Source organism: Mesocricetus auratus, unplaced genomic scaffold (genome assembly GCF_017639785.1).
Source record: "Mesocricetus auratus isolate SY011 unplaced genomic scaffold, BCM_Maur_2.0 Super-Scaffold_100011, whole genome shotgun sequence".
NCBI classification, from domain to species: Eukaryota; Metazoa; Chordata; class Mammalia; order Rodentia; family Cricetidae; genus Mesocricetus; species Mesocricetus auratus.
In genome coordinates, this window is record NW_024429195.1 from 135,791 (window position 1) to 196,738 (window position 60,948).

At 43.0% G+C, this 60,948-nt stretch overlaps 1 protein-coding gene and 1 long non-coding RNA gene across 3 annotated transcripts; one reads left to right on the plus strand and one right to left on the minus strand.

Moving 5' to 3' along the window:
• Window positions 1-17,943: 17,943 nt before the first annotated feature.
• LOC121143138 lies at window positions 17,944-22,998 on the minus strand. 2 transcript variants are annotated; one of them, XR_005880239.1, is made up of 4 exons: window positions 22,062-22,998; window positions 21,426-21,521; window positions 20,351-20,467; window positions 17,944-18,558 (listed from the first exon to the last, which is right to left on the minus strand). It is a non-coding gene; the product is annotated as an uncharacterized LOC121143138 (long non-coding RNA). The 2 variants fall into 2 exon arrangements; XR_005880238.1 differs by having other exon boundaries at window positions 17,944-18,593.
• A 125-nt stretch (window positions 22,999-23,123) lies between these two features.
• Rarres1 (retinoic acid receptor responder 1) lies at window positions 23,124-60,190 on the plus strand. Its single transcript, XM_040754320.1, has 6 exons — window positions 23,124-23,521; window positions 43,087-43,152; window positions 48,756-48,939; window positions 54,207-54,343; window positions 59,468-59,530; window positions 59,609-60,190. The coding sequence occupies exons 1-6, from the start codon at window positions 23,273-23,275 to the stop codon at window positions 59,756-59,758; spliced, it is 849 nt and encodes a 282-aa protein (XP_040610254.1). The 5' UTR covers window positions 23,124-23,272; the 3' UTR covers window positions 59,759-60,190.
• Window positions 60,191-60,948: the final 758 nt, after the last annotated feature.

The following is a 60,948-nucleotide window of genomic DNA, read 5'->3' on the forward strand; positions in this document are numbered from 1 at the left end:
TGTTAACTTCAACTCGGTTGCTTTTCCAACTAAGGATCTCTGGATTCTTCCATCCACCATCACCACGTCTGACAGGCCAGCTGCTAACACCACCCCATGTCTTCCAAGAAGACTGGTGGACACTAAAATGGACACAAAAGTGTCAATGCTAGCCACTGGCCAACCCTGCCCTTCACCTCAAACGCTTCAAAGGACTCTTCAGTGGACAAGAGGACACTGGAATCGACTTTTCTCCACGTTGCTCGGGTCAACAGTAGGAAAGCCTTCCTAAAAAGTCCCCAATCCACAGATCTCATTATCAGCAAAAGGCAGGTGTCCTTGTAGCCTCTGACTTCAACAACTGTGGAGGACCTTGGGGATGGCTGTCCATGCAGTCAGCTAGTAAGTGTCTCATTCTGCAGTCTCAGGTAAAATCTTATCCTTCTCAAGAACTCTGATGCTTTTGACAACTGATAGCTTTGCTAACTTAAAGTAACAGACAAGGCAAAGCTCTGTCATAAAACAGATTTCAGGAACAGGTATTCTAAGGTTTATCTACATAAGCTGGTAATATAATAAAGTGAGTTGAGACATTAAAAAGAATAAAATATGTTCCAGATTTCTCTCTTTCATTATGTTACTGTTCATACATAGTCTTAATATTAATAAAGTTCTGATAAGCTATTAATCTAGCTCCAACAGAGTACTAAACAACTATACCACTATACGATCATAACTACAAGGTCAAGATTAAGATTTTTTTATTATGCTAAAAACCATCTATGCCACTATATGATCAAAACTATAAGCTCAAAATTAAGGTACTTTTCATTGTGCTAACTGTCAAGTTTTAAAAATGTTAATCCTTTCAGCCAAGTCACTTCTAAAAATATACTGCTAATATGTCTAATACTTGTGTTTTCACAAACTCAAAGGATTCTTGTAAGTTCCAGGGAACTGAATTGGACCCATCCAAACAGGTCAGATTCACTCCAGATATTATTCAACCTCTCCCTGGTCCTAGGAATCCCTTCCCTTATCTTGGAATCCCTTAGCGACCCCTCCCTCATCTTACAATCTTCCCCTCAAATACCAGAACCCAAGAAAACAATTTTTAACTTAACTTTGTTCTCTACTCTGCTAACATCTTGCCAGATCTACATAGGCACCAGAGAGTTCCATATAGCCTGGACTGCGATGGAGCAACCAGCTACCCTGGAGGTGGCAACACCCCAGCTTTCTCAGGTTCCCCCAAAGATGATCGATGCCCCCCAGGTCAGCAGGAAGGAGTCTTAAGAATTCAATGTCCTTATTCCCTAACCTGCCATATCTAACACCCCAACCTCTTTTTAATAATAAATAAAGGTGGGAATGAAAGGTTCAGGCATTATGCTGGACTGCCTTGTTACCTGGCAGAATGCACTCAGGCAGCACTCTGGCCAGCCCAGAGTTCCACAAGAACCAGTCTGCACGCAGGTGCAAAGGACCCCTTTAAAAGACAGACCCCTGCCCACTTACACTCTCTCATCCTCTCATCATCTCTTCTCTCCCATTTTCCTCTCTCTCTCTCTGTCATGTCTGTCTCCCCCTTTCAGCCTCGCTATAATACTAAAGTATGATTAATATGCTCTCAAAAAATTTAAAGACCAGAAAGGATTTAAAAACAATCAGTAATAACGTATAAAGTAAAAATTAGTAAGGAAGCCAGGCATGGTGACACATACCTTTAATCTCAGCACTCGGGAGGCAGAAGCAGACGAATCTTTGTGAGTTCAAGGCCAGCCTGGTGTACAGAGTGGGTTGCAGACTAGCCAGAGTTACAAGGTGAGACACTGTCTCAAAAATAAACAAATAGATAAATAAGGAAAAGAATAATGAATTTTTAAAAGTCAACAATGAACAAAAATAACAGTGAGGATTTCTTATAAAAACTAATATCCTCTTACAGTTTAGCAACCACACTGTTGGTGATTATCCCAAAGAATCTTAAGTTTCTCTCATACCCCAAGATCCACACACAAGTGTTTATAACAACTTTGTTGCTGACAATGTCCAGAATTTGTGAGAACCAAGAGCACCATTGGAAAAAAAAGGACAAACTTCCATACATCCAGATAACGGAAATTTACTGACCACCAAAGACAAAGGAGTAGTCACACCTTGTGACTATGTGGAGAAGACTCAAAGCCATACCACTCAGTCAAGGCCAATATGAAAGCCATGCACAGCTACATGACACTCTGGAAAAGGCAGAGCTATGGAGACATAAAAGGCTCTGTGGTTGCTGAGGGCTGAGGAGAAGGGAAAACAAATAGGCTGAGCTGAAGTCTGAGTTGGTAAAGCTGCTCTGTGTGGAACTATGATCCTACACATGTCATTACACATTTGTTCAAACCCATAAAGCATACAAGCACCAAGGGTGGATTTACTGTTGCTGATGCACTTTGGTTAATGATGTGCCCATGTGGACTCACGCCATCAGCAGACCACAACAGTTTAGCACTTGGTAGTGGAAGAAGTTGTACACGCAGGTTGCAAGGAAAACTAAAAAATGCTGTACCTCCTCAGTAGGGACCTAAAACTGAGCTAATGAAGTCTGTCCCATTCAAAATGGGAAAAGCAACAACAAAACAGTAATAATCTTAAATGAAGAATTAGCAAACTAAATCCCCCAATGCATTTGATTTTTTTATTTGTAAGCGTAAGAGTGTGTGAGTGTGGGCCCACACATTTGATGGCATATGTGTAGGAGTCAAAGGACAACCACGGGTGTCAGTCCTTGCCTTCCACCTTGTTTGAGACAGTGTCTCTTGTTAGCTGCTGCATATACCAAGCTAGCTGCTGTGTGAGCTTCCAGAATTCTAGCTTTGCCTCCTACCCACCAGTAGGAGTCCTCTGCAATTGCAGAGGCATATGCTAGTGGTTCTTCTCTCTCCCTCCCTCCCTCCCTTCCCCCCTCCCTCCCTCCCTCCCTCCCTCCCTCTTTCCGTATATCCATGTGTCTATGTGCCTGTGTGTCCACCCAGCTTTTACCTAGGTTGTCAGGTTTGTCTAGCAAATGCTTTGCCCACTGGCACATCATATTTACCCAGTATAAGGTTTATTTAAAATACAAAAAGATCATTTAGCTTCAGAAATGTAACCAGATGAGCATGCTAAAAAGAGGAAATAATACACTTTAATGGAGTTAAAAGTAAATTTAACAAAACTAAAGCTCATTCATAGTCAAGCTGTTAACTTGAGAAGCACAAGACTGCACCCTGGACCTCCAGAAAACACTTCCACAGGTGGCCCTGCTGCAGCAGGACACCCTGAGCTTTCTTTGGTCACTCTCTTTACAAACGAAAGTTTTTCAAATGGATTTGCATTGCTGTAACTTGGAACTCTTTACTATGCAGTCTTGCCTCAGAAGCATCTTTCCTATTTCCCAGTGAAAAGTCGATAGCTTCTCATTAATGGTGTTAATCTTCTTAACAATTTTAGATGCTTTATTTGTACCCAGCATATCCACAACTCAAAACTCATTCAAACTCTTCTTTCAAGCTGCATATTTTCCATATATTTCTGCTCTGTTTGACTGAAAATCTGGCCAATAGCAGTAAGCATGAACCATGCCACAGCCTAAATGTTATACTGTCTTTAAATTTCCTCTACCCCTCCTTGCAAAATAGTCCACTATTTTAATGTTTTTCTTTTATTATTTTATTTGTATTCAGCCCTATTCAGAATTTCAAGGCACAGCCAGAGTTCATCCAGATTTTTTTTGCAGGAATATGACTTGAATGTGCCATTCCAGATGAAGACCTTTGCTCCCCTCTGAAATCATATGAGCACAGTGTCTCCTGTTGGCATTCTGGTCATCTAAACTCCCATTGAAATGACCCCTCAAGCTCTGCCTATAGAATTCTAGGGTTTCACTACCTCATTTCTCCAAATTCTCCCACATTGTCCCCACAATCTTTATTCAAATACCTATTAACTACATGAATAATTGGTCATAGCAATAACTCTACTTACTGTTCCTCACTCTTTCAGCAAATACTTGGCAAGGAGGAGCTTAAGGAAAAAGCTGTTTATTTGGTTTTGCTTTGAAGCAGGGTCTCACTACAGAGCTCTGGATGGCCTGGAACTTTCTATGCGGACCAGGCTGGCTTCAAATTCATAGAGGTCCACCTGACTCTGCCTCTCAAGTGCTGGGATTAAATATGTGGACCACCACACCTAACTTACGAGGCATTTCTTGTGTCTCATAATTTGAAGGGATGCAGCCCACGATGCCAAGAAGGCCATGACAGCCAGTAGCTCTATGGTAACAGGAGCTGTGGTAACTGCTTGCTTGCATCTCTGTACACTAGGAAGAAGTGAAAGCAGGAAGCTGGCACTCCGTTCTCTCCTTTCATTCTTTTTATTCCTTCTAGGGCCTCAGCACAGGGAAGGGACCAGCCATCTGTTAGAAAAGAAGATCCAGTCTTACTATCAATGGCAGAGACATTTGTCTTTACATGTGTAGCTTTTTGTTGTGGAGTAAAAAAAAATCACAAATTAATACCTTTTAAATATCTATCTATCTATCCATCTATCTATCTATCCATCAGTCTGTCATACAAGAAAGGTGCACATGCCATGGCATGAATGTGGAAGTCAAAAGGCAACTCTGTAAAGTTGGTTATCTCCTTCTGCTTTTATACAAGTTCCAGGGATCAAACTCAGGCTTGTGTAGCAAAGGCCTTTACTTACTGAGCCATCCTGCTGACATGTATTTTCATTTAATTATTCTATGTCTATAGTTGTTTTGACTGCATGTGTATTTGTGCACCACATGTGTACCTACCTTGTGCCAGTGAAAGCCAGAAAAAGACACTGGATTACCTGGGACTGGCATTACAGAAAGCGTGTGACCCACCATGTAGGTCCTGGGGAATGAACCCTGGTCTTCTGGAAGAGCAGTCTGTGCTCTTCACCATAGAGCCATCTCTCCAGTTCCTGGCTAGTGTGAATTTCACAGCTTAAAATAACATATTCCTATTATCTCAAAGTAATGTAGGCCAGAAACCTCTTCTGTGTCCCAGGTCTCAAAGACCACAGACAAGGGGGATCTAGGCTTCTTTTCTCAACTAGTAACAGCTGTCATTGGCCAGGCTTATTTGGTGGTGGCAAATGTGCTTGTCAGACAATTGTTTCCACTTTTTAAATTGTTGTTGCCTAGTGGTTTCCACAGGCTCTTGAAGTTGCCCACAGTCCCTTATCAGCTTACCTTCTCGCAGCCACCAGGGGGGTGGGGAGGACCTCCTCCTTCAGAGTTAGAACTGAGTTCTTAGGCTATTACAGGAGTGACTATCCCATATTATACTCAGGAAAGAGTTTATGCAGTATGTATGTATCAGGAAGGAAATCTTGGGTGCTGTTCTGGCTTACAACAAAATAGAAAATCCATAGAAATACATTATAAGTGATTATAACTAAGGTGATAGATTAACATGGCTGCCAAATAGGTAATGGACAAAAGTCAAAAACATGTAGAATAGAATCAACTAATTGAATAACAACAGAAGAGGAAATTTTCATCCTAAGACAAGGCTAAAATTAGTAATCACCAACCTAGTAGGAAAGCTCTAAACCAAACAGGTGCAACATCCGGAGGACATTATGAAACAGATTAACGAAGGACAGAATGAAAACTGTAACAAGTGGATTCATTCATCATGGTAAGAAATACTAGAACTTAGCATATTAAATACTTACATTTTCTTTAAATTAGTCAATAAATACAATGTAATTCCATTCAAAAGCTTAATAGGTATTCTTCCAGAGAACATGCCAAGTTCATCCTCAAACTAATAGTAAAATAATAATAGGAAAAGAATTACTAGGAAAAAAACACTGATGAGGATCAGGAAGAGTGGGAGGAAGGGGATCACACCCAGAAAATATGACTCATTTTAAAGTCCAATGATGTTAAATGAGCATCATATCACAAGTGGAGCAGGCAGACAAATAGACCATGGTCTGCATCTACATGGGGTTCTTAACACACAAAAAGCCAATTATGACAGGAGTGGTTTTACTATTTAGAACAAAACAATGATGCTGAGAGGGCTGGATAAATTATTTGGGGGGAAAAACTATTTTTCCACAATTATTCAAGATAAATAAACACTCCATGTGTATTGGGGTTAGATCTTAAGGGAAAGGAATAGCAGAACTCATCTTCTGTGTTCCCTAAAAGAGGGGCTCTCAGAAGGAAGCCATGACCCAGAACATGGTACTGGCTCTTCTGGTTCTCCATGTTGTCTTTACAAGAGTCACAAATGGCACTTCCATAAGGTGTGAAGGGATGTCCATGAATCTAAATTGGATCCCAAGTGGTTCCTAGAAGGAAATTGACAGGATCATAATCAGTAAAGGTAAAAGTCTAACCCATAGGGATACAAGAAGGCAGAACACCTTTACTATAAGCAAAGTTAACTGTCCTTTGAGAGGGTCTTGGGCAATGTCTGAAAAAGGAATGAGACTCTACTCAAGGTCACCCACTTTTGGTCATTAAGTCTGGTTTATTGTTCCTTTCCATAAAATATTTATATATGAAATCTCTGGAGGAACATAACACACACACACACACACACACATATACATATTCCAACAATGGCTATTTACTAACAGAAGTTCCAAGAATCAAGTCCTTGTTCAGTCCATGAGGCTGGGTGTCTCAGCTGGTCTTCAGTATATTCCAGATCCTGAAGAAGTAGACCCTAAAGCCGGTGAAGGAACGGACTTGCTAGCAAGAGCAAGCAGGCCAAGAGAGCAAGCTTCCTTCTTCCATGTGTTTTATATAGGCTGCCAGCAGAAGGTATGGTACAAATTAAAGGTGGATTTTCCCACCTCACAAAATCAGGATTAATGATGGATCTTCCCACTTCAAAAGATCCAGATTTGAAATAGGTCTTTCCACTTCAAATGTTTGAATTAAGGGAAAAAATCCCTCACAGGTGTGCCACTGTGAGTTTTAGTTGATTCTAGCATAGTCATCCAAGTCCACTCCTTGTTAACTTGACACATAATCATATTTCTTTATGCCATGCTTAATTTCCAAATGAAAAAAATAACTGGGTTGTAATTAACACTTAACATGATATAACTATCCCTCATACAACTGCAAACACATAATAAATTTAGAGTAGATGGCAATGTCTCTTGAAGAACATTCCTTCAGTGTCTCCAATTTAAACATGATAACCACTGATATTCTCTTAATTGATTTTACATTACATGGTAAGGAAATAGAGGAAAGAAAGTGCAAGTATCTGTGCAAACACTTTAACAAAATAAGATGGAAACACTCATGTTAATTATCCCCACTTTTGCAATTTGTCATGTGACCTTAGCTGGTATTTAGAACTACCATCCTCTACTACCCATTCTGTACTATCTCCACCCTCAGCAAGCACTTCAGCAGGTCTTTTCCTGGGGGAGTGACCCACACCTTCATTCCTGAAAGGTCTGTGCCCTTTGTCTTTCTTCCTGGATTAGACTGTTGTAGTTCCCATTGACTTTAAGCACAGGGCATGGTAGCACCAATGGATGCCCAAAGGATCCCCTGCACTATAGACATTATCTCTCTTTTCTCCATTTTGGAGAAACAATTCAATCTTCCCCCATGATAATCTGGATCAATCAATCCTCCTAACGCTGTTACTCCTTTGTTAGCCTGTTGGCTTAAGGCCATCAGAAACCCAAAGTGACCAGGGGAAGTCTGAATTTCCAGTTCAATAGAATGTTTGTTGTGACTCCTGGCAGGAGTGCTCCCACCTCTGGAATCTAAACTTCCAGGCTAGCAGGACTTAAGGTAGCAGGAACAGGAAACAAGAATTTTCCTGGTGGATAACTAGCAGGTGATATTGAGTGAAACTATTCCATTTTCCACCCCTTGATTCTTAAACCCATGGATCCTGGCTATGGGAGAAACTGTATCAAATATTGGATTCTGATTCAAAGCTTATAAAATACTTTCTGAAGAACATTCCCCAGGCCTCCAGGTTGCTGCCACCTAATTGTCATTGTAACTGTGTCATTCCATCTTTCTATGAGGCCAACAGCTTTTGGATGTTGGGGACCATGATAAGATCAGTGAATTCCATGGTCATGGGTCAACTGTTACCCTTTTATGGCTGTGGGGTGAATTCCTTGGCCAGAAGCAATAATGTGTGGAATACCATGATGGTGAGTGAGGCATTCTGTAAGTCCACAGATAGTGGTTTGGGCAGAAGCATTACATGCAGGAAAGGTAAATTCATAACCAGAATAAGTTCTAACCCAGTAAGAAAAGAGTATTGTCATTTCCATGGAGTAAGTGGTCCAAAACAGCAATCCACCAACAGGTTGCTGGCTAAATACGCAAGGGAATGGTACCAGATCTGGGGCTTAATGTTTGTCTCCCTGTTGATAGATCTGGCACTCAGGAGTAGCTGTAGCCAGGTCAGCCTTGTTGAGGGGAAGTTCATGTTGACAAGCTCATGTATAATCCCCATCTCTGCCTCCATGATTACTTGTTCATGTGCCAATTGGGCAATGAGAGGAATGGCTGGGGAAAAGGGTTGACTGTCCACAGAACAGATCATCATATCTACTTGATTAAGGAACTCCTCCTCAGCTGAGTCAACTATTGATGAGCATTTACATGAGACAGGAGTAACTTCACATCTTTCTCCCATTTGGAGAGAGCCACACGCATACATCTTCCCCAGATGTCTTTCTTACTAGTTTTCCAATCATGCTCTTTCCAAGTTCCTGATCATCCAACTAATTCATTGGCTACAGCCCATGAATCGGTGAACAACCACACATTGGCCACTTCTTCTGAACACACTGTATAACCACGTGTACTGCCCAAAGTTCTGCCCACTGTGAAGACTTCCCTTCACCCATGTCTTTCAGGGTTGCCTTAGAAGGGCTTGTAATGTTACAGCTGTCCACGTCTGGGACCCCTGCATAACACACAGAACCATTAGTAAGACAGGCCCTTGTCTCCTCCTCATCAGTCAACAGATCATGCTTAGCAGCAGATAGCGTTGTAACCAGAGTAGAAACCATTGACATTTGTGCAACTTCTTGTAACTTCTTGTGCCTTCAGGACCTGCTTGAACCTGATCATGTGTATACTACTTCAATTTGTAATGCAAGGACACAGTGCACATCCTACTTTATGACTTGGTGGGTCTGATAACACACAGCTCAGGTCACATTTTAACTTGGTGGCTCATTGTCAAATATTCAGTTTCCACTAAGATCTAATAGCAGCACAAAACTGCCTCTCAAAGGGAGAGTAGTTGTCTGCAGATAGTGGTGGAGTCTTGGTCCAAAAATCTCAAAGGTCTCTTCTGTGATTCACCTATAGGGGCCTGACAAAGGCTCCAAGTAGCATCCCTTCAAGCCACTGACATATCAAGTAACATTATGTCTGCTGGTCCAAGTGGTAGGGTATTCTGAAAAGCAGCCTGTCCCTGTTGGAAAACCTTCTCCTGTTCAGGCCCCATGCAAAGCTAGCCGTTTTTCTGGTATATGGTCTGGAGTAACGCCCAAATCAGGAATGTGCTGTCTCCAGAATCCAAATAAGCCCACTAAACATTATGCTTCTGTCTTGGTGGTGGGAGGCGTCAAACACAATAATCTATCCTTCACCTTAGAAGGAATATCTCTACACCACATCACTGACTCTTAAGGCAGCAGCCCTTAAATTTTGGTTGGATTTATTTCCCATTCTCTGATGTGCATGTGTTACCAATGAGTCCAAAGTGGTTGTTGCCTCCTGCTCATTTGATCCAATCAGCATAATGTTGTCAATATAGTGAACCAATGTGATATTTTGTAAAACAGACCAACAACCAAAATCCCATAGTTAAGTTATAACACAGGGATGGAGAGTTAATATATCCTTGAGGTAAAACTAAAGGTATGCTTCTGACCTTACCAACTGAAATCAAATTGCTTCCAATGCTCCTGAACAGGTACCCTGAAAAAAGGCATTTGCTAAATCAACAGCTACGTGCCATGTACCAGGATATGTTTTAATTTGCTCAAATAAGGACACCACAGCTGCAATATGACTCACTACTTGACTGAGTTTTTGATAGTCAGCTGTGATTCGCCATAATCCATCTGTCTTCTGCAATGGCCAGATAGGAGGGTTAAAGGGAGATGTGATTGAAACCATCACCCCTGCATCTTTCAAGTCCTTGATGGTGGCACTAATTTCTGCAATTCCTCCAGGGATGTGACACTATTTCTGATTCACTATTTTCTTTGGCAAAGTCAATTCTAATGGCTTCCATTTATCCTTTCCAACCATAATAGCACTTATTCCACAAGTCAGAGAACAAATGTTAGAATTCTGATAACTTCTAAGTATATCTATCCCATCATACATTCTGGGATTAGGAAAATAACCACAGGATGAGTTCAGAGTCTCAGAGGACCTACTGTGAGTTAGAATTCAGCCAAAACTCCATTAATCACCTGACCTCCGTAAGACCCCACTTTAAGTGGAAGGCCACAATGTTTTTTGGGATCTCCCAGAATCAGTGTCAATTTTGACCCAATATTCATTAGGCCCAAAAAAGTATGATTGTTTCCTTTCTCCAAGTGTACAGTTACCCTTGTAAGAGGCCATAAGGTACTTCTGTGGAAGGATTGGAGAAAGGCTAACAGTAAAGTTCTTAGGTATTTTATCAAGGTCCTTTCTCATGTTAATCTGCCCATCCCTTCATTCAAGGGGTTCTGGGTCTGCAAACTGGCTCAAGTCTGGAAACTGGTTCAAGGGCCATGATTAGCTTTTGTCATGATCCAATGGTGGCTTTTCTTTTGTTTGAGAGTTTTCCCACTTATACAGCTCAAACAAGAACTTAGTAAGATTCTTATCTATGTCATACCTGGAAACACCATGACTGATTGGTCAGTACCAACGGTCCATATATGTCATGCCACCGTGAAATTCACTTTGTACTGACCATTACGGGTTAGGCCTTATGAAGATTACTTTATCTATGCTGCCCATTATGATAACTACAATCACCTTGCCTTTGGAGATTCAGTGCTGCCACTTCTGCTACTTTGGGGCCCAATTAAACCATTGAATTTAATTCACCCAGCTGAGCATCAATGTCTCCAATCCTAAGGTCCAGAACAAAGAAAAGGGTGACAACAGAGCTCTTCAAATGTGCTGGTGCCTCCTCACCATTTTGTGCCCTGTAGAATTGGTGAAGGGCCTGTCCTCTCAGCCTTCCTATTATGGAAGATTAGGTTTTGCAGTGTACCCAATTCCCTTGAGCCTTAAAATTCCTTCATCAGCACTAAGCCAAGAGACATCAGGCATCTCCAACTCCTTTTCAGTAGGCCATCTTTTGACAAATGCTTCAGGCAACTATTCAAACAAGCTTTTGGTACCTTCTTTAACTGTGCAAGCTTCCATATTAAACCTAAAATCTCCACTCAATGGGCCCATATCAATAAAATCAGCACCATCCGGTTTTCTGTTGCTTCCATCATTATCCTACACCATTAAAATCTATTCCCATATATATTCCCCAGACTTCTGCTTGAATAAATTATCAAACTCATTGAGCTGTTTATTACTGTAGCATACCTCCTCGTGGAGTATACTTCCTATCTCCCTGCTTAGTCTCAAGTCTGGCTATAGGTCTAGAGAAAACTATCGGTGGCCCCCCAGTGTTGTCTTACCTGGAATGTCCTTCAGATAAAGTCATTGCTGATTTAGCAGACACTGAAGGATTATGGAAAAAGCAATTTTCAGGGATTGAGGTAGGAGGACATCTTTTGGGGTTGGAGTGATTACTTCCTCAGATGAGATAAACCCTTGAGAATTCTACATTCTCAAAGGGTAAAGGAGGGGGTATACCCCAGTCTAGCCCTGAAAGAACAAATCTTGTCTGCTAATGAAAGGGTCAGGAGACTATCCTACATCAGGATAGGGCACACACAATGTGGGAGGCAGGGCTGTGAGTCTAAGACATGATGGATTGCGAAGACGGTGCTCAGAGACTAAAGCTGCAAAGTCAGGAGTCCTGAAGTAGGGGCTACAAGGATGGGATGTCAGACATACCCAGGTTTGAATCTAACTCTACCTATCCAACTGTGAGACTATGCTATCAAAACTCTAAATCTTAGGCTGGGCGGTGGTGGCACACACCTTTAATCCTAGCACTTGGGAGGCAGAGGCAGGTAGATCTCTGTGAGTTCAAGACCAGCCTATTCTACAAGAGCTACACAGGGAAACTCTGCCTCAAAAAACAAAAATAACAAGAACAAAAAAACCTCTAAGCCTTAGACCCCTCATTCGTAGGTGACCTATGAAAGGGCTGGGCATCTAGCTTAACCTGAAGTCAAGCAGGAAGTGCTGGTTAGCATTGATGTGGTTCTGCTGTTTATCATAATCTTCAGGACATTCTTGTGAACCTACAACCCCTTCTCTTCTTCCATAGACTTCATACTGGGAAGGCAGAGTCAGCAGGCAACATACTGTGGCCCTGATAAGAAAGACGTTCTAAAGAGAAATGATTGGGGTCCCTCTCTCACTATCAGACTAGAAAAACAGTGGATCCTAAAGAATTCCTCTAGAATCCCACGCTGGGTTAAAGGAAAGACTGAGGTCCTTGTACCAAGAGAGGAACCTCTCTCCCAGAGAGAGGTTTCACATTTGTAATAAATTGGCATGCATATTTCCTAGCTTTGGTGCATTTTTTTTCCTACAAAATTGCAACTATAATTCACACTACAAGAAAACAGAGACAACCCAGCAGTCTCTCCCCCTGGTTTGGCAAAACTGTAGATAAATCTATTTTCCCTTATAAATTCTCCACCTAACTCCTTTTAAGATGCGCAGGACTTGTGGCTCTGGAGAGCACTCCTGTAATGCCATCCGAAAGAGGACTTTAAGAGGGGAGTCAGGTAGAGGCCACAGTGTTGTGCTTGGCAAGGAACTGCAAGACTTCCAGCAAAGTGAGTACAGTTAGCTCTCACCCCAGGGCTTGTTTATGGGAAACAGCAATTCTGGAACTAGAAAAAGGATTAAGTCTTTTTTTCCCCCCCTTGAAGTCTTTAGTGTAATTTGCATAATTTTGAAAAAGAACTCTTTAGTGAAACCCTCTGTTCTATAAACAAGAACAAAGCAACTGTAGGGTGAGCCAAGAGGAAGCAGGCTTTGTGACAAGCAAGTGGTATTAATGGTTTGTGTAGGAATTGAGAAATGCGGAAGAGCTAGTTCTGCCTGGGCCCTTGTTAGCTCACAGCTCTGGCTAGATACTTAGTTTTGTCTGGTTGCCTATGGCATCCCCAACCCCATTCTCCAAACACCCAGTGTTGGGGAAACACAGGAAGATGGTTTCCCAGTAGTTCACCTGCATCACGCTTCTTGAATGTTTGTGGCCAAACTGGGGCCAACAATATTAATATCTCCTGGGAACTTGCCAGAAATGTGGTATCTTAGCCCATTTCAGACCCACTGACCCGGAATGCCCGGGGACAGGCTCAGCAGCTTGAGTTTGCTCAGTAGGGGATTCTAATGCACACTCAAGTCTGAGAGGCACTAGCTGACATCACTGTCTAATTGTAAATACTCAATGAAAGTAAGCAGTCTATGGTTTTCTAACATATAGTGTAAAAGAAATATCAAAATAAATTAAACAAAAGCATTGTAGGGTAACCAACCAGTGTAAAATCACCCTCTCCATGGCCTGCCCTCAATCTAGTTAACTGCCAGATAATGTTTGAATGAATGGCCAAGCAATACTTCCAACCACTTTGTACTTTTCCACTAGCTCACTGTGCATGCTCCAAAGACCCCATAAAAGCCTGCCCCCTCAGTGAGGAGGCCTAGGCAATCTATGGGGCCTTTGGTAGTTGACCAGTATTTATTCCTGACATACAAATGGGCATTGGGTGCCCATCCCACAATGAGAGATGCACTCTCTCCCTCTTGGGGGGAGGTTCTAGGTCCTGTCCTGGATGAAATGACAGACTATGGACACCCCCATGGAAGAACTCACCCTCCCTGGGGAAAGGAGGGGGTATTGGGTGGGTGGTGGGAGGGGGTGGGAGGAGGGGAGGGAAAGGGAGAGGGACGTGAGATTGACATGTGACAAAACCTTGTTTCTAATTTGAATTTAAATTTAAAAATAAATTTTTTTAATATTTAAAAAAAAAAGCCTGCCCCCCTCCCCACCCAGCCCTCTGCTGTCTCTGTTCCTGGTCAAAGGCAGACAGCATTCTGTTCTTCTCTCCAATAGGTCTCTTGTGTGGGGTTTGTTGTTATATGACTTTGTGGTATTCCTTGGCTCCAAACTGTGAAGATGCCCTTGTGTCAGAAAACCACTTATAAGTATACCAATCTTTTGAATTTTTTTGTTGTATCTGTTCTATTTAGAGACAGTTTCAGGTATGAGACAATTAGAAAAATCTTCACACCTGCAATTAAATTATTTATTTTCATTTCAATCATAGCATCTCTTTATAACTACCCCGAAGGATGGAGTGGGAGATGATACAAGGCTGTTTTACTGTGTTCTGCCCCATTACACTGCACATGTAAGAGCCAGGCAGAGGTACTGGGAGAACCTGCAGAGCACCTAAGGATGGGAGATGCTGTGTGTCCACGTGTATGTGTAACCTTTGCAAGAGGAGCACAAGAATGTTTCCGCTCACATCTCAGAGTTTCTGGAAACTCTGCAAAGAAAACAAGTGCTCAGAAAACAGAACGACCATACGAACCAGAAAAAGGAAGGTTTGAAGGCATCCTCGGATACTACATGGATGCCATGCACTTACGTATATGTAGGCAAAACACTAATACACTTGAAGACAAATTTTAAAATCTTAAACATGCTTTGTATGTGAAATGTGAAAACCAATTATTATTTCTAAAGTGTTCAACAGTGTTCAATAATCCCTGTATACCAAGGAGGCCTCTGTTGACTCCCATTCCTTCTCTGTTTTCCTTAGAATATCTTCATTTCTTCCAGGATGTTTATGACAGTGCCTAATTTCTTCCAGGGGTCATTTTTCCCAGGAAGTGGAGAACTGATAATATTTTAAGTATCACAAATGCTTGGCTGCAGTGACTGGATGTGAGGCCAGCAGTCTCATGAGCAGAGTGTTTGTATCAGAGCAGACATTAACAAAACATCCCTTTAGCATCAGACTAACTGACTCAGTTGTGCCTGAGAAATTGGAAGCTGTGGGGATCTATCCATTCTGGAAGAAGGAAAGGCCTAGTGTCAGCCAGGGAAGGAACTCTTTTCTGGGAAGAGATTTCTGACAAGTTGTGAGACCCCCTCAGAGGTGAGACAGAAACTGACATAATGTTGGGTCACCATGATGAACAGGACCACACCATGATCAGAACTTCTTAGTTATAAATGCCTCTCACCCCCTATTTAAACCTGAGTCTCATGTCTGGACTCCCAAAGATGGACTGAGGCAGTCATTTGGATTTCCTTATTTGCTACATTTAATAACCTCCTTCTCTGTTTTCACTATTGTCTGTTTACCGACTGATTGAGGACAGGTGACTGTTAGGACTGTCTGAGCCCAGGCTTTGACCATAACAACTTCAGTAACTATGTGACATGCTTTAAAAAATCATATTTTTGTGCTCACTTTGACAACAATGCATACTAAAACAGGAATGATATAGAGACTAGCATGGGTCCGTGTGAAATGACAGGCAAATTCTTGAAGCATTCCTTTCCTTGAGAAAAGTCTCAGTGATTAAGATCACTTGTTGCTCTTTTAGAGGACCTGGATTCAGTTTTGAGCATCCATACATGGCAGCTTACAAGTTCAACTCCAGTTCCAGAGAACCAAACACCTTCTGGTCTCCTCGGGTACCACATGAATGCCATGCACTTACATATGTGTAGGCAGAACATTAATACACATGAAATAAAGATGAATTTTAAAATCTTAAGTATATTTTGTATTATCTCTGTCTTTTTTAAGCCTGGGTTTGTATTCTATGCATGTGCATATATTTATATAAGTATATATTTATACTTATTATGTGCACACATGCATGTGACATGTGGAAATCAGAGGACAACTTGAGGGAGTTGATTTTCTGCTTCCACCTTGTGAGTCTTGTAGCTTGAACTCAGATCATGGTATTTGGCAGCAAGCACCTTTACCCACTGAGCCATATTGCTGACCCTGAATAATAGAAGGCAAGCAGAAGCAACATGCCTCATCATTAGGAGTCTAATTATGCTGGATTATGTTTTCTTCTTCATTTGGCCATAGCAATGATTGATGCTTCACTAAAGTCTGCTCCATCAGCCTGCCTCATAAAATTAAGACAATGAGAACTCACACAATGATGCCTCCAGCCAAACTGTCAAGTTCTTGTGGTAAGATACACAATGAGCCTTAGCTACTAAGCCCTGACATACAGGTTCTGTGTTATTGTAGCATAGCCTAACCTGTCCATTCTGAAACATCAGTTTTCTCAGTTTAAAATGAGTTGTATAGCTTATCAAATTCCCAATATTCAATAGTTTTAATTTAAACAATAGACATATCAAAAATTTTGATTTTTTTGAGTTTGGATTTTTGAAACCTTAAAATATCTTACTAATAAGGCAACATGGTGGTCAGTACATAGCTTCTTGCAGAAGATTGGAAATGTTACTTGGTCTAAAGAAACAACAATTTAACCAAGCCCTCTTCCAAGAGTTGGTACTGCTAAATGAAGATACTTCACAGTGGACATTCCCTCCAAATATCATGCGATCCACTGCACATCCTTCATCCTGCACAGAAGAGGCTGGGCCAATCAGGTTAACTGTGTTGGAGCCAGACCCCATTCTGTTATGCCATGCCCTCTGCTCTTTTCTTTCTTTTTAAATGGTGTTTGTTGTTGTTGCTCAAGTATGGGATGTGAGATGCACATGAGTGCAAGGGCCCCTTAGAGGTCAGAAGAGGATATCAGATCCCCTGGAACTGGAGGTTAATGTTCACAGAACAGAGTTAACCTTGTGTAAGCTCTTGCAGCCCAGGTACAAAGAAGCCTTTGAGATGTCTGCCAGTGTACATTGTGGAACTCTGAGTTTTCCTTTTCCTTTACCTCAGGAAGTTACAAGTCTTGTTCCAGCCAACCTCAGTATTATCCCTCCTGATGCCCCTGTAACTAGTTCCCTCTAGCCCCACTTCTGTCTGAAACCGATGTCTTTATCTCTTTCTTTGAAAACACCTCAAATCCAGATTTTATTGGTTGGCTTCCTGACATGAAGATCCACCCATGGTGTCATTACCTTCAAAGGGATTCAACCCACTGGAGTCTTTATGTGTCTTAAGTCACCAAGGTGATTGTGTCATCTCCCTATTAGCCAGATGGTTTCCTTATCAGTACCACTTGTGTTTATCCCCACTAGTGTAAACATGCCCTGTAATGTCCACTGTGGAAAGAATGGCAAGAAGGAGAAAAATAGATCACACACTCTCTAATCCATTGCTGCTATCTAGGCCATGGTATGTGGGCAGTTACCTTCCTCTGTGGAATGAAGGGCTGGCTTTGATTCACCTTGATAACAAATCTATGCAAACCTAACTTAGAAGCACTAATATCACAGTTCCCAAATCAACCAACCCATGAAGGTCATGCATCCAAATATTGAAAATTATTCATGATCTTTCTTTAGAATTTTCTTTAAAGAACATAAAATTTGCCGGGCGTTGGTGGCGCACGCCTTTAATCCCAGCACTCGGGAGGCAGAGAAAGGCGGATCTCTGTGAGTTTGAGACCAGCCTGGACTACCAAGCAAGCTCCAGGAAAGCCTCCAAAACAGTACAGAGAAACCCTGTCTCGAAAAACCAAAAAAAAAAACCCATAAAATTCTAAGCATTATTTCTGGGGGGGGGAGATTTTTATTATTTATGTGATTCTCTGTAATGATATACCAGATAGATTCTTAAACAGAAAACAATAGTTTATTATTTCAAGTTTTATTTCAGTGTGCTTTGGCTTAAAAATTAAAGTAATCTCAATTAATGTATCTCAGTTTATAGATGACAAGCTGTAGTGTAGACAGGGTGTAGTGTTAATTCATTGTCAAAAGGGTGAATATCCTGCCTTAAGTGACTGATAGAAAACAAAATACCTCAAAATGGCTCTATCAATTCTGAATTAACAGCATTTTTTTCTGAAATTCATATAGCTTAAGTTACTTTTAGCTTCCAACATGAATACATGTGGGTTTTAAAAGAATTGTATCATGTCCACAGCTAAGGGAAGTACAAGACTGCATAACAAGTCTCTTAGAGATACGCCTACATTCAGAGCAGGGGAACACAAATGCAGGCTCCACTGTGAACTTTGATGTGCAGGCAATAGTGATGTCACCAAATGATTTGAGCATTGGAGTCTTAATACTTCCATCTTCTGTAGAAACTATAGATGTTTCTATAAAGTCTGTTAGTCTACTGCATCCCAGAGTGTCCAAAGGCTAGTCTGTGAGCTTCTCCTGGACCGTGAATTAGACTCATGAAGACTTGACTCCAGGCAGGCTTGTCACTAGGCACCTGGGTGGGGACAGAAACCTGCCACCTTACTTTCCCTGTATTTCAAAAGAAATTAGGACAGTAACTTTTTTTTAAGTCAAAATGTTAGGAAATGTGATTTGGTAAAATGGAATGAGTTTATTCATGTTTTAGTCAGAACTGGAGAAGCTCTTAGTTTTCACCTTTGCTGTAGTATAATTTTATTAAAGCAACAAAAAAGATGAAACAAAGCCAGGAAATATGCATGTGTGAAAACTGTCAGGACTGTAGCCACCCACAACACTAGCATATGAATATATATTACACAATTTCAGGCTCATAACATATGAAGGGAAAATTTCATCACATCCTTCTATCACCCTGAGAGCTCCAATAGAATGTTTTCCCCTGCTGGAAACAGGCAGGAAGGCATTCTCCAGAAACAGACTTTTAGTTAAATGTCTCCATCAGAATTCTTTTGAAATCCCACCTTCCCTCTGTTCATTTTGCCTCCACAGTCTAAACCCTTCAACTATCCCTTGGTCCCCTGTTCCAGCAAGCGGGAAATACTCAAGAGAGACACCTTAGCCTCCCTTTGTTTCTGAGTATTGAAACGGTTGTCCCTGGAGAATTACAATTTCCTTCAAGGGAATCTCATTCTGGGGAAAGAAATAGTAGATGCCTGTAAGAACCAGAGGAGTTCGCCTCCCAAGAAGAGATGTCATACAACTGTCACACCTTGTAAGACCACCTTGCAGAGACAGTGATGGGTAAGCCACAGGCAGCATCACCCTTGGAGAGCACTGCTTGGCGATTCATACTTCTTGCCCTCTATTCAAACCTAGATCTTACTTCAGGACTGTGAAAAATTATTAGGAGGTCACTAGACCTCTTTATCTGTTCCTCCACCCAATGGGGACACATTAAGTTACTTCCTCTGCTTTTCACTATTATTTCTGTAATTACCATATTGTGGACAAGTGGCCATATCCAGCTTGGTTGGACTGTCAGGGCTCAGGCTTTGACTCAAACAACCATGGTAATACCTGCAGTTGTGGAAGAGGTGAAATGGTGCCTGGAGTGAACCTGACATCCTTCCCTGTTCTGAAGGTGATGCAAACCCTGAGCCAGTGACTTAATCTCTTTAGTTCCCAGTGCACTCCATCAAACTGCAGATTTACAAGATCCTCCAGTGAGAGAAAACAGCAAGCACCATGTCTAGAGCACAGCTTCCCAAAATACCACCTGCCATTTAATTAAGAAATATTGCCACAAAAAGTCAGTTCTTCAACTGTCAAATTTAGTGGTCACCGCCTCAAATAAGTATATTTGAATCAGGTTAAATTAGGATTTCAGTTCTTCAGCTACACTTGACATATCTGAAGCATAGTTGAAATTACATATACTTGGTGCAGATATAATATTTTCACCAGAAGATTCTACCGGACTATGCCCTGTCTGCTTGGGTTCTGAAGTACAAAGATTAAATACTAGCTTCTTTGAGATCTTTCCTTGGTGGCAGAAAAAATATAAGTCTCCTTGTTTCCTACAGCATCTCTTTGGGATGAACCTTGCTTGGCTCCAGTGCAGGCTTCGGAAACAATTTGTTCTACAGTTCTTAACTTCCATGGTTCAGAAGACTCTGGCTAGTAGCTTGACAGCATCCTGCCTCCCTCTCTGCACTGCAGTCCTTGACTCCCTTGTGGAATGCGGGACAATGTGGGTAGGTGCCGGAAGCTCCAAACTCAGGGTTTTACTCCTAAGCAAGGGCTTCACTGCAGCCACTAAGAGTGTGGGGGACACCATGAAATCCCCCCATGTGAACCCAAAGTACCTTGATGGCAGAGGCCATGGAGCAGAGACCAGAGACTGCATCTTCCAGAAAAGCAAGTGGCACCATCAAGTAGGGATCCTGCTTTTCTGTGAACAGCTAAGTGTCAGGCATTATAGGCTAGGAACACAGAATAGGGAATTCATAAGTTCATAGGGTTTAAGCTTAACAAAAGGCAAGGCTTCTTAAAACATGAAATGAAACCCATGGAAACAGACAAGCTGCATTTTCCCCCATTAGTGTCCCTGGTTCTGTGGCTCAGAAATAACATCTTCTCCATCCTGTCTGGGCTTCAACGGGCTTCAACTTTCTGAGTCAGACAGGATTGGAAGATGTTTTTTGATGAAGGTAGATGGGTTCCTTCTGCTTAACCCATTTACCTTCATCTTTGCCAGGAGGAAGAAATAAAGAAGAAATATAGATTTATATATGCCTTGATTGTTAACTGCTTATAAAAGATTATATGGAGGAAATATCTAAGCCTTCATTGAAGACACCAGCAGTTTTTAGCACACCACTTTTATCATTTATGAAAAGAAAACCACGGCTGGGTTTATTCTTTGTCAGGATTCAACCTTCTTTTTAATTTGATAGCAACAACAATAATGATGGCAATTGCAAATACTCATTATTTTGTTATCAGCACATGCATGTAGATGTTAGCACACTTGAACCTCACAATCACTCTGTGAGGTAGGAGGTGCCATCCAAGCACAAACAGGGGAAATTCACATTACCCCAAGTTTCCTGGCTCCAAGTATATGGTCCAGGCTCTGGATTACCTGTGGTGATAACACAGATCAAAGGCAGACATTATAAGTCCTCTCACTCTTATGTTTCCTCTCCATTCTGTTTTTCAAATGCAACCACTGTGGCTGTTTCTGGTTAGTTCTTCCAGGGATATTCTGTACAAACATGCATATCCAGAGGGAACTGGGAGGTCTTGACAGGGGATATAAATAAGGACACTTGTGTTCCATATTTATATTGAAAAGAGTCTGCCAGTGTATGTTAACAGTTTAGTACACACACACACACACACACACACACACACACACATACACACACACACAAATACCTTATTCATTGAATGTTAACTCTCCTGCCCTGGATGAATGCAGGGGACTCCAGAAGACATCAACTGGTGTCCGTGTTACAAGAAAGTTCTCGAAACCTAGATGTTCAAAGGATGAGAGAAGGTTGCAGGGAAGAGGTTGAGAGTCTGAGAGATGTGGCTGACCACCTGAGCAGAGGGGCAGCTCTGGGGTGACTGGAAACTTCTTCTGGGGGTGTTAATCTGCTGCATTCTCAAACAGCCTGGCTCTGAAAACAGTTCAAGATAAAGATCCAATTTCTATCTCTGCTCACTAGCATTGTGACAGGAGGAGGAACGGGTGATCTGGCCACCTCTCACCCATGTACACTAGGAGATATATGTTTTCTGACAGCAGACTGCTCTCCAAGTGTCCATGTGGGTACTAACCATGGTTAGTCTAGGAGAGAGCAAAATGAAGTAGAAATTAAGAGTGTCTGGACCTTTTTAGATAGTCCTTCTGCCCCAATGATTCTGCTGTCCCCTCTGGATATGACTTCCAGCTCTGACCCGGGTTAAACATCTTAGGGCTTCCTGCCCTGTCCTCAATTTTCTGCAGAACATGTTATGCAAACAGCACAGGACACATTCTCTTGGCCTCATTGACTGTCTGAGACACACCTGCCTAGGCATGCTCCAGATGTTCATCTGGTTGCTCATCCTCATCTCCCCATGACCCAGGTGTTTCACAGATCTGCAGAAGGAGCGGCAGTGCACAGACAGGCAACGGGCAGAGTGTTGTTTGGATGGTTGCTCATTGTCCATGGGCTTGTGGCTTGATGACTGTGGAATAACTTGATCCAGAAGCCCATCTGTGAGTGCTGGAGTCCAAGGCAGATGGCAGGTAGTAGGCTGCAGGTCGGTTTGCCCCAGCATTTGCAAGCATCTTTTAACAAGTCGGGTCTCAACCATTCTTTGACCCCTCAGTAGGGCGACCACTGCTTGATGAGATGAGTTAGACCTCTGAGTATCTTTGGTTGTCCTGGGCTTTCTCATTTTCTGTCTTTCTCCCTTACATTTCATTTATTATTATTTACTTTATTGTGTAGTTGGTAGATGGATGGTGGTCAGAGGAAAACTTGCTTGAGCGTGTTCCCTCCTTCTTCCACCGTGCTGGTCCTGGGAAGAAACTCCAAATTGATGGCAGGAGCCTTTATTCCCTGAGCCGTCTCTCTTCCCTTACTCCAGGGGCTTTCTCTCTCGGTTTAGAAATAGCAGCCTCCTCTTGCCTTCACTGACAGGTTGCAACCACGTCTACTACACTAGAATCTGACTTTAACGAAAGGCCTCTCACCAGTATTGAGTAATCTACTCGATTCTCAGATCCCCTGTCCTGCTGCCCACCGCTCCTCCTCCCTGTCTCCCCTCCAGACTGGCCCACGGGTTTTCACTGCCTGCTCAGCACACTTTCCCTGTTCCCAGCTGTCTCTTCTGGAACTTCCCACCAAGGCCTGAAGCAGCCCATCCCTGTCACCTCTCTCCTCTTTCACCTGCAGCTAACCTTTGGTGTGGTCTCGCTCTAAAACTAGAGGGTTACGAAATCATAGCAGCCAAAGACGACAAAACCAGGTCCCCAGAGCTGGGGTCGGGGTGTGCCGGCGGGGAGGCGCCCCACTGCCCTCTGGCCCCTCTCACCGCATAATCGGGCACACGCTCTCTGACCTGCTTTCCCGGAGGCGCCTTTTGGTCCTTCTGTTTGGACAGGGGCACCCGGGGGCGGAGGGGAGTGGCCGCCGCGGCCTATTTCCGCGAGCACCACGAACTCCATTCGGGGAGCTCCGCGCCAGCCTCCCGCATCCATTCAGTCCCGTTGGCTCTCGCGGTCCACGTCCATGCAGCCTCGTCGACCCCTGCCGCCCACGCCATTGCTCTGGCTGCTGCTAAGCCTCGCACTGCCGGCGGCTGCCGTGGCGCCCTGGGACCGGGAGCGCACCGATGTCCCCGCACGTCCCCCGGCGGCGGGGCTGCCACGCGGGATCTTGCAGCTGGCCGCGCGCGCTGCGCTGCACTTCTTCAACTTCCGCGCCAGCTCGCCCAGCGCGCTGCGGGTGCTGGCCGCCGTGCAGGAGGGTCGCGCGTGGGTGAGTGGGCCGCGATGCAGAGGGACACACGCAGGGAAGGCTGAACTCCCAGTCGGAGATCATGCCACGCGGGGGATGCGGTGTCCTCAGATGCTGCCTCCGCCTTTCCGACATTTCCGAGGCCAGAGATCCTTAACACATTAAGTTTTGATAAGGACGTTTGGGGAAACTGATTAAAGGGTCCCACAAACAACAACCCTGATTGGGATACCCAGTGTGGGTTGCTGTCGAGATGCCCACTGTGTACCCGACCGACCTATGACTTAAACTCTATGGCTTGGACCAAAGGCTGGGGCGGTGTGTCCTAAGTCTAAGCCAGCTCTCAGCATCGCAGACAAGTTTCTGTTGTTTCGTTCTGTTTGGTTGTCGATTGCAGTCTACTGTGTGTGGTGTCAGGATAAAGATTCCTCATAGGCAGGCACCACCTAGTTCTGGCGTCGTCCTGATCTAACCAGCCAGTACAGGGCCACAGCAGTGGTCGAACTGAAAGCGGGTGCTTTCCAGGTTGTGACTGTAGGTGCAGATGTATGTGAGTGAAGCTGTTGCGTGGCTCGATTCATCACACAGATTTAAAAAGTTTACACAACTGCAGAGTCCTAAAGGCAACGTGGCTCCCCGAATGTCCCACAAAGCCACAGACCCATGGCCTTAAACCCTATGTAGTGCTGAGCATAAGGTGTAAATCGGTGGGATGGTAAAGACTGTCCTCTGTCTAAATCAGTTGATGTTAGACGCCCGATGGACGGTCAGTCTTGTTCCTTATTTCTAGAAAAAGGCAAACTATTGTGACTGTTTCAAAACAAAAACCTTTACTGTCTCAGGGATACCCTTTCTGCCAAGCTCCAGCCTTCACTAGTTCTCCAGAGGAAGGAGGTCACATTAAGAGCTTGCCTTCCTCTCAGGGAGGCAAAAGGAGCCCTGAAGGCAGCCTCCCTAGTTATCTGGGAAAGAATTTTCTACTGAAACAAAAACAAAACAAACAAACAAACAAAAAAACCCAGACTGACAAAGTATACCAGTTTTTCAAAGGCCAGGGATCATTTGCCTTCATTCCAAGATGATTTTTAAAAATGATAAAATAGGGCTAGTGAGATGGCCACTGGGTAAAGGTGTCTGCTAGCAAGCCTGATACTGTCACTTTGGTCCTCTGACTTGGGTGTGGAAGAAGAGAACTAACTCCCCCAAGTTGTCCTCTGGCTTCCACATACTTTAAGGCATGCATGCATATACATAACAAATAAATGCAAATTTTAAAAAGCATCAAATACCTTTCATTTCTGTGCTTTTAGCCACCTCTTGGAAAAGGAGTCCTTGGCATCCTTAAGAAATAAACTAGCTCTCAAAACCTGAGGGAAAACCCATTCCCCTTGCCTTCACCAAGAGCTCTGGTACTGTTTATCATCTGTGGTAGTACAATGTCCCTGAGCTTTAAGGAGACCCTACTTTGTTGTATGAGATCTAAGACATCAGCCCTGTGAAACAAGTCCCTGATGCTATGTTCCTTTCCCCTTAACCCTCCTTAACTTCCTGATTTTTAACATTCATGTGATTGCTGGAGCCAAGGAAAACGAGGTCAGTGTGCCAAGAATAAATTTCTGCCATGAATCTAGTGAAACTGTTTTCCTTAAAAGGTTACTGAAGAAAGGTCCACTCTTAAAGATGATCAAGCAGGCTAGTGTTGAGGAGATAAAAGGTCTGACAAGGGCATGCAAAGGCCTGTGAGGGTTCCAGAAACCAAGGGGAATGGCTGGGAATAGGGGCTGATTCCTGATGGGGGATTGTATTGAGCTGGCTTCCTGGGATCTGCGGCAGGTCTTATTTATACTTTAAACTGGCTCCTGTTCTGCCCCCAAAGGGCCACACAACCTGGAGACCTATATGTAAGCCTTCTCTAGCTATCACCCCACTAGGGATGGAAATAAACTATTCTTCAAACACCAGGTGGTTATGAAAGTTGTATCATGTGATAAAGTAGGCAAAGTATCAAAAATATGAATTGGGGCAGTCCATCAGCCAGTAGCTATTCCTTGAGCATTTTGTGTTAGGCATTAAGCTAGATTTTTGTGGCCTCAATTCAGATATGGAATAGCATCCTTAGGAAAGGCAACTTTGGCATTATTTTTGCTTTAAGTGCTCAGCCACCTAAGAGAACATAAACCTTGTCTGATGGGGACAGCTCCAGAAAGGTGGCTGTAGGTGCTCCAATGACAAAAGAAGCCACAGCACCCAGGGGACACATCTACTATTGGTAGATGGACACTCTCAGAGTACAGTCTTTATCCCACGGGCACTTTGGTAGGATAATGTACTAGGTTGCTACACTGTATCTGTCCTTCACCTTTGAGCCAGGGGGAGTGAGTTGATGTCTGAAAGAGAGAAGTAAAACTCATAGGGACCCCTCTTCAATTAGGGGTGAGTATACTCCTTTTTTTAAACATAAGGGGCTGGATCCAAGTCAGTTTTTCAAAGTAAAGGTCCATCAGTAAGTTATAAAATCAATTTTTGTGGGTTCAATTGTTTTAATTTTTGGTTCCAGGGATTGATTCCACAACTCCATACATGCTAGGCACTTGTTCTACCACTGAGCTACCTCCAAAGTCCTATGTAATGAAATGACTTGAACTATACACCATGAGAGTGAATGACAAAAGTAAGATTGGTGTTTAATAGCAAGGTCCAAATATATGTGTATAAACTAGGTCATGAAGAGGGATGCAATTCCTGATGTAGACTTCATTCATTCAAACAAACAAACAAACAAAAACACGAAAGCCAGGGAACCAAATGATGTTTAAAGAGCTCTTCCAGCTCCCAGCTTGATTCTCTTCTTGCTTCCTGAGTCTTCATTCTAGAAACACCGTTGCCCTCTGGTGGTCAAATGCAGTAATCACTGTATATTATGGTTTAAGAAAGTGCAAGTCTGATTGAAGATGGGACCTTCCAGCAGCCTGTGTTCTCTGCTATCCCTACCTGATGTCACCTTGTTCCTGGTCATACACTACCATTCCGTGGCCACGACTTTTCTGCTACTGTGTGGTCCAGCCTCAGGACCACAGTTGGAATGGAGCAGACTCCAGGTGGTGCTGGGAGTTCTAAGGCTACTGGGTGTCCTGGGTCAGGCCTATTGGGGTTTCTCCACTCCTGGACAGTTCTGTGGGCACACACTTCCTAAGAAAGCCAACTCATTCAGGAATCAGCTTTTTGGGAATTGGTAAGTTCCCCATTTCCCATTCAGGACCAGACACAATTCAAACAGCTGGGCAAGATGTACCGGAAGAGGGGATTGCCCATGCTATATTCCAATAACAACCAGTAAGTACAAATGCATCCCTTTTATTTTGGCATAGGGAGGTTTAACTGGAGCTCCATGGGGGTCTTTCTAGTAAGAAAACTCACGGATCATTTCAGTATCCATTTTGGTTCATTGCCAGAACCTTAGAAAGGACATGAGCCATAACCCTCCACTCCTACCTTTCCCCTTCTTCTTCCACAATCTTGGCTCACTCACAACAACAATGAGTTAGAGAGGCAACCTCATCAATTCCTTCCAGAGCACTGAACTTCAACTTTGTGAGTGTGCTAGTTAGTCGTTTGTCATCTTGACACAAATCTGGTAAGAGGGAACCTCAACTGAGAAAAGGTCTTCATTCGATTGGCCTGTAGACAAATCTGTGGGAGTATTTTCTTGAATAAAGATTGATGTGGGAGAGTCCAGCCCACTGTGAGCAGTGCCGCCCTGGGCAGGTGGTCCTGGGTTGTATTTAAGAAGGGAGGGGGCGCTGAGAAAGCCACAGGGAGTCAGTAAAGCAGCATGACCTCTGCTTCAGTTCATGCCTCCAGGTTCCTGCCCTCCTTGAGTTCTTGTCTTGGCTTCCCTCAATGATGGACTATGATGAGAAAGTATAAACCAAAGAAACCCTGTCCTCCCCAAGCATAGGAAGCAAATAGGTCAGTGGGCATGACACATTTTTTATATACCTGCTCTTCACAGCTCACCCAACATTCAGTATCTGAATCAGGTAGTGAGTGCATTTTGAATAGCTGGCCTGGAAGCAAGTCAGTTGATTTGTTTTAAAACATCGGGTCACCCTTGTCAAGCCAGAAGGTAGAGCAGCAGCTGCTCTTGCAAGATTCAGACTACCACAGGTCTGAAGTAGGAGCAGAGTTTGTCCCCTGGGCCATACAGACCCAAGTTCATGCACTCCACAAAGAAAGAAACCCATCACTTTTCAATCTACGAAGCACTTTAGTGCAATATTAGACACCCAATTGCTACTCCTCTTGAATCCTTCTCTCCATTAATGTCAATAATTCAGAGTCAATCATTAAGATTAGGAAAGCAATGCATTATGTAGAACGTATCACGTGGAAACAAAAATTGGAGAATTAAAGAGGCTGCAATGCATATGCAGGAGGAAAGATAATAAAAGAGCAATATGAAGTCATGTTTTCTTTGTCTGTCAGTATAAAGCAGCCAAATCAGAGGCACCCCTGTAGGACCATGCTGTCTCCAGGCCTGCACACTGCCTAAGGGGGAGATCTTGTAGCACAGACCAGAACGACACACAGAGTAGCACACTCCTGCCCTGACCTGAAAATGCTCAGACAGACTACAGTCCTTGTCTCACCAATCCAGCAGAGTCTGTGTCTAGTACTGGTCATGGAATGCCAGTGGTATAAAAGCTTGATGTGGCTTTCATTGTCCCTTGCTCAAAGCCACCCAAGTGACTGTATTGAGAAGGCAAGAATGAATGCCCTCAACCATTCTGTCATACGTTGGTTTTGTTCATGTTTTATTTTCGTTTTCTGCATATAAAACCAGGGTGTTTGTAATCATCTGGTATCAATAGTGCCCCAAATAAAGACTACTGGTGGGAGGGAGTATTGTCCTTCACAGGAGTCCACCCTAGAGTCTTCCTTTAAGGCTCTTATAAATGGTTCCCCTGGAAATTGAATGCAAATATTCAATGCCCAAACGATTAATTTTTAATACTAAAAGATAAACAGCTTCAGTGACTGCTAAGCAGTGAGTCACTCCATGCATACATATAGCCAGGGCAGGGACAAGTCTTCTGGAGGCCATAGAGAGCCAACCTCACACTGGTTAAGCCTAGTAGCCATTGCAAGTGTCCAGTTTGAGTTATTTGTTATGGTTGCTCGGGATATCATTTGCTAAAATCATTTCCACTAAAATCAAGTTATGAAAGAGAATCTTGTGTGTGCTTGTAAAGACGACATCTATGAATCCACAGTCACGTGGAGGACACATATCCACAGCAAACATCACATTAGGGATCCCAACTAATTCTCCATATTCCTTCCTATCTCCACATGACAAATTACCATGCTTGTGGGTTCAAAACATGAGATACATTCACTTGCAGTTTCTAGAGATCAGAGGTCTGAAGTGGGTCACAGTGGGCTGAAAGCAAAGCCTCACTGCTCTGGAGGCTCAGGGGAAGCCTCGTTCCCTTACCTCTCTTTGGTACCAGCTGTGCTCCTTGGCTCATGTTCTTATCTCTTATCCTCCAAGCCAGCAAAGCCATATACCCTGTCTCCATAATAACCTAGGATAATTTCATCATAATGATTATGATATATTAGGATTATTTACAATACATAATGATTATTCATGATAATGATTATAAATGATCTTAGAGAAAAATCCCACTTTGCAACACACAATCTGTAAGGTCATTGTTTGACCAACCACACCAGTCCTGGGCCCCTTGAATGTACTTCCCACATTGCCAGGCACCGAGGGTTCTTGGGAAATGGCTGCTCTTGTTCCTCTTGAAGCCATGGCAGTCTTTCATTGGAACAACCTGTCTTCTGCCCACCCCCCTTTGGGATGGATCAGAATCTGCCTCGACTTGGCTCTTGAATAGTTTATTTTCCCCCTCCTTGTGGTCATGTCTGCCTCTTGGATTGCACTATAAGCTTCAGTGGGTCAAGAGATGTCACCTCACTTCTGCTCCTGCACAAGGCCTTGCTGGAGACAATTTTCAGGTAACTGTTGAACGAAATCACAATAGTGATGCTGAGATCATTGGGAAATTCGGAGGAGGAAGCCAAGGCCCTCTGCTCCCTACTCAGTGGAAAGAGGAGATCTTGCAAGCTGTGCCTCTCTTACATCTAGGCTTTTCTTCTTAGTCACAGCATGGGTCCAGAGAGGAACCAAACTGAGAACAGGTTCTGGCAATTCCCTTCTAGCTTCCTACCACAGGTCAGGAACTCATACCAAGATTCTGCTAAATGGAAGTCAACACTTGTTATGTCTTGAACCACTAAGCCAGGCAGCTACTGCAGAGTGTCCACAGGTAGATTCCTTGTACTCCACTAGTTGTGGCCTGTTCTAAAGGTAACTGACTTTCATAATATGAACTCAGTTTGTTTTATCTGTCCTTGCCTCAAAGGAGGAAATGCAATAATGTAATTCCAGGGCATAATATAATATGCACTCTATCCAGAACCCAAGAATGGCACAACAATTTTTATTCACAAATGCGTAATTTTTCTCCAACTAAGCCTGACTCATAAAAGTAACCTTATAAAGTGGAGACGTTTGCTTTTTTTGGAATAGCGTGACATTTATCTTTTCTCACCAAATATAAATATGGAATGGACATTTAGAAGCAGTGTGTTAGACCACTGGGTCCCGGTGTGGTGAGAGGGGAAACTATTACCCCTCTGAGCTCTTGACAGTATAACCTGCTTCTCAGTTGCCCACTGCCCCAGCATGAAAAATGTGGAAAGTCCTCAACTGTGTCCCTAAGACAAGATGATGGCACAGGACTTCCATTTACATGTGAGCTTTGGGTGTCTCTTCACCCAAGTTCTTGTGTTGCAAATGATTTTAAAGGAGAAGTTAAATTTGTAAACTGTGCTCTTAGGATAGATAAATACCTATCATTTATCTTCTAGTTCCTTGGCTTCTTTTTAATACTCATACCTCATGTCTCAATGATTTTTACAATAAGAGAGAGAGAGAGAGAGAGAGAGAGAGAGAGAGAGAGAGAGAGAGAGCAGAACGGAAGAAACCTGCATCCTTGGTTAGAGCCAGATAAGATTGTGCTCCAGATACAGAGGGAAATGTCTCTGATCCATTAGGATGAAAATAACTTTGTGGTTGATGATGAACAGCTTTTACTGAAAATAAGACCTGAATTGGTAGAGCTGCACTTATAACGTACTTTTTACTTTGAGATCCATATACAAGTGCTATATATAGCAATGACAATACCACGGTGGTGTCTTGCTTTCTGTGGTTTGTTACTGATAGTCAATAGCAGAGATACTAAGTGGAAGTTTTCAGAAATAAATAATTGCTAAGTTTTAAATTACGTGCTATCCTGATAGTATGAAATCTCATGCTAGCCCACTCTGTCTTGCCCTGTATGTGAATCACCCAAGTATCTAGTCCACCCACACTGTGTATGCTACCCTCTCACTCATCACTTAGTAGCTATACTAGTTATCAGATCATCTATAGGGCTTGTGTTAAAGCGATTTTATTTACTAATGGACCTAGAGTACAAAATGTTGCTTTAGAATGTTACAATTGTTCTATTTCATTATTATTAATTTTTGCTGTTAGTCAGGGGTCTTTAGTGGAACAGAACCAATAGAACATATAATTTAAGTGGAGATTTATTAGGTTTTCTTACACAGTTAGAGGCAGGATAGTCCCACAATAGCCACCTGCAGGATGGAAAACCTGTGCTGCTCATTTCCAGAACTTGAAAGCCTAAGAACAAAACATATCAGTGCTGTGGTCCTAATCTGAGGCTTAAGGCCCAGATAGTAACTATCTATGCAAGGGCATATTCAAAGGCTGAACAATCTAGTCCACAGATAATGGCCAAAGCAAGAATGCCTGCTCAGGATGCTGAATGTACCAGAACACAGTGTACACACATGAAATTATGAAAGAACAAAATTTACCATTGAAAATAGTCACTCAACTTCTTTCAGAATTTTAAATAAATTCTAAACAAAGTGCTACACAGATGAGGAGAAAGAGAAATCATCAAATGTGTACTTCCATCTTTGTGTCCCATCTGTACCTCTAGCTTATTAGACCCATGTTCAAAGTGTGTGCCTTCTCTGTTCCATTCACCACATGCCAATTATCCCCAGAAACATTCTGGTGGACACACCCGAAGAGTGCTTTACCAATTTTCTAGCCATTTCCCAATCCAGTAAAGTTGACAACTAAGATTAATTCATTAATACCTTACAGTGCCTAGTTTATTGGCAGTATCATAGGCCTGCATTAATAGGACAAATACCACATACAGTGCTTGGTATTACCTATATTTTCAGGCATCTAGTAAGGGTCTTGGAACATTCCACACTGTGGTGGCTAATCTCAGTTGCCAACTTGAACCAATATGGAATTAACTAAAACCTAAAGCACCTGGGCATTACTACCTGTGAGGGGTTTTGCTTGATTGGATGGTTGAGGTGGAAAGACCCACCCTAAATCTGGGCCACACCTGCTGGTGGCAGCCTGCCTAAAAGGACATGGGAAAAGGAGGCTTTTACTCTGTCTGCTTGTCTTCACTCTCATTGACAAGTCCATCCACCCTGATACTAAGGCATTCATTCCTTCACTGGTGTTAGAACCTGATTGTATGGGATTCTAACAGAACAAAGACTGGCTGAGACAGCCAGCCCCATAGGCTAAACATCAACCAGATTTGTGGCCTTTCTGTCAGGAGACAGCCGTTGGACTAGCTGGGCCATATCCTGTAAACCACTTTAATAACACCCAACTGTTCCACCCTTTTTGTTCCTGGGGCAAAGTTTCACTGTGTAGCAACAGGCAGTCCTGGAACTCACTCTATAGACCAGGCTGGTCTTGAACTCACAGAAATCCACCTGCCTCTGCCTCCATTCCCTGGCTACACCAAACCCTTTTTGGATACAGGGTCTCTCTACATAAGCCTGGCTGCCCTAGAACACACTTGTATAGACCAGCCTGACCTTGAACTCACAGAAATTGCCTCTGCCTCTGCCTCTCTGCCTCTCTGCCTCTGCCTCTCTGCCTCTGCCTCTGCCTCTCTGCCTCTGCCTCTGCCTCTCTGCCTCTGCCTCTCTGCCTCTGCCTCTCTGCCTCTGCCTCTCTGCCTCTGCCTCTGCCTCTGCCTCTGCCTCTGCCTCTGCCTTGATTAAAGGTATGAACCACCATGCCTGGCCTAAATCCCATTTGAAAGTCCCTGGAATAGACTTTCCAAATCACCAACACCTCCAGTTACTGCAGCCTGTCCTAGCAGCAGCATGGAGAGCACTGAAAGTCCATGGTGTGAAATGATTAACAAACTGAGATAAATGCATTTGATTATCCTGATTCATTTACTGTGAGAAGCAAATAACTGAATGGCTCTACATAAAATGTGACAATTTGTAGGAAAAAATAAAGAAAATAATGATTCTGTCTGGCTGCTTCTAGCATCCCTGGAGAAATTAACAAAAGAAAAGAATGAGCTCTGTGATTAAAATTAACCAACGTCTAGCATCTCAGGATACAGTAACGAAGGGAAAGAATGAACTCAGTAACACAATTGCCTGGCTCCAGATGTGCATAAACAGTTTAAAGGTCTCTAAGTGTTCCTTGGAAGAGAATCTCCAGCAGCTACAGAGCTCAAGTTGTAGAAAACCAAGCCAAAGCCCTCATCATGATATTGGCTGAATTACAACAAAAACTCAAATCCCAGCCTTAGAAGACACCTACTAAAAATAAGGTCACTAACTAGAAAGGAATGGGATGCAGTAACTTGGATGGAGATGTGTGGGAGGACCCTACTGAGCAGAGAATTTTGAACCCTAGGATTCTCAAGGGTTTATCTCTCCTGAAGAAGTGCCATAGCAACAGCATCAAGATGAAGCCCCTGTTTCAGCGTCATGCCTGCCTGCTTGCTACAAGGCTCCCTGGCACGGGAGTCACGGACTTTAACCCTCTGGAACCATGAGCCCAAAATTAAGTTCTTTCCTTTATAAATTGTTTTGGTCATGGTACTTTGAATAGCAATAGAAAATTAGCTAAGACACCTACACATAGTTCCTAGGCAAGTACCTTGTTGTAACAGGAAGCAAGAAATAAATTTTCTTTAAAAATTATTTTATTGCATACTGCCTTTTCCAAACATCTCTTCTTGGAGAATAGGCCATACTAGACTTACAGTTCATCAGTAGCTGCTGAAGCAGAAGGTGGACTGGCCACATTGATTTCTGAAGTATCACAGCTTGATCCTCCGGAGACTCTGGGTGTTTACCCTGACCACACTTTGAAATAACTCCCCTAAATCATCGACCCTAATGATGCCTTCATGTTAGTACTGAATGAACTACTTGTCACTTCTTACCCTTAAGAGCTTCTGTGCCGCCACCCAGCAGCTAGAAAGAACTTCACAACATGAGGTCCCAGGACTAGCAGCATTGTATCAGCTGGAATTTGTTAAAATGCAAGTTCTCAGACCCCACCCCAGACTGACTGGATTAATACATGGTGGGTGGGCCCAGCACACAGTGTTTTAGCAAGCCCCTTTGGGGCTTTCTGGTGAACACCCACAAGACCGGAATAAAGTCCTTAGAAGAGACGTCCTCTAACCTGGCCCCTGCCCAGCACTGTGCATCAGCCCCAATTCTACCCTGTGCTGATGGGCTACCTCTCCAGCTGGGCTTCTCCTGTGCACTGGACCACACTCTTCCCTGTCTGGAGCAGTTTTTCTGTCTCTTGCTTGTCTTATTCCTAATGTTTTCTGGCACATCGTACACCTACCCTGAGCCATGCTTCCATTCACAATTTGTCCAAAAGGGTCCCTTTAGGGCTCTTCCTACAGTCTCAGAGCATCTTTAGGTCCAAGCTGTTGGGAATTGTATCACCTCCTCCCGACGGGATCTGTTTTAGTCCTAACACAACTTGTGAATGTTCCCTTACTGTAAAGAGAGTCTCAGAAGATGCAATCGAGGGACAATGAGGTTATACTGTATTAGCTGGACCTTAAATCCAGTGATTGTTGTCCTTATAAAAAGGACCATGAGAAGGTACAAACGGAGAAAAGAACATCATTCCAGGCCAGAGGCAGAGGCTGTAGTGATGCAGTTGTAAGAACATCATTCCATGCCAGGGAATGGAATCCACCACCTGTGCCAGGAAGAGGCAAAGGTGGGTTCTACCAGCAGTCTTAAAATAGCTGGTCTTGCTGATCGATTGACCCCGGACTTCCAGCCTTCAGAACTGTGAGAGGAAAACTGCCTGTTGTTTTTAGTCACCCTGTTTGTGGTCCTTTGCTATGAAACCCAAGCAAACTAGCACACAGGCCCTCCTTGGCTACTGTCTCCTCAGACCAAGGATTCGTTCTGCCTTTCCTCATGCACGCACAGCAGCAGCAGGCTTGCTGTCACCCTTTTCTTGAAAGGGGCTGAGGGATCTGCTTTTCCAACTTCTGTGCTTGCAGTCTTGGGAGGATAGGCTCTGGATAGGTCACATGCTACAACTGATGGCTCTTGACAGGCTAATTCTTTGTTTTGGGACAAGTTGCCTGTTTCTTCATTTATAAAATGGCAATAGTGAAATATCTACCTCAAGGCTTTGTGATATAAGTTCCTACACAGGATCTATGTGAAGTCAGGAGAGGCATAGAATGAGAGTGATACACACACACACACACACACACACACACACACACACATACGTATGTGTATATATATACATATGCATATATATATATATATATGGATAGGTGGCAAGACAGACAGACAGACAGACAGATAGATGAACCTGGTTGATTGTAGTAGGTACAGATCTAAATTCACTCCCTCCCAGTAACTTGCAGGATATCTTTGTACTTAAGTACTAAATAAATGCTTTGTATTGATTTGATAGGGATCTGAGGAGTATTGCTCTTGCCAAAAAGGAAAGATTGGTGTAGGATGATGAATCTAGTTCTTTGCAGGCACCCCATTGTATGTTTTCTCAAACAGAATTTTGAAAGCAGCCCCACACCCTCCCAAAAGACTGGAAGTCAAGCCCAACAAAGTCAAGGTGCTGAGCAATTCCCAGAAGCCAGAAGGACAGTACAACCAGGAAGGGCAGACACAACTCTTCTCATGGCCACTGGGGATCAGGAACTAAGGGATCTACAAGCTAAATGTACAAAGCCCAGACTCCATATAAACTCTTCACCACTGGTGGTCCAGATTGTAAAGCATTACCTTCTAGGCTGTAGCACATAAACTCTCCTTTCACACAGAATTAATTACTGCAGAAGTCTGCAGTAGTGAGCTACTAATTCATTTGTGTTATAGTCTACTTGCTTTGTTTGCCTAGGCTACTTGCTTTGTTTGCCTTTTCTTAGCAAAGAACTTTATTCTGGAACACATGGAAATAATGCACTTCTGGCTCTGTTTAAGAAAGTGGCACGGCATCCTCATGTGTTTTGCAGATGGTCAGTTTGGGTGGTATGGGATATTGGGTGTTAGATACTCAGATCTTCCCTGCAGTCTACTCCCTGTGGTGGTGAAGGTGGGGCTGGCTCGCCTCTGCACCGCGTTGAATTCAGCTCTTTTAAAATGAATTGAATGTTTTCAGTTTTTTACATCACACATGTAGAAGCCCATTGTGCAAGATGCAGAGAGACTGCATGATGGGCAAGAGGGGGGCGGTCAAGTTGACCATGAAGGGTTATCCCAGGACCTGGGAATTAGGTCAGATTCAAAACCTTGCATTGTGTTTACCACATGCCTGGATCTAGTCACTCTAACAATGAGAAAACTATTGAAAACGTAAACCTAAGCCATGGGGTGGGGCACCTGTACCAAGTCACTTTGGGTTGGATTCAGGTTGTTAATACTTTTGTGTCTTTTTAAAGGCCTGTCTGTAAATTTATCTAGGAAAGATATGGCAATGGGGTGTTAAGGAAGCAACTTTCTGGTTCAAGGTTCATAGTTACTTTTCCTTAGTGGTGAGGGAGAAATTGATCCCACTGGCAGCAATTTCCAAATGTAAGCTGCATATTCTATTGGTAACCATTTTTAAAGGAAATTATATTGGTTTGTGTACAAATCAAGGTTTTTAGGATTTGTCCATGTTGCCATGTTTGTGCCTACTTTGTTCCCTAGGATTCCTGTGTAATACTCCATGAAGGCATCCCCACAGTAGGTGCTCACTTACACCTACATACCACATCGTGCCTCAGTGAACACACTCATGAGTCAGTCCCTCATCAGTCTGCTCACAGCTTCTTTGAGATATCCAGAGCAGGATTTCTAGACTGGAGAATGACTATACAGATTTGGTTTGATTAATTATGAAGATTTCTGACAGCCAGGCTGTACCAGGCTAGCCTCCCACCAGCCAGGCAAGGCATTTGTAACCCCAAGTCATGACCTGCAATGGATCTCATCTATCTTCCCATTGTTAATAGTCTAGAGGCTGTATAGTGGCAACTCTCGGTTTCTTCACTTTGCATTTCTTTCAGGCCTTCAGTGCTGCCTTAACATACTTAACTCATGGAGAGGGTTTACAAGGAGTCTGTCACTGTTTACAAGTTGTCTAATGTCTGCTGTTCTGCATGCATGAGCATCTCAAATGACCTTTGATGTTCCCATGTTGTCTCAATGTAAAATATGTTTCTGGTGTTGAATTATGGTCACTCATCAGTTAACAATGGAAATGTGTGCTAAGAACTACACTGTTAGGCCGTTTGTCCTTGAATGAACATCAGAGTGTGTCATCACACAAAGCTAGATGGTACTGTCATTCAGTGTGACTCATTAATGCAACCAAGAGATGCATGAAGACAAACTGTGTGCAGCTGCTGCCAACCTAGCACATCATGGAGTTCTGCCACAAACTCCTTTTTATAAGTAGAATACCCTCTAAAATGATTATGTCACAACAGGCCCATAACCTGGAAACATAGTAATTTATTATCAAGGGTCACACATTTTATATAATTTGATAGGCTACACTTTTAAGATTTTAATTTGTGTGTGTGTGTGTGTGTGTGTATGTCCAAGTACCCATGGAAACCAGAAGAGAGCATCAGATCTTCTGGATCTGGAGTTACAGGTGCTGTGAACCAGCTGATATGGCTGCTAGGATCCGAACTGAAAGAGCAGCCAGTGCTCTTAACCACTGAGCCATTTCCCAAGCTCCTTGCACTACATTTTTTTATATAACTAACAGAATGGCATAATAATTTTATAGAACTACATATATGTGGCCCATGGTTGACCAACTATCACTGTGCATAACATTTTGTAACTTCTTTTTAAAATTTTAGACTTACTTATTTGTGTGTGTGTTTTGTGTGTTTTTCTGTGTACTACATGCATGCCTGAAGCACACATGTCATAAGAGATTGTCAGAGCCCCTGGAGTTAAGGATAGCTGTGAACCACGTGGGTACTTGGAATTGATCCTGAATCCTCTGTAAGAGTAGCCAGTGCTCTTAATCATGAAACCATCTCTACAGCTCCCCGTGTACCTTCTAATGGGACTTTTATCAGTCCATCATGCACTTCTGTCCACATTTGTGGTCCCTGCCTTGGCTCAAGCCCCTCCCCACTGGCATCCCCTCAGGAAACCTCCTGAACACTCCCATCCTCCCATCCTCCCTCCCTGCAGTGGGTATCCCCCTCTGCTCTCCCACTGGAGACCTTCTTAAAGTCCCCCCACCCCCATTCTGTAGTCATCCGGGCAGCCCTAGCCCACCTGGTCAACTTCTTAGGCACTGACTCTAGATTTTCTGTCTTCCAGTTCTCCTGGCTACTCCCCAGGCCCTTTTGTTAAAATAAAACAAGTGGAAACCTTGGCAGATTCCATGGCAGGCGAGGGACACACAAGCCAGGCAGACAACTTAAGTGAGAAGTTTTATTAGAAAGGGAAGGGAGGGGGAAACGAAAGAGAAAAGAGGTAAAGAGACAGAGAGACAGAGAGAGGACAGCAGAGAAGAGGGAGACAGGAAAAGTCCTGTCTACTACTTCAGGGGAACAGTGGGAAAGAGAGAAGTGGGTGGTTATTTTTCTTTTTAAATGTCCTTTGCTTCTGTGTAGAGACTGCTTCGTGATGCAGCTGCCATGGAATCCTGGGTTGACCAGGGTACTGTCTGAGTGCCATCTGCCAGGTGACAGGGAGCAGGTCAGCATAATGCCTGAATCCTTACACCTTCAGCCTCCTCCCTCTGTCTGAGAACACTCCACTCCAGTTCCTCACCAATCTTCAGAGTTGAACTCAAATGTCACCTTCAGTTCCCTAGACTGGCTCCTTTAGCCTTTCAAAGCTCATAAGTCAACTCTAGTCAGACAATCATGTCTATAGTGTCATGTAAATGAGTCATTTTTGTTCTAGGCTACCTAAGGGCAGACAATGGTATTGTTTTGCCTGATTTCCCCTCACCTAGCACAGGGTTTGGGGTAAGGCAGAGCTCTGTAATCCTGGAACCAGTGTCTGGGAAGAGCAAAGGCTGTCTGCCAATCAAAGGTGGCCCAGCCTTGTAGGGCTTATCTCACATGGGCCAGCAAAGCAGCTTGTGACTTGGGTAAGGAAGAAGGAGAGGCTTTGGGGAGATTAGATAAGAGTGACAGCCTTGATACATGATAAAGGACAACTAAAAAGTACTAAACTCCTATTTGAGATGAAAAGCAGAGTCTTTCAAGGGTGCCTAGTTAAAATAAGCTGATCCAATCAACAAAGAAAGAAACACTTCAGAGAGGGATTGGCTCAGCTTATGAAGGGAGCAGGTGAAAGTACCTTGTCCTAAGTATTGCCATTTTGACACCTATAAGGTGAAGGTTCCCAAGCCCTGGGGGAGCAGAGAACTTTCCAATGACTGACCAAGCTCCTCCATAAACAATAGAAACAGTCTGCTATGCCCCTAGTTCTCTAAGACATGACTGCTCCTAACGAAAGAAAGAACAAGTGAATCTGATTGGTTGGGCTGAAAAGCTCCCATTCTGCATCTATTGACAATGATGCAACACACAAGGAAAGTCCCTGGTCTGTGATTCCTGACTGGGGAAATTTTTCATTGTAACTTGGCAACAAATGTTTGTGATTTTCATGCTTATAAACCCCACTTCTGCCCCTGCTCCGGGCTGCCAGGAAAAGCAAGACTCCTGAGTCCTTGTCCTGAAGCCCTACTCTATCAGCCACCCCACTTACATGGTGATTTATTAAAGCTCTTGGAACCGGTAAGTGTTGTCTCTCTCCTTCCGTGTGGTGCACAACAGGCTAAGTGAGTCTTGATGAACGTAGCCATGGTTGTCACTTCCCCCATCCTGCCAAAGAATAGTTTACTGGAACCTCACTTAGCTTCATGTGTTTCCAAAAACCTGGTAATTCAAATACTATCTTACGGTCCCCTGTTGCCTTTAATCTGGACTCTCCAAGGTAGAAACGGGTAGATCTCTGTGAGTTTTAAACAGTGAATTCCAGACTAGCCAAGGCTACAAGTGAGACCCCCATCTCAAGCAAATAACAAGCAAATTAAATGTGTAGTATTATTTAAGAATAAGGAAGACCCTCAAGAGTGCTTCTGTCTGGTAAATCAGCAGCCCCGATTCGTTGTTGACATGAGGGGATGTTCCTCTTGCCTTTTCTCTTTCTCTGTGTCATCCCTGGAATATCTCATCCATTTCTACATTTCAGCCGCCTCTGTTAAGTCCTCCTGCATACTTCAGATGCTTCTGATCTGGCTTGGCTCCCTCCCCCCACCTCTTCTCTTAAAGGGCTCCCCATCCATTTCTGCCCCCCTCATCTGGAAACCTGAGGGAAGTTCTGGCTCCCACAGATACAACTGCACTTGGGAATACAGCACCCAGGAGACATACCAGGCCCAGGGCCAGATCCTCAAGGTCACATGTGGGACCAGGGACCAGAGCCAGGGCAGCAAGCTATAAAAGCCTAGAATCTGTGGGTAAGGAGGATTGCCTTTTGTGGGCTCTGACCATCCCCCCCAATATGTTAACTCCTACCCTTTGTTTCCACATTTATGTCTAGCTAATAATGGCTCCAGAGTTAGTTCAGGAGGGGTGTGGTGGCTTGGTGAGTATAAGTGCTTGCCAATGTTAATCCAACTAGGCAAAAATAAGGCCACTATCACAATTTTTGAGCCAAATTTAAAGCAAACTTTATTAAATACTGGCAAAGACCATAGATACTGACCAGATCCATACCCGGGATTCCAAGAGTATAACTCTGAATTACATTAGGCAGGGGCTTATAAGACTACGTACTTCCTGCCTTCATCCAGTCAGAGACAAGTATACATCCTGATGTACTTCCTGCCTAAGTACCTCCTGCCTTTGTGTGATCAAGCACACATCCTATGCAACTGGTGCAGCCAAGCTGTTTACAGGAGTGAAAACAGGCAGGCTTGTATTTTACATGAACAGTCCGCAGCATTCCAGGAAGTTATTTATCCTTGGGCAAGTAGCGCTTACAGGTTAGATGTATTTTTGTTTTATAGATCTCTCAAGCACAATAATTTAAAGTTAAACTGTAACTTTAGCCATCATACCACCAGGCCTGACTGACCCACATGGTAGAAGGAGAGAGCCATCTCTTGCAAGTTGTCCCCTGGCCTACACACACACACATGAACACACTCGAACACGCACGCATGCATACACACACACACACATGCATGTGCACCAAAGAAAGGCTGGCTAGGGCAGTCCATCTTTTAGCTCCCATTGCCTGGAATAAGTGGAAAAAGGAAGTGGGTGAACAGACAGACTTCTGTGTGTGCCTGGTAACGTGTTGAAAGCTTAAAATGAACCCTAGGCAAACATCATTCTCTTCCAGAAACAGTCATACACTTTCATATTTAAATATTTTCTACATAAATATCTGCCACTCATTCCTATCTCTTATCCAGTTTTAATAGTAGGAATGGTAGGCAAAATAGCCAGGTTCAGTCATTGTGTCCTTGGGCCAAAATTCAAAGGAAATTGAAGTTTGTAAAATTCCATTTAACCAGTCTTATTTGAGGTAACTTCAGCTCTATGAAGTACAAAGATCCTTTTTTTCTAAATAAATATTCCTTTTATTGAATGATCATTTTGGTATGTTCTTAAAAATGGTGGCAAATAATATAAAATTCCAGATAATTTAAGTTGACTTCAAAAAATATGTGCTAGAATCGGTTCAGAAGTTTAAAACATCCAAATATGCATATGAAAAGCTTAGGAAGTCTGTCTGCCTGTGAAAACTAAAAATGTGTCAATCAGTTTTTGTTATAATAATTGCTTAAGACAGTCAACTCCTAAAAGGAAAAGGTTTATTTTTTGACTCACAGTTTCAGAGATTCACTCCATGATGACTCCATTTCACTGGGTTTAGACCTTTGGTGAGAAAGCACGTCACAGTAGGAAATGTGTGACTGAGCAAAACTGTCCTCTTCATGCCAGGAAGGAAAGGAGAGAGAAGAGACCATGCATGGTCTTGCAATGGCATGTTTTAGGACTACAGATCTGTCACTGGACCCTACCTCTGCAAGTCCCACCTCTCACAATAGCACTTCAAAGGACCAAGCCTTTAGCACAGAATCTTTAAGGAACACTTAGCATTGAGACCACACCAGGGATCATAAGACCTGTGGACGTCTTCATTGTTTCTGCCTGTAGGGCGTCTGCAGATCCAAATATGGCAGCTACTTTACTGTCCTTCAGCCCCGGATTTGGAGACTACATTATCTCAGGAACCTCCTTTGACCACCATTCTTTCTATATGTTCTTACTTGAAAATTCATTATTTGTTGCTGGTATTCCATTTGACCAATAATGACACAGGGAAGCCTTTATTTGCCTTCCTGTTGATATTGTCTGGGTGCCCAGACCAGGGGTAGGTGCACAACGCCTAAGGGATAACAGAACTGATGTTGAGCCAGCCTGTCTACACACCTGGTTCTCATTGAATGACTTCTAAAAGTCAACTTCCACTCTGGATTCTCCAAATCCCTTTCCCAGCTCTGTCTCTGTGAGTGGGTCTCAAACCATAAGCAGAACAGTACAGTCATAAAAGCCTGAGATCTTCTCTCCTTTTGGAGAATCTCCAGTTTCACTCAGGCATGTATACGGCCACTCCACTGACATGACACAGTGCCCCAAGAACATGATGCTGGTAATATCTTTAAAAGTTGTATAAATATGAGTGTTTCACCTACGTGTGTGTGCATTATAAGCATGTCTGGTACCCTTGGAGGCCAGAAAAAGGTACTGGATCCCATGTACTGGAGTAACAGGCAGTTGTGAGCCACAATGCAGGTGCTGGGTATTGAACCTGGGTCCTCCAAAGGAGGAGAAATTGCTCTTAAGCACGAGTCATCTCTCCAGGCCCAAGAACATGATTTATTTTATTTTATTTTGAACCAGAGTCTCCCTATGTAGTCCCGGCTGTCCTGGAACTCACTCTGCAGACGCCTCAGTCTCACAGAATTCACCTGCCTTTGCCTCCCAGGTGCTGGGATTAAAGGCATGTGCCACTATAACCCAACAAGAATATGACTCTTGATATGAAAATGCTCATGATGCTTCCACTGTATTTCTGTATTTCAGGTTGACCCTCAAGAGGGATGTGAAGTGAACTTGGTATTTAGCACAGAGCGCTACAACCCGGAGGAGGTAAGCTGCCCTAATTAGTGGTGTAGCCTATTAGCATCATCTATAAATACAGCCTTTAATGGAAAAATTGAGAATCTTATTAGGAGACTGAGTACCCACCACAGTAGTGGGGAAAGGACTGGCAGACAATAAGTGAATTTACCCTCAGGACAGTAGGAAAATAGTTTATTGAGCATACTGTGAAAGGGGAGCAGGCTGGAGTAACTAGAATCTAACTGCCTGTAAGGCAGGAAGGATGTCGGGACTCCATTGGGGAATTACTTTTACAGTTATGGTGATTTTTTTCTTAAGTCACTATGTTCAATTTTCATTTAAAATATTTTAATTTATTCTTTGAATGTTCCGTACATATATGAAATGTGTTTTGATCTTCTCCACCCTCTAGTGCCTTTCTCCAATTCCCTCAATATTCACCTATCTTTCTCCAGACTTCATGTCCCTTATTAATACTATTGTAATTATTATTATTCACACACGGCATCCAATTAATACTGACCCCATACGGATATGTGTGAGCCATTCACTTGGGCCTGGGTAACTGTCCAGTGGCCATATCACCAGAGAAAAGTGAGTCTCCCTCCTCCAGCAGCTATCAATTGTCAATAACTCCTCAGCTAGGGATGGGGCCTTGGCAGGCCCTCCCCAATCTGTATGAGATTTGCTTGGCTTGACCCTGTGTGGGTCACCAAATCTGCTGTGAGCTGAGTTGATATATGCATCAGCTTTGTCATGGAAGACAGCCTTAAAAAATGTTTTATGTAGCCGGGTGCTGGTGGCACATGCCTTTAATCCCAGCACTCAGGAGGCAGAGGTAGGCAGATCTCTGTGAGTTCAAGACCAGTCTGGTCTATAAGAGCTAGTTCCAGGACAGGCTCCAAAACCACAGAGAAACTCTGTCTTGAAAAAAAATGTTTTATGTATATGGGTGTTTTGCATGCATGCATGTCTGTGTACTGTGTATATGCCTGGTGCCCTTGGAGGCTATAAGAAGACATTGAACTCCCCTAAAACTGGAGTTACAGACAGCCTTGCCATGTGAGTGCTGAGAATCAGAGCTAGGTCCTCTGGAAGAGCAGCCTGTGCTCTAATATTGCATGTCTCTCTAGGACAAAGACCTTTTCATAGCTTCCATCCTCACCCTCTGGCTCATACATTCTTTCTGTGAGCTCTTCTTTGATGTCCCCCGAGTCTTGGATGAGGAGGTTGACATAGAAGTCCTGTCTACTCATCTGTGACTGAGTACTCACAGTCACTTACTCTCAGCACTCTGACTGGACATGAGACTCCATGCAAAAAGAAGCTTCCCTGACAAAAGTTGAAAGTAACACAAATCTATGGCTATAAACGTAACTAGTTAAGAAGGCGGTGTGACAATGTGACCATTGATCAAAACAGCATCCTGGGGTGTATGATTTTCCATCATGGGCTTTTGACAAGGCTTACAGTACCAGGTATGAAATCACTCATGTTTTTTGTTTTTGTTTCTGTTTTTCTGTTTAAAATCCAGATTTTAATAGTGACAAATAACAAGTCTTATTTGTGAAAAAAATTCTCCATATAATCTACAAGTTAATCTTATTGTAGGTACATAACTAATAAATGCATATTCCTATTCTGTGGGCTCTAAATGTGTATTCCCATTCTACAAACTCTCTCTTTACTTGATTACCTGTTTTACTTCCTATGTGTAAGTCTTTAAAATTCCTAAGATCTATTTTGTCAATTATTTGGTTATATTTCCTGATCAAGTAAGTAGAGGTTGTATTCATAAATTACATGCCTGTGCTTATATATTGTTTTCCCTACACTTTCTCCAAAAGTTTTTTTATTATTTTAATTTTAAATAGCTTACTTCACATGTCAATCCCAGTTCTCTCTCCCTCTCCTCCTCCCGCACCCCCCCACCATCCCCCCCAGCCTCCCACCCTATCGCCATTTCCTTCCACATAGGGAATATCTAGAGTCTGTCATTTCATTCAGGGCAGGGTCCAGGCACTCCCCTAAGAGTACAGGCTGAGAGAGCATCCCTCTTTGTGTTATGGACACACGAAGTCCATTTGTATGCCAGGGATAAACACTGATCCGCTGCCCAGGGCCCCATAGGTTGCCCAGGCCTCCTCACTGACTCTCACACTCAGGGGGTCTGGATCAGTCCCCTGCTGGCCTCCCAGCTGTCGGTCTGGGGTCCAAGAGCTCTCCCCTGTTCAGATCAGCTGTCTCTGCTGGTTTTGCCAGCCCATTCTTTGCCAATTTGCTCATCGCTCCTCTCTCTCTGTCACTGGGTTCCATGGGTTCAGTTCAATGTTTAACTGTGGGTGTTTGCCTCTGCTTCCATCAGTCACTGGATTCTCCAAAAGTTTTAGGTTTCAAACTAAGATATGCTATGAGTTTAGAATCTAGTTTTATTCTTGTGCATGTGGAAATTCTGTTTTCTCAGCAATATTTGCTAACAAGACTAATTCTTCTGTAATGTATAATTTTGGTAAAAATAAGATAACTATAATGACATTTGTAGGAAGTTTTCAGGTCTCACGTTTTATCAGAAGCTGATGGGTTACCTCAGTAAACATCAGGTCACGATTGCACCAGTGGGTACAGCTTTGCTGGCAGGTCAGTGTTGTAGCTTACAGGGTCCTGTGCTCCGTAAGGCTATTGATGGCTCCCCCACCCCTCCAGCAGCTTTCAGAACACCTCCCAGTACTATGAAACCAGCCAGCAGGGAGAGCTTCCTAGTCAGTTTGAGACTGATCTGATGCCCTGCAATCATGGTTGAAGTCTTCAGTAATAGGGTCCTAATATCTACTTACCATGTTTTGAGTACCTCCGGAGCCTCCCTGACCAGTGAGTGACTTGCAGGGAGGTTTCCTATGTTCTGCTCTTAAATTTTCTTTACATAACCAATTTCTTCTGGGACATGGTATTTGAGAGCCATTTCATGATGTGTAATTCCTGTCATGTGAAGACTGACAGTTCAGACTGGCAAGTGTACAGTTCTGGGAAAGTTACTGTGAGCCACTTTGCACATCATTTCCAGTTGTACAATCTCTGACATGTAAATAAGGGTCATGCAAATTAGAGGAACTCTGACTGATCACATGTCTATTCTGGCAAAGGCTCAGGTCACAGATGTCAGGCTGCAGAGCTCTGTGGCAACAGTCTGGAATTCCTGGACCATGCTTGGGAACCCCTTTTCTTATCTCTCACTAATGGCTTCAACAATTACTCTTTTCACATGCATTTAAAACCATCCACATACCTGCCATTTATCTCTTTCACAGCTCCCTTGGGTGTTTCTCCTCGCACTTCATAGTCCTTAGAATGACTCACTATGAAATGCCCATGTGTTCTTTTTCCTGTCAGCTGGTGACATTTCTAGTTGGCAGACTGGCACAGCATGAGACCAATTCCATATCAGGTTAGAGAACCACTTAGACAGAATCATTGCATAAAACACTGAGCTGTGCCCATGCATGCTACAGGCACTGTCTGCCTCCCTGCAGTCCCCACCATGCAGCCCATGATTTGCTGGCTTGTCTTCTATGTGGAAATTAGAAGCAGATGAACGTCCCTGTGTGGAATCAGATTGAGAGGCGACAACCAGAACATGGGTGGCGAGGCCAGCCCAGATTGTCAGCAGTGGTGGTCTGAACCTCAGAGGCCTGGGAATTTCAGGCTGCCATGCCCCACATCAAAGTGTCACACAGGGAGTCAGAGCTTCAGAGGAGAAGGCATGGCATCCCTCATCCAGTGCTTGGCATCTCTAACTCAGTGCCTCTTGAAAACTCACTAGAATTCAGAAGCAAGTTCTAGCAGGATACATACAGACGTTGCTTTTTAACTGTAGAGTTAATTTTTCTGAAATGATTAGGAAGATGCCTTTGATTTCCAGCTTTGCAAATTGAAAGTATTGAAGCTGAATGCTAATGATGACTGGGTTTTCCTCTGGATTTGATGGACTGTACTCTAAGAGTGCAGCTAGCTAACTAGAGTGAAGGTCAGACTTTCATCTTCACAGCACTGTTTCCACAAAGCTGTCTGGTGGGAGGTACACAGAGGGGACATAAATATCCAGCTCTCTTCCTCTTCCCTGGAAATGGTTGACATCAAAAGAGGGTGGGGTGGGGGTGCTTCTCTGATAGGAGCTTAAAGAGCCTTTCAGTTTTTCTATGCTGCGCCAATCATTAGCATGCTAGCTAATGCACTCCAGAAACCCCTCCTCCCATCTGCAATAGACACTCCTAGAAAAAAGTTGCCCAATGGAAATCTTGTTTCAGTTTGTTGAACTAGTTCTAGAAGTGGGCTTATTTTGAAGATGGAACTTCGATGATAATTTCTTTCACTGTGGACCTTTCAAGTTTGTTTCTGATTCTTGCCTCAAAACCAGAATGCCATTTACATCACTAAGAAGAAATGAAGGCTATTGCTTCAACTCTTCCACCAGCCACATTTCTATAGGACACCCTGACTAGGAGTCCATAGCTTGGTTTGTGTGGGGCTGCAGCTAGTGACTGTGAACTTGTTCCAAGTCTAACGCTGATGGTGTGAGCATGTGCATTTTTCTGGGGATAGGTTAAAGAACCTTGACCAAAATGGGGAAGAATCACTATTCAAGAGCATACACCTGAAGTCTTTGGATTTGAAATAAATGAGGGTGGTCACAGAATCTACATTCTGAGTGCAAACATGGCTGAATTTGTCCTATCTGGATGATTGGGCTGTTTAATTTGGAAGAGATCTCAGAATGGGGAGGCAGAATTATTATCACCTGTGTTAAGTAGCTGCGCTCAGACAGGAACCAATTCGAGTCATGCAAGCTGAAGATGTGGAGTGGGTTCCTTTTTATATGGTAGCATTTTGGTCTTTAGGAAAGGAGCTAATTCATGCCTGCACGTGCTGGTATTTTTGTCAATAGGAACCAGCTTTGTCTTCTGATTCAAGTTAATTAATTGTAATGTTCAAGTACTGCTGTGTTAGTTCCAGATAGAGTGAAACAGCCACTATCCTGTAAGTGTGAGCCAGGAAGGGCTCAGTAGATAGCAATGCAATTTCTTTGCAAGAGGCCCAGCATTATTATGTAAAGACAAAATCAGAAGGCAAAAAGTTGAAAAGCAGAAAAATTAAAGGACTACTGCATTGCTGTGTCTTAGTTTCTTTTCTGTTGCTGTGCTAAAATACTGACAAAAGCAAGAGAAAAAGGGATTTGCCTGTCTCTGGGTTCAAGGGCATAGTCCATCATCACAGCGGGAGTCACTCTACATCCAGAAAGCAGGGATGATGACTATGTGACCTTCTCAATCCCCTTTCTCCACTTACACAATCCAGGCTCACAGACACCCACAACAGGTAGACTGATTAATACAACCAAGATAACCCACTTCAGGCATGCTTATAGGTTCATGTCCCAGGAGATTCTGGATTCTAGGCAGTTTACACTTCACACTAATCTCAAACTATGAGCACAAAAATTACCTTCCATAAAGTTACACTCCCACTGTTGATGCCAGCCTGTCACATTAGATGGATTCTCAGTCTGTGTTCTGGGAATTGCAGTGGGCATAGTTGATAAGGAACCTTCTTGGGTAACTTCAAAACTTTTATTTCAGGAAGGTGAAGAAAGTCTGGGCAAATGTTCTGCAAGGGTGTTTTTCAAGAATCAAAAACCCAGACCAGCCATTAATGTCACCTGCATGGGGCTCACTGAGAAAATTAAGAGACAAGAAAGAGATAATCTGCTCTACAAGCAAGTGAAGCAATTGAAGAACCCTCTGAACGTCATCAGCATACCTGGTATGAATCAGTAACTGGGAGCCCTATGTTCGGGAATACATATAACCTCTAAACCTTAAAAAGAATGATTATTTACATTTGCATGTCTGGAGAGGTGCCAAAGTTCAGCTGTGGATTGGGATGTATCTCATTATCTAAGCAAGGCTTATAGGTGTCATTTTCTGTTCCTGTCTACAGTATACTAAAACTACCAAAAGCTGAGTCCCTTTAGTTGACCATTTTGCATCCCAGAATGAGTACACAAGAGCTGACTCTACGAATAAAAGACCAAAAACAAAACAAAAACAAAAAGCAGAGACTAGACTGAAGATTGCAGGGGAATCTAGAAACTAGAGGGATTTTTTTTGTTGATAGCCCTGGGAAGTTTAGGTGACAAGATACTCCATGTCTGTGTTCAGTCTCTCTGCCCCAGGGCTGGCTAAGTGACTGCCTCAGCCATTCTGGGCTGCTGCAGTGGGGTCATGTTTATCTCATTTCAGGTCAGTGGCTAATGGGCAGTGGAGCCGTCTCCAAGAGATGTGCCCTGCCCTTTGCAGTGACTCAGCTGGAGTGCAGCACAGCTCATTTGTCTTGGCACTCAACAGAGTGTGTGGGCGCAGTAGACATTCAGCACTTACTGGCAAATCCAATTTCCCAAACCACAGAAGTCATCTCTGGACTTGCACTTGGGCATGAGCGTGACATCTGACCACTCCGGCACTCTCCTTCCCACACTCTCTCACTTTGCTCTTTGGCCCAGATACCAGGCAAGTCCTCACCAACACCTGAGAACCTCAGACTCCATTTCTCCCTGCATCTGCCCCCACTTAATGACACTGACTAAATGTTTGCATTTCTAATATCATGGCTTCCAATGATTCTCACCTACTGCTTCATTGACAAAGATCAAATCTTAAGCCAAAGAACTATGATAATTCAGAACATTGTTGAAGATATTCATGCTGCTTGGAATAAGTGAACTAACTAATGACTAATATTTAAAATTAGACAGTTGCATGGGGATCTTGTTTCCACTTTAGTTTTGCAAATAGGGCTCATTTCCTCTGTAAAAAGAAAGATTTGTTTTTAATTATGTGTATGTGTGAGTTCACATGCACATGCATGCATGTGCATTAGTGTGCACATGAGAGAGCATGTGCCCATGGAGTACAGAAGAGGGCATCAGCTCCCCAGAGCCAGAGTTATAGGTGGAAGGAGCCTGCTTGGTGTGTCTTCTGCAAGAACAGTACAGGCTCTTAACCACTGACATTAGATAGACTTTCCCAGGAATATTTGCCACAGTATCGTCAGCTTTGGATGCTTTTCAGTAGAACCATTCAACTGGATCTTGTTTACTTATCAAGTCCTATGTACTCATCATGGCCATTCTACAGTCTTGGGGCTGGAAAAATGGAAAAGAGCATTTGCTGCACAATCATGAGGAACAGAGTTTGGAGCCCATCACCCGTATAGGAATCTAGGCATCCCACAAACACCTGTTAATTCCAGCTCCAAAGGATATGGCACCTCTTCTGGCCTCCATGAATACACCAGAACACACACATGTACATATACAAACACAGGTACATACATGTTCTTATGTACACACAAATACATAAATAATTCAGTCATTGGGGTGGCTCTGCTCTGACTGTAAGTTCTTAGGATCTAAAGACTTGGTTTACTACACAGAAACACCAGAGGTTAGTCTGAGTGTGACCAGAGACATTTGTGCTGAAAGTTCACAGATCTCTAAGGTGAGCTGTATTTTAATGGACTCATTGTTTCATAGTATCAAGGGGATAGTCCTTTTTCACTGAGTAAGTGCAGGATAAAACTTGTTGAGGCAGTTGCCACAAATTCTTAGAAAGCACTAATTATCACTAGGATGTAAAAATATAATCATTTTGTTTAAAAAACATGAACTTTTATTATAAAATAATGCTGTGGTTCAATAAATCATGCAATATATTCCCACTTTAATCTTAAATTTACAATTTATATTATTTGTTGAAAATATACTTTTGTTCATTGTTATTGCCCTTCTGATCTACATATCCAGTTTCCGATAGGAAATGACTTTTGATATATTGAGTAGCTGAAATCAAGTAACACAGTGTATGTATGCAATGAATTGAATTTATAAATTTCTAGAAGCAAAAACAAACCAAAGGTTGGTTTTAGATTGAGTCCAACAATGAAGACAGGCTTAAAGTAGCCAGTTCAAGTCTTAGCAGTTTCTGGTCAGCATTTAGTTAAGCCACAGCACTGAACTTTCGTAGTTTAATTAATAAGCAAGACAATCTAATCCTTGCTCCACCTCGTTTTCCCTCTTTAGTCAATTCACAAACTTCCCACAGATGAACACAATCTAGGAGCAGAGGAAAATACCCGAGGAGCTTCAAATGATCAGTAACATCCTGTGTTGCTAAGCACACATACCCTGCCACATGTCCTCACTACTGTAACTCATTTATCTTTGAGGATAATGCATTTGGCTATCACAAATCTAAAGCCACAGTAAGATAAGAAAGTGTTGATGTGCTGCATGAAGAAAGTTTCAATCCCTGGGAAAAAAGTGGGGGAAAGCATGTCAGAACCCTGTGACAGAAGACCAAGACAGACATTCCTGTCATTATGTTGGCTTTGGAGTCTTGCATTACATGTCCTGAAACCTAATGATTCGGCTAGCTGCTCACATCAAGGGGAAACCACAAATTCATTCATAAAGTGCTAATAATACTTCCAGGCAGTAGAGTCTGAAACTTCTCTGCAATAGCATTAATAAAGTCACAGCTCCTTGTGGGCTCACATGTTCTGGCAAGATGACAACTAGGTTACAGAAGTTAGCTTGAGAAATCAGTGGAGTACCGTGGGCTCAGTTTTAAGTGATGTCAACTGAAGAGAGCAATGAAACCAAACCCTGTAACAGTGGATGATGGCAGAGCAGGAAACCAAGGCCTTTCAGCTTTACTCTCAACAAATTTTCTTCTAAAAGCACTTGCCAAGTGCCAGTTCCCCCTGAGGCGAAACCCCCCACCCCTGCAGTGCATGCATTATATCTGTCTTCTTGCTCTCTACAAAACAGCCACGACAGTGAGACAGGTTACCTTCTGCTTACCTCAACATGAGCCATTTTAACTTATTTTGATTTCCTTGGGGGGTGAAGGGGTGGTGGGACATACACACGGAGGTTAGCGTTGCTCCTTCCACCTTTATATGGGGCCTGAGGGTTCAATTCAGGTCTTCTGGCTTGCCTGACAAGTTCTCCCCTTACCCCCATGCCCAGCCCATTGATTCCCCAAGTTTATGCCCCACCAACTCTCATCTTCCCAAACTCCCTCATCCAAGGATCTTTATTTTTTTAAATCTAGTTTTATGTGTGTAGGTGTTTGGCCTGCATGCATGTCTGTTTATGCACATGTGTGCAGCACCCATGGAGGCCAGATGGCATCAGATCCCCTGGAACTAAAGTTACACAATGTGGTAAGCTACCATGTGGGTGCTTGGAATTGAACCAAGGTCCTCTGGAAGAACAGTCAGTGCTATTAACTGCTGAACCATCTCTCCAACCCAAGATCTGTTTCTTTATATCCTTGATTCTGAGTTCTCTGGCTTCTCCCATGATTTTTTCCATCAGTATCCTTCTCATCTCTCCATCAGTATCCTTCCTGAACTCGGGTCCACCAGTAACTCCTAATCTTGACCCAGGGACTCTGTTGACCAAGTGCTTCACCATTGTCCCTTTCCTTCCTCACTCTTCAAAAGGAGACTCTCTTCACATTGCTCAGATACAAACATTCCTAACCCAAGTTCTATCCTCTATGTAACTGAAACTGCCCCCAGTCACCCAGGACCACTGATGTCAAATTAATCTTGTTCTTTTGAGATTTTCTTAATGTGTCTGTAGTATTTTACATCATCCACTCATGTAGTTTTTCTTAACCTCATATTTCATACATCTAATATCAATCTCAATAAGACCTTCTCCCCCAACAAGGTTTGTATATTCTGGCCTTTAACTACATTACTGTTCTAGGGTTTGCTAGAACATTTGTTCATTACCACCCCCATCTCCTAGCATTTAGCAATTTGCCACATCCTATGAAGCTGACCTCCACAGAACCTCTGGGACTCATTCTGTTATCTTCAAACCCAGTCAGCCACTCTTGTGGTTCTTTTCTATAGGGCTACTGCAACAGTTCTCCCAGGTCTTACATTTCAGTGTCCTCCTTTCTGTCCTGTACAGACTTAATACAGAGTCCATGTCCACCTGGTTCTGCACACAGGAGCATTCATAGCATGATGCCATACATTTATATTCCTTCAAGACCAGCCATGGAGGCTGAGCCTGCCCGTGTCCTCCTTAGCTCACTCCTCCCCTCACAGCACCCCCACCTACAAGACTGGAATTCAAAGCCCTGAAAACAACCTCATTCCCTTGGAGCCTTCCCCCAAACTCTCCAGCCAAACAAACCATGTCCCTGCCTGCTTGTCCTTCATCTGTCTCTAGGAATGCATCAACTGTGCTCCTATGACATCCACAGGCCTCGCAGTCATCAGGGCTCTGAAGGTGTAACCCTAAAGACTAGGAAACTGCTTTACCAACCAACAGGATGTATGCTTAAATTTACTTTACCTAAAGACTGTTTCCTAACAACTACCACACTGCTGGTGGGCCACAACAGAGGCTTCTCTACCAAACTGTACACAATGGCGATCTGTGATAGTATCCTAGAAATTATTCACCGAAGTTTGACTTTCTAAAAGCAATTAACCATTGTATCTCTATCTCTTGAAGTCTGATATTGAGTGGGTTTTAAGTGTTTGCTGAATAAATAAGTAAATAAATAAAAGGTTCAAAAACAAACAGCACAGGAAAAATCCATCTAGTTTTTTCATGTGTTCAAAAATTGACCAGGGAGCTGCCAACTCATTGGTTAGCTTTAAAGCCAGTGGTTAAAGGACACATGGCACTGACTTTCAAGCCAAGTCAGCAGGTAAGATGATGGGCAGTGAACTTTTCAACCAACAAATGTCTAGATTAATGTTTAGTACCATGGCTGTTGTAGCATATGTACATGGTGCTACAACTTGCCATTAAGAAAACTTATGCTTATTTGGTGTAGCAAATTGAAGCATAGAATCTCCATCTTGACCTTATATCCAGATCAAGACACTTCTGTGAAATGATCTAGTACCACATCCCTGATTTCATTACTGAAATTTCTCATATTTCCTCTTTAAAATGCCTTCGTACAAATGTGGTTTTTTTCCCTCCTTCTCAGATAGTCACGGACATATTGATCCCTCACTGAGACCCCTCTGGGACCTGGCTTTTCTCGGAAGCTCCTATGTGATGTGGGAGAAGACAACACAGTTTCTGAACTACTACTTGGTCCAGATCAGTAGGGTGAAGCAGTTGGTAAGAAGCTGAAAATTAGCTGGATCAGCGGAGTCCCAGTGGACACAGTGCTCCTGCCTGACCAGCAGGAACACTTACCTTCATGGCAAGAGTTTAATTACATTTCATTCTTTCAGCACATATTTGAGTGACCGCAATGGCTCAGGAATCGTTCTAGGGATTGAGGAGGTAGCATTAAAGAAAACCACATTTGTTGACTTCAATGAGACCCAGTTCTGGAAAGAAGCTAATAAACCAACGAATATGTATCAAACAGTGGTGGGGAGTGCTGTGGAGAAAAAGACAATGGGGAGGAGGAAGCACAGGACCCTGATAGACAGCTCACCTAGTCAGAGTGAGGCTAATGGAGGTGGAGTGCCACTGGGGCAGAAGCCAAAAGGCCCTGAGAGCAACAGAAGGGGAGTTGAGACAGGACACTGCAGCGCCGGGGTGGCCGGTGGTTGAGGGAGCAGCAAGGCTCAGAGTTTGTACCCTGATCAGGGAGTCTGTGCAGGCAATGAGATGACATGTCAGGAAGTGGGCATCTGTCCTTGTAAGCCTGGGAGGTCATTAGCCCAGGCTTGTCTTTATTCTGTTAGGAGGAGAGTGACATGATGTGATTTTCACAGGATCTTCCTGGCTCCATTCTGGGAACAGACTGCAGTGAAACAAGGCATGGAGAAGGAAGGCCTGGTGGTGGTGTAGACTAGAGGCAGCCAGGGAGGGGGTGGAGTGTTTGGATCCAGGTGAACTGTCAATATTGCTCAGAGTTGCATATGGACATCAGAAAATGGTAGGCGTCGAAGGATGTCTTAGGATTTGGGCCCAAACCTAGGATAGTTTCTATGCACTGATGGGAAAAGACATCAAGCAGTTTTAGAGGAAACTGTCTTGATTTTTGGCAAGAAGACAATACGTATAGTCATCTTGCCATAGAAGTTCATGTTTAAGAGACAGGGATGGGCTGTAATCAGGCCCATGTTGTAAAGGGAAGCTTTTCCTTGCTAGCCGCTTTGGTTTATCACCCGCCAGTCGCCTGGGCTCTGCCGCGTTGTAGTCCCTAAATAACACACAAGACGCTGTATTAATTATGAAGCTGTTGGCCTTGCTTGTTTCTTACTGGCTAGCTCTGACTTAAGTAATTACCCCATAATTGTTAATCTAAGTATTTCTCTTACCGGAGAATAGTTCCGGGCTTCCTACCCCATGGCGGTTACATCTCGAACTCTTCTGTGTTTCTCCTTCCCAGAATCCTCCTGGACTCCTAGTCCCACCTATCTAGATTCCTATTGGCTCAACAGTGCTTTATTGACAAAAGACTTCCCCAACACCATGTGATGGTATTTAAACTACCAACTGGGAAAGATCACAATGGTGTTGTATGTAGTCACAGAAGCTGAATCTGACACTCTTTTGAGCTGACAGCAGATTCCACCTGGAGGGGAAGGAGACAAGGGCAGCCAGACACTAGTCCAGGTGACACTAGCCCAAGTGGGAACCATTCTAGGTTCTCTGCTGTTCTCTCAGAGAGAAAGCAGAGCCATGAGGTGAGGGTAATGGTGAAACGCTCTGTTGGAGATGAGGTGGGCCCTCACAAGAATGTAAGTGACCTGTGCAGAGGTTTGTTGCTCTTAGCATTCAGAAGTAGGCAAATAGCACCTTTAGCCAGGGTTGGGATTTTTCTCAAGTAAATGTGATGTAGGGAGAGAGAGGTTTTCAGAGTAAAAGCTGAGCCAAGTGTACATTAGTACTTACACTAATGAGAAACATGTTCACTATGTACCCATGGGTGATTCATCAGTATCTTCTGTGGAACTTGCCAAGCATTCAGTTATTTTTGTTTTGTTTTGTTTGTTTTTTCAAGACAGGGTTTCTCTGTAGCTTTGGAGCCTGTTCTGGAACTCACTCTATAGACCAGGCTGGCTTTGAACTCTGAGATTTGCCTGCCTTTGCCTCCCAAGTGCTGGGATTAAAGGCTACCACCGCCGGTACATCCAGTATTTTTAATGCCAATAATAATTTGGTCTGCTTACCAAAGATCTTTGTAAGACAGACATCAGATAGAACCTGGGTTTGCTTTGGGGTTTTTTTTTTCTTTCACTGATCTTTTTATAGAGTGTTTTTTTTTTAAGAAAAAAAAAAAACAGAAATTATCCTAAAATTGATTGTTGCACGGTAACCAGTCAGGGTATGACCCTACTTGTTTTTCTCTGTTTCCTTCGTTCTTTCTAACAGGGCAACAGAGCCGATAAAGCCAAGACAGCTCAAGGGCAGGAAGTGTCAAAGGACTTCTCACTTCCAAAACCTTTCTGGTTGGGAATTATTACCTGAATACTCAGGGTTAAACTTACCTCCTAATGCAAGAGTATAAGGAGATGCAAACTTATAAACTCACAGTCCCAAATGTACAAGGCCCAACAGAAGAGTGGACAAGGAAAGGAAGGGCTGAAATAGAGCCATAATTATTTCTTTAGAACTGAAGGACAAATGGCATTCCTAATACTATAGACTATGCCGAGGATAGGGGAATATATCAGCTAAGGAAAAAAAAAGGAAATAAGCACTTTCAATGTACCCCCAGGCTTCAATATGAGCTGACAAAAGTAAAACTACATATTGTTACAATTCCAATCCACCAGCGCCAAATCTTGTAGCCACGCTAATAAAATATCTACCTATTAGGTCAGCACGGACTGATATTAGTCAGTTCCAGACTTCATCCCAGCTTAAGGTCTTCACTAGCTTAAGACACATTACAGAAATTACCTTACCAGGCATAGCCATCCTACTGATAACTCTCTTTTTGATCACTTATATTAATAGCATAAGCCTATTTACTTTACTAATACCACATTGGTTCTATGAGGGCTTAATGTCTCCTTTTAGGAGATGCAGGGGACATAGATGGTAGATCAAAAAAATGGGATCAAACAAGGCTTCTTTTCCCATGGTTTCCAGGAAGATTAAAGTTCCAAGTTACAAAAATAAAAATAATAATAATAATAAACTGCCATCAATCTGGGATATTAGCGCTTGACATTTGTGATGATTTGAATATATGCCAAAGAGGTTATTTCTGAATAACATTAAAAATAATGACTTCTTGGCAGGGCTTGACATGGTGAGGGCAGACTGAGGTATACTGTTTACATCTGCAGCTCTGTAACAAGCTGTGCTTGGGTTTGGTCTCAAGGGCTCTGCTTCCTGAAGGAAGATGCAAGCATGGGGGGATTATAATTCAACCTGCACATTTAACATGGGTAATACCTATCTTTTTGTCACTGCTGGAGAATGAACCTTCCCCGTGCTTCACACAGGAGAGGCAGGCTCTCTACCATTGGACTACATAAAGTCTAAGCCCTACTCTGTGGTTTGAGCAAATAGTTTATTGAAACCGGTGTTCTACTGTTTATGTAAAGGCCAGCCTTTTACCTAAAACTTGGAAACTACCATAATTTCATTCAAAAATGTGGCTTTGAAAGCCAGGCATGGTAGCACTTGTCTATAGTCTCAGCACTTAGGAGGTGAAAGGTTAGGAGTTCTAGGCCGTGTGAGTTACATAAGACTCTATCTCAAAAATATACACACTAAAAATATGCTATTTCCAAAAGCAGAATAAGAAAGCACTGCCTTGAAAGGATGTCTGTAAGCAAAATCAATCTAAAAAATTAAAGGCTACATTGTAAAGCCAGGCCTCCAGAAACAGTACAGGGGGTGAAGTCCGAGATAGTCACCAGGAGTTCACTCGTGAGCAACAACCTGGGAAAGGTCAGCATTTCCTTGCAAGGTAAAGACACCACAATGAAGGCCAGGTGAGGCCAAATACATACCCCCAAATGAAGACTAGATTGGCAGAGTGGTCCTCTTGTATCTGTGGGAGACTGGCTCAAACCTCACACCACAGTGTTTGTTTGTAAGCCCCACATATTCTCCCACATGCGTTATCTCTAGGTAGCCTGTGTACAATGTAAAGGCTATTAGCGACTGTTGTTATTCTGTTTTGTTTAGGGAACAGCAATGAAAACATGCCTACACATTCAAAATTTATATTTTCTATTAATAGTTGGTTGCACACATGGGTATAGAGCCTACAGATTCGGATGGGTAACTGTAGTAGAAAGTGCTGGTAACTAATTCTCTTATGAAAGAGCAGTTTCCTGGTGAATTCCGAGTTTGTGGCTTTGTGCCTTAGATGTTTGAACACTCCTGTGTATACTGTCAGGCCAGAGAGAAACCTACCCAGTAACCCAAGGAAGCCGCCATACAAGAACAGTCTGCTTCTGATTCATCTGCCCTTTATGCGTCCTCTACATCCCCATCCTTACCTTCTGCACATGACTTGTGAAAATCTCCATCCACATAAGAAAAGCAAAGACAAACCAAGTTCCTTTTCAGTGAACACTGTCCCCCCCCTCATGATTTCATATTCTCTAGTAGTTTCTCTAAAAACTGGTAGACCAAAGTTATATTCTAAAAGCTAAAGGGTTTAAAAACAATCCTATTTTTATTATTAAAGAGAAAAGTACCTTTGATATATAAAAATAGGAAATTGACTTATCAAAATTTATAGTAAAGGGTGTGAGGATGAATGCCCACCTACCAGAACATATCTAACACACTGGTTTTGACACAATGCTTAGCAACATCATGGAGCATGTTAATCCAGCATTATGAAGGGTGTGGAATGCTGGGGTCAGACCTTGTTTTAATCCTGTAAGACAGGAGAATCACATGAGAACATGTATCGACTGCCGGGAGTAACATCTGGCCCATGGTAGGCACTGGAGAAATGTGCTTTCCTCTTGTTTGTCAGAGGGGAGCAGGGCGAACATGTCAGAGGCACACATACATCACTGAGGTTGCTAGAAGATTCTCCTTATCCTCACAGACTTCAGCCTTCAACAAAACCCTCAAATGTCAGACAGGAAAAGCTTTAAGGACACTCAACCAGAGGTCTGTAGAACTGGGCGACAAAACCTAAACCATGATTTCTTAAGCTTGATCCGGAACTTCCGGAACACTGCCATGGTGTTTCAGCAGAAGAGTTAAGTCACCACCCACAGGAACACACGACACAACCTAGCAAACCCTGAGCTTACGAAACCCCTGGTGTCTGTTATGCTAACTCTGTTTTCCCTCCTCTAGAAAACTAATGATGATGGCATTGACTTTGATTTCACCGTTCTACTTCATGAATTTTCAACACAGGTAAAAAGCAACATTGTGTGTCGAAATGTTTTTATTTCAAGTTTTTCAAGTTATAATATTTAGGCTTTTATTTCCTAGGAAATTATTCCCTGTCAGATTCACTTGTTCTGGTACCCCGGCAAACCACTAAAAGTACAGTACCATTGTCAAGAGCTGCAGAGCCCAGAAGAAGCCTCTGGAATTGACGAAGCATCAGCCATGGCACCAACAGAGCTCAGTAATTTCTAAAGAGAAAAAGACCTGTTTCTATCATACTCCAAACTTCATCACTGCTGTATAAAAGCAAAGGTTCAGGCATCCTAGCACTGAGGCAGGCTTGTGGTTACAGGAAAATATATCCCACCTGATTGGCCTTCGTGTTTAACCGAGAGTGGGTGCCTACCTATCTGCTCAGAGCTTAGTAGTCAGAGGGCCATTGATGAGGCTTGGGGCAGATGGATGAACAATTAATTGCTTTGGGGGAAAGATTTCATCTCTGAATTTGTGTTTTTCATCATTTTGGACATATTATAGCTATTTTATGTTGCTAAATCGTTCCTACTTATTATGTCAACAACAAGCATTTTTTTTTTTCGATTAAATTGCAGGGGAATATTAACTGCTAATTTCAGACAAGCATTCCCTTTTAACTTTCAAATAAATGTTTGTATTTCTAGATAATAACGTGTGTTTGCAAGCTTCCGTATGCACTGAAAAAATTAGACTACCTTAGAATTATATCAACTCCCAGTACTGTCTGACTCGAATCTTACAAACAGCACACAGGGTATCACATGAGAAAGCTGCAAACACAGTTAACAAAACACTGATCTAGCTCAGAGTACACCAGATACATATTTTTTATGTATCAGGCCAATGCGGATCTAGTGTTGGTGTAAATAATCTATAATGGCAAACATAATATGTAATAATCAAATTCAGTGAAGTACCTCCTCAAGGCAGGAAGAACTGATCCAGGAAATGTTGCCATCAGCTGCCTCTCACAATTATTAAAATTTAATGGAACCCTTATGTCACTGTCTTAAACCCTTGAGCCAAGTTTCTTGTCCAGTAACTGATTAGGGGCATCAGCTGCCCAGTAAAAAAAAAAAGCATGCAAAAGCCCCCTCATGATAGGTGAGGCTGTCCGAGATGAAGCTGGAAATGCAGTTAATCCACCTAACCAACACCGAAGCCAACAACACCACAGACTTTGCTCTTTACCCTTGTGCTCATGAGGCTGGCACAGCTGTGTCCGCTGCCACTGTCCCAGACTTCCAGAGTCTCATTCTTTCTGTTCCTAGCTAAGACCAAAACTGTCCATATGGTTTTCCAAAAAGAATGTCATTTTCGCGTCAGTGTCAACTACTAAAAATTGAGTGTATTACTTGGTTTGCACTATTAGATAATGGGAAAGAGTACATTTCAGAGAAAAGTTT

Coding starts and splice junctions, on each gene's coding strand:
- Rarres1 (XM_040754320.1), top strand. CDS start 23,273: ATGCAGCCTCGTCGACCCCTGCCGCCCACGCCATTGCTCTGGCTGCTG. Junction 23,522..43,086: donor TGCAGGAGGGTCGCGCGTGG/GTGAGTGGGCCG, acceptor TCTGTATTTCAG/GTTGACCCTCAAGAGGGATG. Junction 59,531..59,608: donor TTCATGAATTTTCAACACAG/GTAAAAAGCAAC, acceptor TTTATTTCCTAG/GAAATTATTCCCTGTCAGAT.